Here is a 71289-nt window from a genome sequence, read left to right on the forward strand (position 1 = left end):
TATACCATGGCATTATCTAGTCTACACCAAACACACTCATACACACTGATTGATAAACAAATAGATAGATAGATATAGATCAAAACTTGAGCTAGGAGAAAAAAAAAAAAAAAAAAAAAAAAAAAAACTTAGTCCTTAATCAACAAGGTTTGAATTTTTTGTTCCTCATTATTACAGTTGTTTCTCTACATTAATGGCTTTCTACAACAAGTAGCAAACACTCTCTTTCAATAGAGAGAGTTATTTCTTTTACTTTGTGGCTAATATTTTTAAGTGGATATGCACTTGCTTTGTGATATCTTATGTTGTCCACAACATAACAAAGGTGCTAATCCACATCACTTTCGAGAGTACAAATTCATCACCATGATTAATTAATGTATATATATATATATATATATATATATACTTATACATTTATATATACAAGTGATCAATTCTTTCACACTCGCTTTATACTGCTAAGTAGTTATCATTCAAGAGTTGGTTGAGGCTAGATTTAACTATTACATAAAGGTACATTATATAGAGGTTGTATATTTGTATAAACATTTTTGTGTACTTATCATATTTATTCATAACACTTGTCTGATATTCTATTAAGACATTTGTTTTGTTGTTAATGTTTTATAAGAATTTTCTTTTTTATCTTTCATTTTTCTTTTTTTTGTATTTTTAGATATCTTTTCTTTATTTTGATTAGTAGCTTTTATACAAAGCTATTTTACTATTTATGGTGTTTTTTTTATTGTTTTCCATTGTGATCACTCTTGGATGTTGTAAGTGTTATGGTTGTAATAGAGGCTTTCTTTTATGTAGAAAATGTGAAGAAAATATAGATGCAACAAGTTCTTGTTGATCAATACTTTACATTCAATTCTAATGATGGATTTGTAGTGTTCTACATGTATCCACCAACAATACACAAAAAATGATCATTAATGAAATAATGAAAAAAAAAAAAAAAAAAAAAAAAACGTATTATTTTAATACTTAATAAGCTTTTAATACTTATATTATATATTATTCTATTGTATCATCCTAATTAGAAAATCATTTTTAGTATCTTAGTAATGTAAGATATTAACATACTTATGTTGGTTGAAAAATAGAAACTGAAATATATAGATAAAAAAGTTGAGTATTATTATTATCAACTTGTCTATGTTGAATGTAGAATTAGAAGATTTTTTCTGTTTTGTTTTGTTTCTATCTTAGTTGAGGATGGATGATTGTTTAAAAGCAAGGAAATTTGTAATTCTTTCCTTGTTTGCATTATTTTACACAATTAATTAATTTATTACTTTCAAGAATTCTAAAACAGTAAGTCCACAGACCGAAGTAGAAACAATTTATTTCAACCTGGGCCTAAATTTATTGTAGTTCACGGTTGTTAAAGTTGGATTTGAACTTGAAATCTAATTATGAAATTTTAATATTTAAAGTGAAGGAATCTCAATCAACGAAAATTTATTGTGTTCGAACAGCTTCCAAATATAATTATTATGGTAAAAAAATTGTGTTATTTGTGCTTTTATGACAGATTCCATTAATAAAATTAAGCATTAAAAGTACTTTTCCAAACTTTCCAACCATCGAATACTATATGATATAGTCCCATAAGTTCTGGTTTAATAATTATTAAAGAAAACTGTCGATTCTCCCAACCTTTAGTACCTCATCATAAAACAATAGTTATTTCAATATATAATAGCATTGCATTTAAAAGACCCCAATCGGCCACATGTTATACAAAACAAATATTTTCTATACACTACACCACAGATTTTATTTCTAAAACCACAACATCAAATTGGTCATCAATTATATCATTAAGAATAACAGCCGTAAATTCATCAATATTCATTTATCATTCATTCATAATCTGCTCTTAGAAGAGGTTTTTAATGGTGCCAAGCAATGCCACGCAGGAAATAAAAAATTCAACGAACTGTTGATAAGTCTTGTAACTGTGCGTGTACAAACACCCACACACACACATACATGTACATAAAAACAAAGCTAACCTTCGCTAATGACCTGCAAAGTGATCTAGATTCCCAATCGCATATTTCAAAAAATACTACAAAGACTTCACTTCAGCATTACAAAGCAGCAAAACAAATGGAACCACCTCTCAATTTCAAAAAGAGAGAAAAACGCTTTACAGTTTGTACACCAGGAGTGTACAAATATGGCAGACTAAAACACCAACTCCACGTTTGGGACCAAATGGGGTGAGTCGCCCCCCCACGCAGCCTTTCTCGTGAAAATTGACAGGAGCTATAGTTTTATAGCCTCTTATGGATGGCTCTACTACACCAATACTTCATTCAGGTGCTAAAAAAACACTAGTTTCTAGTACAAGGATGCGAGGTCGAACAGTTTAAGTGGCATGACACGCAAACATGCCGACATGAGAGAAGCAGGAAGAAGCCAATACTAGAAGATCTGATCGCATTTAACACTGCTACAAAAACCACCCTATTCCTCCCAATATCTAATGTACAAAACGAAACACCAGCTGGGTGCTTCCGTGGATTATCATGTGTAATCGTCATCGTGCATTAAAAGTTCATACCTGGTCCCATTCAAACGGGCTAGTACCTCATCCCAGTTTTGGATCTGCTCTCTCAATGGGCGTGTGTGAATCTTCACTTGCTGGCTTTCTAGCTTCCGCGGTGGCACCCCGAGAAATGTTTGGATCTCAGTCAAGCGCTGCACATTTGAACACGTTGTTTATAAGTTTATGAGGTTAACCCACTTGGTGTAGCGAATGCAGAGAGAAACCTTCACCAATTCTGGAGTTGGCTGAGAAGAGAGCACCCACCTGTGAGTCCATTACCAGGTCTTCGTAGTAGACAAGTCGGCTGCGAGTTTTGTTAAAGAGGCGTTGGGCGTCGCTGGCCATTTTCTCAACTCGCTGTAAATTCTCTGGCAAATGGTTCACGTCTATGACTGGCCTGTACTCTGCCAGTTTCAACGCCTGTAACAACCAACAGAAGCTGGCTTATTAGAAGTTAGCAATGAGAATACATCCACTTCCGCAACCGGATGCTACAAATGTGACTTTAAAAATGAGAGGAGGGGTATTCACCTCCTCAACTGAGTGAACATGCGACTTGTGAGTGCCATTCAGGATCTTCGCACGCTGATCATATGAGTTCGCCATGATTGAGATTAACCGCTTCAACACGTTCCGTCGAAGTAGCAGAATGACAGAAACACCCATCCTCTCAAAGTAGTCTAAAACCTCCCTATTGTATTCCATCGGACCCTGCAGCAAAACGAGCATCACACATCGACACAGAAATTTTAAAAAGGTGGAAAAGAAGCAAAGTAAAAAAGTTGCGCTCATTGCAACATTTGAATCAAAAACATGGAGTTGTTTCAATGAAATGTCTACCTGATTTAGCATCCACTTGAAACCCACAGCTGCGGTGCATTCATTCTTCGAAGCACTGTTCAGCCAGTCCAAGTTGAAGACCTTGTCCATGTTTCTAGCAATGGAGGAAAAATTATCTCTCCGTTCCCTGACTGAGAAAATTTCGCCATGGGAACTAATATTTGGGTGGTTGTTGAGAAGCGTCTCGAACCACCCACTACCTGACCTTTGCATTGATAATATTACAAAATAGTGTACAGGGGTGCATGTGCACTCATTCCTGAAGTGCAAAACAGAGTGAAATGTGAGGAAACTCCCAAAAAGCACGACCATGAAACCAAGTGGATGGATAATGGAATGCATTGACAAGGATTTGGTATTAAGTACTAGTTTTGAAGGCATACCTCTCGTATGTATGTGGAAGTGGATAGTGTTGGTAAAAATCCAGATGATCACGTCGAGGACAAGAATCATCTTCTCGTCTCACATCTTTCAGAACTAACTCCTCCACAGGCTCATACGAAAATTGCCTTCTGTCCAAGCCCACCATACACATGTATACACCAAAGCCTCCGACAACTACCAAGACAAGCAGCCTCCACACCGTTGATACCTTTCTCCATTCCTTCGCATTCCATATATCCTGCCCCACCACTCTCAAAAATCAACCCTCATTTCGGTAGTGACCGAAGATGAAATCGAATCAAGTATTTGTTTAAACTTGTGAAGTTAGATACAGTATTTTCTACCGCTTCTGCTGCCATGGTAAGAAGCATTATACCTTCATATTGGCAGCATAGAAGTCATATCTTCCTTCGAGTTTCGTGTCTACATGACTTCCCGCTGTCTGCGCATCGAACAAACCCTTTTTCCTCAGTTTTTTTCTAGGATGATTCTTTCAAGTTGCAGATCGGTTCCTCAGCTAGACCATTTCACAAATCGCATGAGTTTGTCCAAACCAACAATTAAAGCCCCGTCTTACAAATACAATATTTGAGGAGAATTCTCGACTGTGCTCACCTGGTGGTATCCATTGGTAGCAGGAGCTCCGCCGGGACGTAACGATGGCGAGAAATGCAGTGGAAGGCATGTCTTTTTGTCCACCATAAGACCGATTTTGTTACAACACTTACTTGAAATCACACGAACATCCGATTCACAGGGAATTGTATGCTAGACCACCAGCTCCTTCGTTCGCACGGTCGTAATAGCCTCTCATAAATTAAAGGCCTCATTCAGCTACGGGTGCCTATTAATTCGCCCACTGATTTGTCTCCACAGGTGTTCAAGCTTGAAATATATCGTGCTTCATGAGCCAAAAATCTGCATAACTCACAATAATGAAAAATTGACTTGCACGGATTCAAGGTTCTGTGAAGGGATGCACACAAAATCACTTCGTCTCGTGACACGCGGGCGCTGCCAATAACTACCAAAAACAGTCACAGAAGAACTTATTACGCAATCGATCAAGGAAAGAGTGCCAGCAAGGCAAACAGGACTTTATAGAATGGTTTCATGAAATATAGCTTGGAGCCTAGACTTTGAAGGAAAATAGCCGACGCAGAGCTGATTGAAGATTAGGGCGGCCATGTCCCTTACACTGACATCAAAATACAATCCGACATAACATATTCGCATGACCTAATCGCTTGACCTAAAGATCGAAATAATGAAAGACGACGGAACCAAGGTCCCAAGGAGGATAGCTATCAGCACAGCGGATTCATTTTCCTGTGATTGACAGCTGGAAATGTTTCCTACAGCTTAGGAAATGGAGCAAGATTTGAACAGACTATCTCGTGACACCATCCACCACACCGACGGACAAAAATGATGCTTAACGGCATTCCGAAGAGCGGCATGGCCAAGTGCATGTAATAATCTAGAAACATGTCGTGCAAGCGAGCTGCACAAACCTAATATCTCACATGAGATGGAGCAACAATTTCTCATCGGAACGGTGTTCGAGGTTGCTCGCGTTAGGAGTGATTTAGCTATCAATTCACACTGCCCAACAGCTCCATCGGGCGCACCCCAAGCTTGAGACTGACAACATGACTAGTCGGGGACGAAGTGCGGATCACAGACATCAGCGAGGGTAGGCGATCGAAACCAAAACTCTAGGAGGGTGCCAAGAAAACCAGTGCATTCCAAGAAAGTGACACCCCCAGTAGGCGCAAATGCACCGCAGCGGATTCAAGGGGAATCCGTTGCAATAGAAAAACAACTCCGCACCTTAATATTTCCAACACCACTTCACCATCTCTCTCCGCTGCAACCCCACACGCACACAAAAAAAAAAAAAAAAAAAAAAAAAAAAAGCAAACAAAAACAAAAACAAAACAAAATCAAAATCAAAATCAAAAAAATTAAAACTTCCTGTTTTGCCACTCCAACACACTATCCACAATCGAAACCCACGGAAAACCCAACCTTGAGACATGAAGCTGCAGGAAACGTACCGGGAACCTCCACCACAGCTCCCCCCGCAACTATCCCGTCACCAAACACCCGTCGCACCCACCTCCCAATTTCTCCCCACGCTTCAACTCCTCCTAGACCTCCAAGACAAGTGATTAACGGGCAGGCGAGAATCCGGCGAACGGAGTAATCATGACAAGGATCGCGTCACACAATTCAGAATAGAAATCTAGACATTGAGCACCAGTCCATCGGAAGGAGTGTATCGGCCACCCAGCCATGATTAGAAAGCCCGAAGAACGGCTGTGGAATCGCTGGCGAGAGCCGGGAGTAGTTAAGGGGCGTTGAAAAAGTTTGCCAACGTCGTCAAAAGGGGGCGAGGAGGACGAGACATGTAAAGTAGGGGGGAGGAGGGGGGAGACTAAGAACTAGGGAACTGGGTAACAAACGACGCAGTGAGGGCACGACGTCATGGGTCATGAACGAGAAGAGGCCACCATAGCCAGCGCAGCAGCATCAGGTGCGCCAAAGTTGTTGCTGCTCCCGAAGCACTGCGAGTGATCCCGGCGCTGGCGACTCGTGGATTGCTCTGCGTTGTTGTGCCCTCCCTCACTCACTCCAATGCACGTCGTATTGTGATGGATGAAGTTCCGTCGTGCATCGTCGACATTCATTCGCATTGATTCATTCATCCGTCGCTTCCACATGGACAGGAGGGGCCATTTTTATTTCCTTTTGTTTTATTGCTTGTTGATGTGGGTTTTCTTGAATATAACGTTTTAATGTAGTTTTGTGGTTCATGAGAGCGAGACATTTGTTGTTCTTGCTCAACTTGGAGGATTGCTTTTGAACTGATGCCTTGGCATTTATGCTGAAAAGTAATTTTTTTATTTTTTGTTGTTTAGGTTTGCAAAAATGTCAAAACATTGTGTTGACGAAGTTATAAATTATTGTAAGAGCATATCAACAGTTATGTGTTTGTTTTCAGTAGCTTATTGTAATATGACATATGTTTAATCACGAATTACATTGTCTAGATAATTATTATTGGAATATTCTGAAAACACTATCAATATTTTCAATCTAATTTTGACTTTGAATTATGGTTCTTATTATATTTATTACTTTAATATCAAATTTGATATATACTTATCCAATTGTATTTTATGGCTTTATCTTATCTTAGCCTTCAACTCTTTTGTCCTTGCAAGCCTTTGTCAAATTAACTGTTTGAATAATTATAACATGAAAGACAATGTTTATGCTATTGTTATTATTTGTCAATGCCAAATAAATAGTTTTTTAAAATCGTATTTGAAATTTCATACTTTTTTTTTTTTTTTTTTTTTTTTTGCAGGGGTGTGCATGCAAGAGTGTGACCATGCAAAAAAAGAAGGGGGGGGGGGTTTCTTATTTTGTTACAAATTTAAATAAAATAATTTAAATAAAACAATCCATACTTCTTTAGATTCTTGCAAGATTGGTTGTAGATGTTGCATGTGCATGTGTATGTATATGGATAAATATATATATATATATATATATATATACACACTAAAAACATGTTAAATATGATTCATTTAAAAATATTTATGTCTTAAGCTGATAAGATAGATAATTTATTTGGTTTATGCCATTGAATAAACTCATAATTTAATACTCTTAAGTTCTCACAAACTGATTAATGAATTTATGAATTACTAAAAAAGGAAATTAATGAGTTGAAATAAGATACAATCAATGCATTGCAACCAACAAAATCTTTTTGTGATGAGAATATAATGATGATGATGATTTTAATTTAGTTTTTTTTTAGTTTTTTAATCTTTTATTTTCTTTTCTTTTCTTTTTACTGCTATGGAAGGAATTAATTATTCAATAGTAGTATTTCAGTTTAGTATATTCTAAAATATGGTTGAATCATGCACATTAAACTGTATTATTCTCAAAAACACATAATAATTTTTTTTTAATATTTTTTAAAAATCAATCCATTTCTATTTTGAAAATGACAAGAAAATTTGATAGTTTTAAAAAATTCTTAAACAATATGTATTAATGGGTTCGTTTTGACGTTTAAATGACAAGTCATGAAAATACTTAATCAATAAGAGGTACAAATTTAATTAGATGAGGTATTCAAAACTTAGTAGTAGAAAATAATTGACAAAGAAGCATGAGTAAATGTATATTTAATCAACACAATTTTAGAGTTCAAAGTGGAAAAAATGTTAATGTTTGGTACAATTTGTATGTAGAGAGAGGTAGTTGGTGTGGGATTCACACTTATCACATTCAAAGCTTCTTGGAACAAGGTCTATGCAAAAAAAAGCTACATATGCCTTGAGCCATCTTTCATAATTTTTTGTATAAATGGATTTTAAAAATATCCCTTTGTATGTGGTAGAGATTTTATACAAAAAAATAAATAAATAAATAAAAACAAAACAAAAACATACACACATGTTGAACACTCTATCATTAGCAAATCTTGTTAGAAATTGATACTAGTGCATTTAATTGGATTGCCACCTTCTAATGAGCATTTTATAATTTTTGGTAATGGGGTTTTAATTTTAATAACAGAAAAGTGTACACAAAGATAAAATCAAATTGTGTGTGTGTGTGTGTGTTTTTTTTTTTTTTTTTTTTTTTTTTTTAATCTTATTTTTGATATAATCATCAAAAACATCGTCAGCAAAAAGAACATCTCCCTTGAGCTACCAAGTTGTAATATTCATAACTCTCCAATTAAGAAAGAATTGCTCCACGTGGAAGGAATGTTTGATGATAGAGTGTAGCCACACAACTTGACAATGAAGAGCAAAGGAAATCAGAAAAGAGCAATGGATTGAGGCAATCGCACAAAGAGAAGCTCCGCAAGGAAACGGGACAACGAAGAGAAACGTCACAAAAAAGGAGCAAAACTGCACAAGAGAGGGGAACTCTTGTGGCAGCAAGAAGACGACGCGCCGGGCCCAAAAACACAAACGGAGTCGTGGGTCACTGGATCGCCAAACCCTAATTCCACGTCCAAGTCGCAGCCACCGTCTCGCAGGACTCTGTGATCTCGCGCCATGGCCAGTACATCTGCAGGCTCACCTTTCCATTTGCGTGCTGTGCCGCGCCAACGCTGCGAGTGGATTCACCACTCGCCGGACCCGCCATGTTGAACACTATCAGGCTGCTGGCCCTCCGCAGCCCCGCCATGGTCCTTCTCCGACGTCTCCCAGTGCCGGAGCTCGGGCTGGGTTCGAATAGCGCCGTGCAGCTGCAGCAGAGCCGGGGAGGGAGATGCTTTGCTGCTGTGCGGGCCGTCTGGCAGCAGGATGTGTTGTGGACTGAAGCTCCCGTGGCTGACGTTGGCATTGCCTGTGAGGAATATCATCACTTCGTGTTGGATATCAGTGGTTATCGGGAATTGATGGAGGAGCACACTAAAGCTGGTCAGTTTGTCCAGGTGAATTCCTAGTCAGCTGCGCTCATACTGCCTTCTTTGGTCTTGTCTGGGATGGGGCGTCGGTTTGTTAGCTGGAGCGGGTGGATTTCTTGAACATTAACGGTGGAACATGATGTGAGAGATTTTAGGGTGTAAGTGGGAGCTTCATGGATAGGAACAGGGTCGCTGGAAGTAGTTGGAGTGGTTTTCCTGTTTTCGTAATTCTGACAGAGCATAAGATCGGGGAGTCTACTGCATTAGTTCCAGTCTACTTAGGATTTTCTAGGTTTTTTTAATTGGACTTCTTGAATCGTAGATTTGCTTCCACTGAGGAGGGTCTTCTCGTGGTGTGGCAGCTTCGCGACAGGTCCTCGTGCAGTTTGAGCTTTAGTTATGGAAGCTTTGGGTGAGTCTTGAAACAACTGATTGGATTCTATCTTTTGAAAATCCGATTTCAAGAGGGAATACATGCGTGGAGAGGGTTATCAAAATAAAATAAAATGATAATGTGCGATATACATCGTATTCCTTATCGTCAGTGTGATTATCGGTGTGTCTTACAGGCTGTGCTCTAATCTCTACTGTTTCGTTTGCTGTGTTATGTACTTTCTTGCTTGCCCAGGTCAAAGTTGGCAATAGCAAGCCGGTATTTCTCGCTATAGCATCACCCCCCTAAGGTAGCCGCGTCTTGGTCAATTGAGTTTTTGATTGAGTCCGTGGAGGGCACTACAGCCGGTATGCTGTGTGGCTTAGAAAGAGGAGACAAGGTTGAGATTAGTCAGGTGATGGGTAATGGCTTTAGCAAGTTGATCAAGTTGCACCTGCCGAGAAATACCCCACGATACTGCTCTTCGCTACTGGTTCTGGAATTAGGTTGGTCTCTTGGAAATTCTCGCGGCTTCGTGAAACCCATTTGCATTGGTTTCGATTATGTTCCTTAGGCATGCTTTGACAGTCACGTATTTTGAAGCAGCGTAGATAACAAATCTAGCAGCAGGTCATTGTTACGTACTGTCCAATCCGCTCGCTATTAGAAGCAGGGTTTGACGCCCACAAACGAAAAGATGTGCGTCTATACTGTGGTGCCCGCAACCTAGATCGAATGTCATATCAGGTATTGTCTAGTGGCTTCCTATTGAACTATACGGATATGTCGCCTGGAGATTCTTTGGTTGTTGCGTGCCGGAACTGAGTAGAGCATAGTTCTATTTCCTGCTGTGTCCTGTATTTTTAATCTTATGTGGTGCTCTGCATCTAAAGGATAGGTTTAAGGACTGGTAGGCATCAGGAGTCCAGGTAGTACCTGTATTGTCTCAGCCCAATGGTACCTGGAATGGGGCTCAAGGTTATGTTCAGGTAATGTTTTGTTCTTTATAATTTCTCAAGAATGTGGGTTTGCATATGATCGAATTCACTCTGGGTTGTGACCGCACTGCAATTGTGGTAGATATTCACTAAAGTGTTTTCATACCTGCCACTTTATATCAATACCTTTCACCCATGGAACCGACTTAGCTTCTTGTACATGTTCACACGTGTATCTGTACTGAGTATTGCATTTGGTCGTGGTGTCATGTTATTTCAGGCAGCCTTTTCCGACTCAAGGGGGGTTTAGTTGGGTCTCAAACTGGTGCAGTGTTATGTGGACATAGGCAAATGGCACTGGTATTCATTCCTACACATCGTAAGACTGTGGTGCTTTCCTTTGAGCGTGTGGTAAAAAGCATGTGAAAGGTTGAAGAAGTGTCAACTTGATATTAAGACACGCTTACCGATCTACAATCTAGTTAGCATGTTTAATTACTTTTTGGATACGAGGCGTGGCATTTTTTTGCTGATCCGTAAAATGGTTTGTTCAGGATGTGACTGACATTCTTGTGTCTGATGGAGTACTCAAGGAAAAAATCCTTCTGAATTTTTTAGACCTTCTTGGCATGAGGTAAGGATATAAATCCATCTTTTGTGTTTTGTTTCACGTTGTTGTGATTCAACCCGTACGTCAATTTGGGTTCGATTAGTGTCCCATGTATTTTTGCTATGATACTTTTAGTAACCTCAAGCAAGCATAGCTTCACCACCTTGCGTTGCTCCCTCCATATTTCTAATCAATCTTGCTGTAGTAGTGCAGATGGCGAAGAATGTTGTTTTTTAAAGCATGTGAATTTCAGTCCTTATGTTAAATAATAATAGCAGAGCATCGTTCCAACACAAATACATGGCTGTGGCTAGATGTCGTCTGCATTGTATCTGTATCCCGATGATTACAATTTTAGTAATCCTAAACATGCACAGCTGGTCCATGCTACAATGCTCCCTTCCTGTAAAATAGGTCAGGTGAAGCGTTGTAGATGGCGACTGCTGTTAGTGAGCGCATGTGGATTCCAGGCATAGCCAGCTGAGGGAGCTGTACATGTTAATGATTTTAATCGCAATTGGAAGCATCGCCATGCTCTAATCTGTAGCTGAATTAATTTCAATAATAAAAAATAATAATTAGCGTCATTTTAATTATCTAAGTTAATCGAATGAGCTATTTTTTAATAATTAATTTGTTCGATTCTACTGTACTCGTGTATTGCTTGGTGTTTTACTCATGTCCCACCAGTTGCTCCAGTGTTCTCATCAATCTACTTGTGAGTTGTCAAGGTTGACAGAGCTGGAGATCAAATTTCGACTCTATCCTGAATGGCTTGATGCTGTTGTTCTTCTCAACCAATATTTAAGAAGTTTCAATTCATTTTTCACCTCTCAATGGATCATGTAAGGTTCGGTAACTAGATTATTGTTGTAGCGTTTTCTACTCACCTTGTATTGCCACATGAAGTTAAGTGAACTCAAATTATCAAGAAAGCCCAGTTGATAGTTTAGCCCTTCTTTTTCCCAGTTTTTAGAATCTTATCATATTGCTCTGCATTTCTCTAGCTGAATCTTTTCTTTGAGTTTTTGTAGAGAAGAAAATTGAGCAATCAAATCTAGCAGTTCAGGAATTAGGCGGCGTGTGGATATGTGGGTGTATTTGTAATGTCAAATTGATGGGAGTTGATTATGAGTGTGTACTTGCAACGATTGACACGCAAAGCTCAGACTTGCAGACATAAGTGATTTTAAACAGTCAAGTTGTTGCGTTGTTCTTTTGGCGCGTGATCTACTGGAGTATTGACTACATTAGTTGGGGGAGGCTAGGCACATGTCTTGTGTACCCCTTGGAACTCAAGGTTAGCTCACGCATACAGCAAGACATGTATTGAAAAAAAAGTTGTATTTTACATTAACGCATTATTCTTTCACATCAGAGTACTGCCACGTAATCCATGTTAATCCCTTATTCTGCTATCTGTGCGATGGGAGTGTCCTTTTCTTGATTATTCTGTGGTCAGCATATGTACACTTCTACTAAAACCATGAACTCCACATCGACAAACAGAGTTTTGCCTTTTTCTCTCGGATCCATCAGCCTGAAAACGTGGTGGAGGTTGCAGGTTCTAACTTTATTGTCGACGTTGTGAATCTTAAGATTCACGTCCCTTGTGTGCTTCAGGTTGGACAAGCTAAAACGTGTCATCAAAACTTCATGAACATATTCTGAATCTTATGATATGAGCGGCAGTGTCCCAAAATAAAAATTCCTCTGCTCAAATTGAGACAATACGTGGGAATCTTAGATCCAGAAAGTAAGTGCCGCACTGCAAAATCGAACTTTTTCAAATTAGTTTCGAGGAGCAGGAACAACCTAAGGGTTCGTACAAGTGTCCTGGTCTATTTGAAGAGATTTTGCCCACTTATATGACATCAAACAATTTGATTGGGAAAGCATAGCGTTGTGTAACTCAAGGGATTGAAACCTCTGCGTTGGAGTGACTGATTACTCTATCCTGCACATCAATGATTATCATCGAGGAGTAGACAATTCAATTTTACCTCTTCTCCTATACTCTGTCTACGTGACAATCTAGAGATCCAGTTGGTGAAGTACTACAGACAACCGTGTGCGTGTCCCTCCAGTTGTGCATCTTACGTCTCAGGCGGAAGGTGATCTGTTACACCGGATTATTCACCCTGTTAAACTACGCAGACGTGGACATGCTAGAGGCACTAGGCTCGGCACTCCACAAAGTGCTGGGAAACGAACCATTGGCTTCCTCTGTGCTTTTCCAGCTGAACCATCGTCCCAATGAGTCAGCGTTTGCCGTGCCGCAATGAGGCATTGTGCACGGAACATCTCAGCTTAAGTCCTCTGTTCATTGAACTGTCTGAACTCACACAGTTATCACAGCTTCCCTCTAGATCTGACCACGAGCCCCCATTCACCGAATCTTAGAGCCAACGTCACGCAACTAGCGTCCATGCTCACTGGCTGTTCGCACACAGATCTTCCCACACCACCACAATTCACTGGGTAGAAGTGATATGAAACAAAGAAGGATTACATGCTGGAGTTGCAATTGCTCTGCATCTTGCTGATGATCGATGAAACGTTCGTCGACTGCAAGCAGCTCATGCTACTAGTCAGCAACTGGGTCCAGGTGATGGGCAAAGTCCAAGTTTGCTCAGATGGGTATTACATCTTTTGAAGGAAATTAGCATGATATTGTTGTTACATACGCCAGAGAAACGAGACTTGGGTACAGAAGTAAACAAATTTGTAGCTTTCGTTGGCAACTTCTAGTGAGATCGATGGGCAATTGAGAGCAATATGTTCTCACCATGATGAATCCAACTGATGCAACAATCCAGCTGTGTTTTCTAGTTTCATGCATTCTTTTGCTTCTTCTCTCAGTCTGATGTGCGTGTAAGGAGCTATCTAACCTCACATATCCATAATACTTTGCAAAGGTTTTATATGCCAATATTTTTTAGTATGTGTATTTATAGAATTTCAAATAGTTATTTGAATCTTTCAATAAAGTAAAATTTAAAAATAATATCATAATAATTCAACATTGTGTTTACAGTTACCGGCTGGTTATTTGTAGATATTAATTTTGTCGTATGACAACCTTTGTTAATGCTATTACTTAAGTATGTTATTCTTAATTCTAGTTCTGCTAATCATATTTAAAAATAGAATCCAATCAATATACGAATTCATTTTTAATAAATTTTGTGAACAAGTCCTATGAATGTGCTTAATTTTTTTTAAATACAGTATTTTTAAAAAATTTACTTCATGCCTTATTTTGGTCCTATGTTATTATGAATCACAATTAAATCCGAAGTTATTATTCTATTATTTATCATCTATTGTAACTTTGTGATTTTTTTCTTACCACATATTTACCTTTAGAAAATTCATCCAAATAACACTAGGAAGCACTCTATTGTTATTTATTTAATTAATTAAATTCTGATATGATTTTCTTTTCTACCCTAGTGAAGTACTAAAAATATTACAATGCTAAAAGAATCATGCCATGTTTTTCCAAAATCTCATAAGTTATTTTAAGTTTATATAGATACAAATTGCAAGTTTTGATTTTCTCTTTGACCAAAGCCCTACAAGTCTTAAACAAGATTTTGAAGCCTAAATTGCCTTCATGGTACCATAAACTTCTTGAGAAAAAATACACAACATACTTTCTTTCCACAAATTAATCATTAAAGAATAAAAAAAAATCATAACTTATATTTGATTCTTAATTATAACTCGAATTTTTAATTATTATTAAATCATGTAAAGTGTCTCAATTTACATACTATAAAAATACATATTATTTAAAATATTAAATATAAAACATAGGTATAGTGATTTTTATCATTTAATAATAAACTCAAAGTATAATTTAAAATACAATCATTAAAGTGATTGTTACTATGTATTTATTCTTATTATCAAAAAATGGTTATAAACTATTTTTCATTGATTAATTTTAATTAAAGTAATATTCTTTATATTTTTAATAATAAAATATAAATAAGAATAAATCAATTTATTGTAATAATTTTAAATTAAACATTTTTTCTTTTACTAAAACCAATAAAAAAGACCATAGAACCAAATTTTGGATCTTAAAAAAAAAACATGCAAATTTAATTGTTTGACATATAAAAATAAAATAAAATAATATATATATATATATGCATGTATTTTTTTTTTATAAAAAAAACCCTCTAGATTCATTTATCAACTATTAGATCCAAAAGAAATGAAAATCAACCACATTCATCATGATTATCATATTCTTCATCATGGGTAGGTCAATTAAGTAAAAACCTAGATCTATTTAACATTCTTTATTATATATATATACAACAATGCATAATAGATTTTGTCACTTTGCACAAGCAAGTTTACTTTTTGAGCTACAAGCATAAGTTTATGGATTTTCAATCCATGGCATTATAAGACCATTTGGAAGCTACTTTTTCAACAAGATCAATTTATAGGATGTCACTTAAATATATAAATTGTCTATACTTTGCAAATATGAAGCAAGCAAGAAAGTCCATAAACATCATGTAAAGTCCATTTATTCTCCAAGTCAAAATGGTGGTCTCAAACACAACTAGAGCACATCCACGATTATCCTCATCCACGTAATTTGGATGAATCCCCGGTGCCAAAGCCTCGCCCGTGATCAGGTGACGTCACCGGGCATCAGGCTTGTTTTTTTAAGGATTAGGGTTTATCCGTCCAATGATTACGCGAATGATTTATCGTTGGTTCGATAAGACTTATGGATGAATTATTAACTAATACATCCATCTATGACCATCCTGGTTGACCGAAACGTAGCTTTTTTACGGGCAGTATGAAGAAAAACACTAGAACTAGCGAAGGGAACGAGGGGAACGGAGGGAGAACCCGCGGGAAGAGGAGGCACGGTGGAGGGGGCCAGAAGAGGGGAAAGGGGGAGGGGAGGGGAGTAGCACATGGGCAGGTAGGAATGCAGGCATCGTAACGGAGGAGCTCTTGCGGTGGAATCACGGAGCGCGCGGAGTGTTTTGCTGCTGCTGCTGCTGCCGCTGCTGCCGCTGCTGCCGCTGCTGCCGCACACGCGCAGCCTAATCTCCGTAGCCGTGCCTTGCCTCCTCTTTCCTCTTTCCCGCCTCCTCTTGTGCGCCGTTCCTCTTCCTCTCTCTATGACTCTTAGCGTTTTCTAATTTTTCCAATTTTTCTTCTTCTTATTATTTTTTCTGCTTCGGGAGCTGCTTCTCCGTTTTCTTCTTTGTGAAGACGCTTTGTCACGTGTGTTGCGTGTCATAGGGAGTGATGTAGTGGTAAGATTCATTGCCAAGTTGTGGTTGATTTTGGTGTGGTCTTGTTTCCGGAAATAAATAATTTGTAACACTTGTATTCATTGTGTCTTTCCTGTTTGTCGGTGTTGGTTTGGTAGTGTTAGGGTTTTCCAGTGTTGGAGGGTATCGCTTTTGCACATGGTTTTCGGTCTGAATTGGTGTTTTGGTCGGAATACTCGGCAAAAGGAGCAGGGCGAGGTATTAGGCAGGAGATGTCTTCGGCTTTTGCTTGTTAGGGACATTTCTTAATCCTTTTCGTTGACGTTTCAGTGCGTGTTTCTCATGAAGGTTTTGACTTTGGTATGGTGGATTTTTGAACTCGGACATCACCTTCCCTTGGCACTTTCTGTTTTCAATTTCGCGATATGCGTTTCGAATAGTTAAATTTGCCCGACTGTCGTCAAATCTTTAAGTACGAATGAATCTATATCTACCGAATTAACAACTACTGCAGAAGCTTCAAGCGACACGCACACAATGTGGCTGTTTTAAGCAGCTGCTCTTTTCCTATCGAGGAAATGCCAACAAATACTCCACAAGTGCAGCGCACTAGAACACGCGCATACGGTCTCTGGGAACCGAATCTCAGCATTGGACTTGCTTTGAAGAGAAAGTCTTTTTGAGTTTTAAAATACGTGGATTTGTTCCACCTTACTCAGTCCAGACCATCGACTGTATACTACACGCCAGTTCAAAACCAGGACGTCAATTAAGAGAAATATCTCTGTTGCAGACTTTTGGTGTTCTTTACCAAAGGTTCACTGTTTACGGAATAATTACAATAGTGTCAAATGTGGTTTGTTCAGGTGGAGATGCTGTTCCCCGGGTGGCCTCGTAGCAACTAGTTCTACAAAAAGGTCGTTCGTTATTGGGAGGATTTTGGAATGGTTCTGGGAGGATCTGTGTGGATTTTGTTCGAAGACAGTATAGCTTTTGACTATAATATCTGAGTTCTCTCAGCATTGAAGAGAGGTTTAGGGTAACGTCGGCAAAGGGCAGCACAGGTAGTCATGGAGGGTTCTGCAGAAGAATGAATGTTGCAATCAACCACTGGGATCTCTCCACAGGATGGGGAGCTCGTAGCTATGGGGGGACCATGTCGGACCGTGGTTGGCAAGGGGGCTGGCCACAACACCAGCATCAAGGATCTCCCCCCTGTTGATGAACGAGCAGCTACGAAAAGCCTGACTCTTTATCGCAAACCTGTGGAGCTGTACAGCCTTATTCGCTCTCGCCTTGAAAAGCGGGTATTAAATTTAATTTCACGTTTTTCTTGGCATCATGAGCCGCCAGTTCTCGTATTCTTTCGGATAATCAAAAGCTACTACTCTTTAACGCATGCTTATTATCTAGAAGATGCACTACTACTACCACTACTATTTCTGCTCGGGATTCTAATGTCTTGACCGCAGCGTAATCTTCCCGATTGTAGGCACGAATCCAAGAGTAGAGAGTTTAGTCCACGTGGTTCCTTCTTGCACGGTTTAATTGGTGGAGTCGCAGCCCGAGCTTAACGATTGCTGTTTATTTCCTGCAGCCTGTCTTTCTCCAAAGAAACCTAAATTACAAAATCCAAGCGCTGCGGCAGAGGCGGTGAGTGTGAGTTTTCATATCAGTCTAGTAAACGCATCTGCAGTGAACCATCTGCACAGAGTGTGAACATAGAGGCTGGCTAGGTTGGTGTAGCTCACTAATTGCTTCATGATGTCAGCTAATACAGAGTCTCTCTCTCTCTCTCTCTTTTTTTTTTTTTTTTTTTTTGTTTTTGTTTTTGTTTTTGTATTGATTTGCTTATTCCACCAGTTTCTCTGTTTATTCATTCCTGCTCTGAAGAGAATTCTGGTCCTTGACAGGTTGGAGGTAACGATCAAGCTGAAGGGATTAGTCAACGCACCCTCCCTATCTCAATGGTACAGTCGAAGGGGACAGTTGGAACCTGGTCCGAGTACCGCAGCTACGCACCAGTATTTGCCTATATTTGTGATGGTTTCCAGCCAGCCAAATCCTCAAAAAGAGGTAACTAGTTCTCAGTCCGATTTGACTTCAGCTGTGTGTCGAAGCAGATAACGATCATGTTGTTTTGGTGCTTTTCGTATTTCGACAATGTTTTCGTTTTTGTTGTGCAGATTAATTCAAAATATATTTAAAAACACATCTTTTACTTTGTTTTGTTTTGGAATGTAAGTGTATATAGTTGATTTTGTAGTTCCCGATTCTAAATTTGCAATGTTCATCAGGCTACTGCTCAGATTGCTTGCTTCGTCTTCCAAACTGCCATGTTGCAATTTTAGTTACAGGAGTTGCGTGGTAATCTTCATTTATTTATTCATGGTTGATCGATGTAGATTTTCTTATTGGGCAAAGAAAAAGATATTAAGGTGGTCAAAATACCGCTGCTGGATGATGGTGCTTCAAGTGCTCCAGTGACATTTTTGATACCAGAGCTAACGAAGCTTTTTGAGCTTGCCAAGAATGGGCACCTCATTCTTTTTTTTGCATTCAGTACGTCAAACTTCACACCATTTTTCATCTTATAAACGTTTTGCCGTGGCAAGTGATCTTTCCTCGGGGAAAAGCGGGCTAATGTTAGTATTGTTCAAACGTTCTAGTTCTTAAAGATTAGTTAAGGTTCGCTGATGCGAACTCGCAGTGTTTTAATGCGCTGCACGAACTGGGATTAGTACGCGAGTTTAGCAGGGTATGAAGTAAAAATATCATATTTTGAATATAATCAGTGAGTTGTGAGCATTTGACATTGTTGCTTGTTGGTTCCGTGTGCGACTGCAGCTGATCCAGCAGAACTTTTCAATGTTGACACGTGGCAGATGCGAGATCTAGGTGAATATAGAACTACCTTGTGAACGCTGGTTTAGCGTTGGTACTTGTCTTTATTGTTTTCGCTAAGAATAATTTTAACCTCTTGGTTTAATAGTTACCTTTTTTGTGATGAAGCCTTTTCCCATGACTTGAATGTACAGCTAACCCTGTTGTTCACAATGTGATGCTCTTCTTGTCATTCATGCCTTGGAACGTGGGAAAGAAACTACACTCGGCAATGATTCTTCTCTTTGGCTGTTCAGATGATTGTAGTGGCGGTGTGGTTTGGAGTAAGCTGAGCATGGCATCGCTCTGCCATCAATGGTTAAAGAATCTCAACGGAAATGTATCGCCACTAGGCCTTAATGGTGTATCTGTTGAGACATCGTGCAGTCTAGACTTTGCGCATGGCAAGCTGCAGGTACAGGCACATGATGAAAAAGAAGTCGTTAAACCGCGTTCTTCTTGCTTCAACTGTTTTTCTATTTCACCAGATTTTATTATACATTAAATGAATGCCCCTTTTTGTCCGTAAATAAGTTGGTTATTGCAGCAATACATATATCGTTACTGTGGTCACAAATTTTCATCTTCATTTTAGTTGATAGTTTGACTTTTGGGTGTTTGTGAACACAATTTCCGATCTTCTGTGCTTTGTTATCGTATTTTCTGCGTTTATGATGTGTCTGTAATAGTGAATCACATTCTCTTCGAGTACGGACATGCTCTGCTGAATCAGTTTAACTAGTTCTTTGGGCACATTCTCAAATTGAATGGTCCCTGTATGTGACGCAAGTTCTTTTTTCTTTTGTTGATAGTGTGATGGAGCAGAATGGGATAGGTGACAATTAACGTAATGCATTTACTTCCAGAGTTTTTAACAATATCTATTCTTTTGAGATGCAGCATCGTGACACGGCCCTTGGTCCCATGGTCTATATACAGCCTTTCAGGGAGCTTTCATCAAACAGTGAGGTATGGAGAATTTTCGGCTTATTTTGAAGCTTCTAGTATTTTTTTGGCAAGAGAGACATAGTAACCATAATCTATTGCTAGGGGTATCGATTCCGTCGCGACATGTTTGATCAAACAGTAGGAAAACTATTCACCGGAGAAGTACTGGTATTGTCCCCATCATACTTCAAGTATCTCTGTGGTCCAGTTTAAGATCTTAATTTGTTGCCCGGTTACACAGATGAAGCTGCAAGTGCACGCTTGCGCTGTTGAAATCGGAAATGCACATACAAATCATTGTACATCAAACGGAACTCCTCACAAACGTACTTCTTCCTTGCCCTCTCAGGCATTTAGGTATTAATTGTCTTGCTATGCCCTTCATCTTCTTCGGTTTGGTCATCCCCTCCTTTGTAGCGAATGTTTCTGCATGAACTTAGTTGTAATTTTGTTAGTTTGTTTTGTTTTTCTGCCTGAGATGCCAATTGGATGTATTTTTCTGCTGAAAATTGATGCCATTAGTAAGTGCAGTTTGGCGATGTAGATATTGTGGCTTGTTTGAGATGTAAGTGAAGGAGTCTGATGTATATCAAACATTTTTTAACAGGAATCCCTTAGGTCTTGTAGAATTTCACTATCTTTATTATTTCAACCGCCGTGAAAAAACAGAAGGTGAGTCTCTGCCTTTGTCTCGAGTTTTTTATATTGAGTCTTTATGCTACTTATGTTGGATATTAGTGAGTCGTAGATTTTGAAATTTCATTTAATATTTCTGAAGGGCATTTAGGGTTTATAGATTACCATTATAATTCTTACTCATTTGTTAAGTTGAGGTTTTTAAGGCAGTATTTCCACGATATAGGATCTCGAGAAGCAAGCGACTACAGGGTTCTATTTTTGTATGTGTATGTGACAAGTTTATTGAATTATTTTGCAGTGATGGTGGAGTTTTCATGCCCATTTTGTTTAGTACGATGCTATACCTTTAAGGTGGATTTTCCTCCCTTCACGTTTCGTTCGAACAGACATAAACCTATCATAAGATGTTCAGAGTGAATCATTTTGTATATACTGTTGTTTAGCAAATGTTACACTTTTCTACAAGAATGAATTCTGGCATTGTCAACCACAGAATGCTCTTTTGCTTGTTTGTTTCAGTCCTAGGCAGTTCATAGACTCGATTCTGATGTGTTTGAAGTTTAGGGATTTTATCCCCTTTGATTTCTTAGGGTATTGTAAATTTTAAAGAATTTTAGCGAGTTCCTGCCGAATTTTCCTAACTTTTTAATATGGTTTATAACTTAGGGTATATAATCTGCTAGCTCAGATAATATAGATGAGTTGATTTTTCTGTTTCTATTTTTGTTCCACGTCCTTACATTCTTATTCAACTATTGTGCAGGGGCTGCGTTGTCATTTGAATTGTTCTCATGATTTATTCAATTTTGAATATCTGGTAATGATTCTTCAGTGGTCTTATCCTCTGCACTTTTTTGACATTAGATTTCAGCATGAATAGCAGCTTGGGTTTGTCCTATTGATTTTGGTCGTGTTCTCTTTTGATTTTATCTGAAGTTGTTTTTGTGTGGTTTTCAATAAGATAAGAAGGATAAGAAAGCTGACCTTTATGGTAGGCAGTGTAGCATTATTGTTTCAGTTCAGAGAACGTTCAGTATCTTACTGAGAATCTTTCATCTTAAATTGAGAGGGTTTTAACGACTTCTTTCTTTTTTTGGCAGCCAAATGTAGACGTACCAACTGTAAATGTTACCTGTCGGACAGACTTGCTAGGGCCTGAGGTTAGGCTCCGAATGCCCGATTTCTGATAATAAATTTTATACACGTGTTTTCATAAGGAATTCGACTTTTGCAGACTGTACCAAAACTAAGTTAAATGTGCGATCTTTGAACTTGAACTATGTACAATGTGAACAGTTCATTCTTTGCGTATCATCTATTATCCAAACCTAGGAGATCCAAGTTTGTTGAGGTCAGATTTGGCTAATATTCTGTGTTTATAAGCAGGGCAATATTCAAGAGTTAGAACCAGATTTAAGGACAAGAAATTGGATGTTTTGGTGAGCTCTCCAATTGCTTCTGAATGTGTTAGAACATGCCTTTAAGCACCTGGTCGAAGAGGGAACATGTGAATGGTAAAGTATGATTAGGAACATATGATTGGAAGTTGTATTGCATATTATAGTACACTTTTTGGACGTCTCTGTTCATTGTGTTAAAGTTCTGTTGATACTCAAGAATTTTCTTCCTATTCGTAACGAACAACAAGGACTTTTTCCGATGGCAACATGAAATGTACGCTTTTAATTGAAACGCCAAATTTATCATACAGGTCACGTAGGCCCTTTTCAAAGATCTATGGCAGCATTCCTAAAGTCCACCTTTTACGTGGGGAAGGGGGTTATCTCCCTGGTCCCATCAGTCAGGACCACTCTCATGGAGTGAACAGTACTAGTCCCGCAAAGTCAAGTGATGACAATTCACCTGCGTTTCAAAAACAAATTATGAAAGGGGAAAGAAGGGATGATTCCTTGATGTATGGAGATGCACCTGGTCCTTCACCCTTAAAGCGACAGAGGCTTGAAGGCCGTGATTCTGCTGAGGAGGAAGATTTTAGAACTGGAGTGTGTGCAGCAGCATCTGCAGCCACTCCTGACGATACTGGTGCACCACTCATGACTGCTACTTCTATTCGAATTCGTCCTGAGAGGAATCGACAGTTGGCTGCGGAACGTGCAGAAGCTCGCAAGTGAGTGGCGTACCTGTTTCCTGTAAAAAATGATCATTGCTGGCAATGAATTTGATTTCTTTTTGAAGAATGAATGAATATAGGTGCACAGTTTTTGTGTCCCCTTGAAATGGAGTGAATAATGTCGAATGCATGATATAAGAATTTCTATTTAAGTTTCTAAGTTATTACATCTGCTTTTGTGGGATAGTTACCTACTGCTGAAACTCACTTTCAATGAAGGTATGCACATAGCTGGTTCAAGAAATTTTGAAACAGTAACATGAATGTGGAACATGACTTAATATGCAACCGTTTCCTTACATGATTCTGTTCTTCCAGTCGGCTTCTCCTTCAAAAACGCACATTTTTTCACTCACACACTGCTCAGGTAACGTAATAGTAGTGGTTCCATTCAATGTTTCACAGCTGGTTGCCCAAGTTTTCTTATCCTGGATCTAGCAAATGTGTGCATACATGGATGTGGTTTTTGTTGATTGTTAGTGTTATGTCTTCTAGTCGTGCATTGGAGGTCTTGATATCACGAAATTTGCATATGTAGCTAAGTTAATTACTATTATGTATGTTTTCCGTGAACTGATGTGCCCATGTTGATTTGGTGCCAGCCTATGGCACTTGAGGAACTGCTCTCTGACAGAGACAGTGAAGAGGAACTTGACGAGGACGTGGCCACCATAGAAGATCGCCGGGTACATGTCTTAATTTCTCTTTTTACCTTTTCCTCTCGTTTTGTAATTTGATATTATATGAAAAATCTGTTTTCTATTTACAACTACCTTCTTCCTTTTCCATATTCGCATTGTTGCAGTCGGGAATCAAGCGAAATCGGTTAGTTTGTTGGTCTTCTTGCACAGGTTTTCAGATGTTGGATAACTTGATCCCTTCCTCTGACGAGCATTTTCGAATTTAGATAAACTGCAATGATTTTACATTCCTTAAAGACCTTTTTCAATGTGTATCCTTTTCTTTACGTATTCATGACAATTTCAAACTCCTATTTGCAATTGCAGATGCTAGAAGATTTTGTGGATGTAACTGCGGATGAGAAGGAAATCATGCATCTATGGAATTCGTTTGTGCGGAAGCAGCGGTATTGTTCTATCGTGAAGAAACTGTGTTGCAAACTTTATGTAGCTTGTGCTTAGGAATCTGATTTAGAACTTCTAGTATGCTCGATTTGATATGTGGAGCAATGGCTAATTGTGCTCGCACATGCAGAGTCCTTGCTGATGGTCATTGCGTGTGGGCATGTGAGACATTTGCAACGCTTCACGCAGCGAAGTTTTCAAGCAAACCGTCATTAAGAAGGTATGTTACCTTTCGCTTGCCCTTAAATCTATGGAACAATACTTTTACATTTGCACTTTCTTTTTGCAGATCTGGCTGCTTGATAGATTTTTAAAATTGTAGAGTGTTCTTAATTACCATACGTATATATACTTGGCGTACCATGTGTGTGTTTGTGTATTTGCAGGTGTTTCATCTTGTTTCTTATTAAGCTTTGGAACCATCATCTTGTGGATGGGGCCACAGTTGATAAATGCTTGACAATCGTGGATCGTTGCACTCAGCCAACGGAAAATTAAGATGGGCGCTTGGCATCCAAGATTACTAAAATTTGAAAATTTTTTCCTTTTTCTATGAAATTCATTGTTGTGGCCCCTGTCAGGGTCAAATTTCATTGTTGTGTGTTGGAAGTGGTCTTGTCAAGAACTTTTATTTTTACCCCGTCAATTGCGGTACTACAGGTCTAAAGAGAAGGAGCCCCTCTTTTTTTTCATTTTCAGGATCAGGGTTAGATTTAGTGCAGCCTTGTTTTGATAAGTCCATTTCGGTTGTTGACTTTGGTCTGGATCATGTCACAAGTGTCACCCAGCAGCTTTTTTGTTGGTACATGTGTGGTTAAGAAGAGCAGGCAAGCCTGCTTCATTCTTTGAAGTAGACATTCGTTACGTTCCTTTACGTGGTTCATTAATACTTGTTCAGCTCCGGCCTTCAAATTCTCTTACGTCACTTCTTCGATGGATGCTTGAGCACGGAAGCTTAAAGGAGCAACTGCGGAGAGTCAAACTCCACTTACATACCCAGCTCCATTCCATTGCAATACCTCAATCATTTCAATTTAATCGAAGGTGATATGAAGTTTTGAAAAGCCAAAGTGGCAGCTGACGCTTCAGCATCTTAGAATACTTCTTATTTCAGTTCATTGAAGTGACCAAGGGTAAACGCAAACAAACTAGACATTGAACTGAAGGTTTGCTCACTATTGCAGCGATTGGATAACCAGAGGTTATCTTCCATTTGAAAGAATTCTGTATCTTCTTTCGGCACCACTTCTTACCCATAAACTATGAGTCATATAATCAGATGAGAATGTGCCACGTAACCATTTTGAATGAAAATTGCCCCAAATCAAGTGTAGGCATCAATTTCATCTCCTTCCTGAAGCTTTCTGCCGCCTCCCATTTCATTTTTGTCGCTGCTTTCACGGATGAGCGATGTACACTGTCTTCTGAGTTTCAAGTCGATGGAGGTTCGGCAACATTTACTGGACGGAGGCTTCGGTGCGACACATCCTGTGATGTAGCCGATGTGGAACGCATTCACCATTACCCGTAAGCTCTTAAAGCTCCAATAGCAGCTGAATCAGAGTTGGACACCATTATTTAACTGTCCCAAATTACAAACTTCTTCGCGGAACTGAAATGAAGCTGCCTCTTGCTTATTCTAAGAAAATGGTAGTGATCTAGCATCATTTTCCAGATATTGTTGTTGGTGTTGATTGTACAATCACCACGAGGGCAACCCAAATTTTTCACAAATTCTATTGTCGCTGGTACAGCAGTTAGATGCATAGGTCTGAAATACCACGCTCTTGTTCTACAATATATTGATTTACTGCACAAGAATTCAAAGTAATACCGTGGATTCTACAAGATCGTAGAGATAGGAGGCTTAAGTGATTGATGCTGCCGGTCATTGCTGTGACCTGATCCTCCTGCAATAGCGCGCCTGTGGCAAGGCAAATCTCTCTCCATGCTGGGCGTCAATGCTGTGGTGATCATTTACGAGAATTCTACGAATCTACAGGGTTATTGAGCTATAATTCGCTAATGGAAAACTAGCAACAGTAGTGGCTAGTTTAACGCAAGCTGTGGAATCTACACCCTATAGACTATCATGTTGGACTTCCATCTGGAAGTAGGAAACGAATCAATCGATTTCGGACAAAAGTCAGAATGGTGCGGTGCTGTGCTGGCTGCTGCAAAATGGTGACCAGGTAAGGTCTAGCATCACCGCACGGCGACGATCGGAAGGTCAATAACTAGTTTGGTTTTATCTTCGGAGAAACTATTTTTCACTGATTGGCCTTCAGGGCGGCGAGCATCGGTGATGAGTTGCAGCCAGATTGATGGCGATCGAGGAATGAACCGATTGAAGATCACTTGGTGTGGAAGTGAGGCTGGGTAAGTCATTGAAGCGTGAAAGCCTGGATATTCTCCAGCGCGACCATTGCGCTTTCGGACGAAGGCGACTGGTTACTTAAGGAGAAGCATTGCCATTGCGGATGTTGAACCGAAGCGCCGGTGTGGCAGTCGAGAAAAGATTGAGAGAAGTCGGGAAGCCCCATTGTCGAAGGTGTTGGGAGGGAAGAGGTGATGTCAATGCCGGGGAAGGGGTTGAAGGAGTCCTGGCCCATCTGGTCCGTCTTTGGGTGGAGCTTTGGTACTCGTGAAGCTGCCGACGCTGGCTGGAAATTGAAATCGGAGAAGAAACTGAAGGAATTATCGTTGAATGAGAACGGAGATGGCTCGACCTTAACGTCGAAGATGGTGAATATCAGGTCGTGGTTGTCCAACTCCAAATTTGAGTCGAGAGGGCTCTTTGGAGAGTCCGACTGCTTCATCGCGTGCATACCTTCGCAAGCGTCAGTGGCCGAGAAGGGTGACTTTTCAAAGTTTGAGACCCGTGATCCGCACAGGGTCGTCTTTGATTCTGCAAGGATGGGAGTGAAGGATAGTCTGATTGAGTCAAGGTGCTGAAAACCTCTCGAAAATCATCCCAACACCAACAAAAATTTGGACTAGTTTTGCATGCAAGGGTTCGACAAGGAGCCAAGTTAATGGAAATGGCGGAAAGTTAGTGCCTCGAGTTCTCACCTTGCTGCACAAGGTCAGCGGCATCAACTATGGTCCGATCATCAGACCGGGCTCCTTTCTTAGCCGCTGGGTGTCGCTTCAATCGCGAGCGTGTGTCACTTGATCCAGTGAGCTTCTGCACCAGAGACATGAATTCGTCTGGCTCCGCGTAAATCACTTTCGGGGAGTATGTATGAATGATAATTGGTGGGCGATACTGCACTTGTGGGAGCGGGAAAGGGGTTTTCCGGATCCGGTGCGAGTCTTTGCCCACCTTCAGGGCTGACGTTCTCAACCTCTCCCTCTGCTTCCGGATTCCAAATTGCACGCTCGACTCCGCTGCTGATTCCATGCCACTGCCGAGCGTACTTGGTCGATCGACCAAATCGCCCTCGATCTTAGCTATTGCGTAGCGCACTGATATAGGATTCTGCATCCTCACTTCATCCACAACTTTACACTCTCAACCTCCACTCTCTGACCCAATCTCTCGTGGATGTCCGCTTCAGACACAGATTCCAGTTGCAACCATTGCACCAATCCCACTCACTCAATCCCTGCCAGCCGACAAACGTGACTGCACTCCGAACCAGTTCCTGTCGCCCTGCGATCGCCCAACCTTTACAGAAAGATAATGTTTGCAGTACTGTACTGAAAAAGTGAGTATCAAGCAGAACTGCCTGCTGCATGGACAGTCTAGATGAAGGGATGAGATTGGAAAACGTGAGAAGAGAAGACGAGTCCGGAGGCACATACACAGATAAAAGAGCTAAGAGGGGGTGGGTTGTTAGCTATTGTTTTGTCCGCCTTGGACTAGAATACAGAATATCTAAACTTTAAGGCATCCTAACGACGATTCTAAGTCGCTAAGGACACATGCAGGTCTGGAGATGATGTTCATGGAGCGTACGAGGTCTGCTAGTGTGCTTCCCTACTGGCTTGTCCAGAACTGGCCCCTCTTGGAAATAATCACCATCAGTGCCGCTGACGTCGAATTCTGAGAGATGTTTAAACGCCGGAGGATTTTGAAGTGTTGCCATTGGCCTAAGATCCCAGCGTCAATCAGTGGAATCCATAAACACCGATTTTGCACGCTGTTTTTGGAATCTTTTGGTCTCATGAAATCTATCCACTGACCTAGTGCAGTGAAGAATCGTAATAATCAAATGGAGAGAAACTCAGGAAAAAGTGAATCATGAAAGTTTTGATCCTCCCTTACTTTCAATGGGTTTGTATTACCACTTCTAAAATTAATTGTATTGGTATACAAGCTCCTAGTTTTATTGATTTTTTTGTTCAATCGCATCAGATTTTGAAAAGACCAACACAATCGTTTTTAGGAGTGCATTCGTATCCTGGAGACTATCATAGAGTGGCCCAAGGTTTTATATCTTCTATTCTTGACCATCAATTTTCCTTCGTATCCGGATAAACACGGAGGGTGGTATGGAACCGCATTGCACAATCATACGCAACTCATGCGTGATCCTCCAAGGATTGTTCAAGTAAAGAATTCACTGCAAATTTAGTAAATCAATCTGGTGAACACTTCCTTGGTTTTAACTGATTAAGAATTGAGTTACTTCATTTCAAATAGATTAATTGAGAACACTAAAAATTAAGCATCTATGAAGATCGAAATGGAACTATTTTTTTATTGTAGAAATAGTAAGATTGAAAATTAATATTTAGGGGTGGATATTTTGGGGTAGTTGTATTACCATTTCAAAAGAACTACTCAAGAAATGAAACAAAAAGAAAATGACATAAAATATGAAGTTGAAAAACATCCTAGGGTGGAAAGAGCACTCCACTAACACTCGTTTACCATCTAATTTATGTGCAATAGCAGTGTTAGTCGCTAACATATCAAGCATCCGAAAATTCCTTCCTCGCATCACACCACCGTTGTTAAATGAAGCCAAACTTGACAATGATAACAACACTATTCCACGTGGACTATAGCTATTGCCAACCAACAAGCTTGCTACGGCAAATGAGCATATTCCGCTGACCTCAGCCCCGAGCAGCGTTCGGTGATGAGGCATCAGTCGCTGCAGCACAAAGCCATGTGGAGAGAATGAGAGCAACCAGGTGTCGAGAGTTCATCGTCCATGGAGCTGCTGCTAACTTTAGGTGGCTCCCAGCCTGGCAGGTGCCCTTCTTACCTCAACTTTGGACACCGCACCCCCATCTTTCAGTTTCTTCATGCGCCTTTTGAGTCGAGGTTTATGGTGGCTTCTGCGCAGATCGACCTGCTTCAGATGCCCTGCGCGATGCAGGAACCATCCGTGGTCAACAACACTGTATTATTCCAATTATACGCATGTCTCCAACTCCTAGTTTCACAGACTGAACATGGCTTATAAGGACACAAATCTGTTTCTTCCAATAGCGGCACTGTATCGGAACTAGCCATGTGTAGGGAACCACAGCATCGCGGCATAGGCCTCGAGGCATAATCCAATTCTTCAAATAGGTCGTGATGAGAGTGGAGGTTTTTCCGAATCCACCTCGATCAAGTACAACGTTTAGACTTGTCGATGTACGCATAACTCACCGAAGACCTGGTTCATATTACCACAATTTCGAACAGCCTAGTTGAAGTCTAGATTATTGATTTCAGACTTCTGCAGATCCCATGCAGCTGATGGTCTAGCGAGGGTCCTGGTCGCGTTTTTCCACACTCCATTTCGGCAGTACGCCGCAACGCAGTGTTGAATCAGAGCTGGCGGCCGAAGATTGCACAACACTATCAACACCAAAGGGCTGCAACGTGTCGGTAGCGGTCATCCCCAGCTTAAGAATGTCACACTTGGCAACTTGTTATTCTTCACGTAGAATTGGCCCAGTTCGCATCCATTCACCGACACTTGTCGGTGGAGTCTGACCCTGCTCTAGGTTTCAGAAACACACATCACTTGTTACTACCTTTCCTTGGTATTTGCTCCCATCACTTGGTTACTAACTTGTGCATCCCATACACACTTTTTCTATACTTTTGTTGGGCAACTTCATGTGTAGCCAGGTCCTAACACATTAGTACTCTTGTGTAGCCAAGTCCTTTGTCTTGCGTGGCTTGGTTTCTAAGATATTAGTTATTAAATGTATATAATTTTTTTTATCTATAATTAAAAGAGGCTTGCTTAAGTATTTAGTGCTACCATCAAACTTTTACTTTTAGACATTCATTGAGGAGCTTGGTCCTTATGTCTTATTATAATCCTTAATTTTAAAAGGAATTTTAGTAGAAACAACTCTATAATAGAGACTGTTATGATAGTTTGTAAGATTTTTTTAATAGAATCAAAACTTTTATTAATTTGATTAGTATCAAATTTTAAATTTAGTAATGTGTATTTTTATAAAGAAGTATATATAGATTTTACATCTAATATGACTGAAAGAAGATCAGACTATTTCAAAAACCCAAGATCCTTCTATTCTACAATAGCATAAAACTTCATCACAAAATATGACAAAATAGACTAGAATAGAATTGAGCAAAAAGATGCAAAATCAAACTTTAGTAAGAGAAAGGATCTGAAGCCATACTTGACCAGATGCCCCAAAAGGCCATGGCCAGTCCTATTTATACCTTGTCCTACCACCCTAGACTTTTTAGAATATTCATAAGTAGTAGACTCCACCTAGATAACCGTCCTAAGCTTTTTTTTAGAAGGTTCCATAGTAGACTCCATTTAAATAACTATCCTAAATTCTTTTTAGAATATTCTATAATAGATCCTATCTGGTCTACTAACCTAAACCTAATTCTAGAAATTTCCATGGTTCTAACTATCTATATAATTATCTTATCTATACTATGTTACAGTTAATCCCTCTCCACTAATACAAAACGTCTTTGTTTCGCTTCCGATGGTATCTCGAAATTATTTTTTGGTAATGGATGAAATTTTGTGTATGTTTTCCTATTGTATCGTGAATGGGATAACCTTTCCAAAGAACTTTGTACTGAAGTTCTGGACGTCTGCTGCCATAATGAAAGTAGTGATGCTTTAAAATGCTATCCACTTCATATTCTTATTACTCATCAACTACAACTGGTGGTGGTGGTGGTGGTTGGTGTCGATCCAAAAAGTACTTTGGCTCTATATGAAATTCTTTTAGTTGCAAAATATAGAAGATTGGATAGACTTGAATATGTAGCAAAAGCTTGAGGCGATATGCAACATCAGATATCATTGTAGAAATGCAGAAAGATGTAAGCCACCGAGGTGCTAGTTTACAGATTTGGATTGATGTAGTAAGTGGCAAGTTGGCAATAGAGAGTAACACATGATCACCATCCTGGAAGGTCTTGTATTGCTGATGGTTATTTGCATATTGCTTCTATCGATTCTAAGTAGTAAAGTAACAATGTCATACCTATTGTAAGGCCGTTATAAATTGTTATATAAATTCCTCTATTATTAGGTTATTGATGTAGATGGAACAATAGAGAGTTATTGGTATAATTGAATATTGATTGATATTCAAAAAAAATGGTGGCTGATCGATACTTGCTTGAATACTATCATTGTAAGTAAACTCTAAGAGTATCAAGTATTCATTCCAATCATTATGATGAACCACCACAAATGCCCATAGTATATCCTCCAAGGTTTGATTTGCATACTCTATTTGTCCATCTATTTGAGAATCGAAGGTTGTAGACATGACAAGTCATGTATCTAGTAGCTTAAATAAGGCTTACCAAAAACCTCCTTGGAAGCATGGATCCCAATTTGAAATGATGATATGAGATAATCCATAGTGATGAAAGACGGTATCAAAAAAGACTCATAGAAGCATTGGAGCATCAACATTCAAGTGCATTGCAGCTAAGTGAAGTTGCTTCAAGAATTGATCCATAAATATGGTAATTGCAATATAATTATGAGGCGTCTATGGCAAATATGTAATGAGATCCATAGTCATCTACTCCTAACATGTTGTAGGTAGCAAAATTGGCTGCAATAGTCTAAAAGATGCTATGTTGTATACTTTGTTATATTGACATGATTCGTAAGAGCGTACAAAGGCTCCAACATTATGATCCAAACCTCTTCAAAACCATATCCTTGAGATCCATTCTATGGTATTTTTTTTGTCCTAGATGTCTAGATATTGGAATGTTATGTTTGTCTTGAAATATGTGCATTTAGAATTTAGCATTGTGGGGTATATAAACTCACTTCTTGAAATAGAGCAAGCCATTAGTAAGACTATAATCTTGATATTGTATATCATCCATCTTCAACCAATTGCTAATCATCTTGAAATAAGCATCTCTTTGCATAGCTTCCTTTTATTTTGTCTCTTTAGTTAGATCTGAAATGATATTACTAATGATAGTGATTTTTGCCTTGTCCTTTGATTCATCCTTGAAGTCTAGTCTTTGTGATAAATTATTTAGCATAATATATTGTTGTCCTTGCTTGTACTCAAGCTGGATATCAAAAAGCTGCAATTATTCTTTTTGATAATAATGCTGCAATTTCATATTTTTCAAATGTAAATCATGTAGCAAGGATCGATGGTTACTCCAAAAAAAAAATTGGCTTTTCCAATAAATAGTATTGCAACACCTTTGTAGCATGTACAATCGCTAATTGCTCTCAATCACATATAGAGTAATTGCGCTCTATTCTTCTAAGCTTGTATGATTTATATACCATAAGTTGAAGGCCCTTACTAAAGCCTTCTTGAAAGACTGCTCTAATAGCAAAGTTGGAAGCATCAATGTCAAGTATACAAGCGAGATTAGGATCATATGATTGCAATATTACTGCAATAATGGATGCCTCTTTTAACTTATCTAAGGTATTTTGCTACTTCGATTTCCATTCAAACAAGGCACCTCTCTCCAATAGATTTGTCAATGAAGTAGTAATGTGAGTAAATCACCAAACAAAATGGTGAGGCCTAAAAACAAACAAACTTGAGAAGCATCCTTAGAAGATGGTTAATCTTCCAATGCTTTCGCTTTATCTTGCTCCATATACATACCTTCGAAAGATACCACATGCTCCAAAAAGGTGACTTCAAACTTCTAAAGTTCACATTTTGATTGCTTGCAATAGAAGTGACTATCTTCCAATTGGCGTAGCACTTCTTGTAGATGTTGCTCATGCTCTTTAGGGATTATATTATATACAAGGATATCATCAATGAAGACGACTACATACTTGTCCAAAAGGTCTTGAAACAATTTGTTAATGTAACCTATGAAAGAAACTGAAATATTAGTGAGGCCAAAAGGTAAAATTAGCCATTTAAAATGTCCATAGCACATAGAAAATATCGTCTTTTTTACATCATCTCTTGCAATAGGTGTTTGTCAATAGCCGCTCTAAAGACCCAATTTATTAAAAATGGTCGCATTTCAAAGTTGATCAAGAAGATCATCCACACGTCAAAGTAAATATATATTTTTAATAGTCTACTTATTGAGACCTCGATAGTCAATGCAAAGAAAAATTCCACGATCTTTCTTAAGTGCAAAGAATACAGATACTCTCCATAGTCATGTGCTTTCTTGAATGAGACTTTTTTCCAAGAGTTTGTCTAATGTCTTTTGTAGTTCTTCAAGTTCTTTTGGTCCTAAACCATAAATTAGTTGACTTACTACTTTGGCTCCAAGAAATAGTTTTATTTGAAAGGGGCACCTCGATGAAGAGATATGCCTTTAAGTAAGTCAGTTGGAAAGACATCTTGATATTTTTGTATGAGTTGCTTTGTTCATTGTATCCCTTCAATTATCTTTCCGACTATTAACATGAGATATGAAACCACCATATATATCGATTGCTCATGTGTCACGGACATATACATGTAAGCCAATAATTATATGTATAAATAGGTAGAAGTAAGTAAAAGTAGATAAAAATAAGTTAATTCTATAGTATTTGATATAGAAGCTTCCTAAAAGCTTCATAGATATTGCTTTGACTTTATAAGTACCTTTAATTGACTTTTTGGATTAAAAACGTGGTCAATAAGTTGGCCATGTGCCACACATGTTGTTAGCTTGAAGACCAAGCTAACTATGTAGCCCATACATAGAAAAACTTACCTTGTAAGTCAAGGAATGTGTCCTACAAAGTCAACACATATTGGAGGTCCTATAGAACGTCGCCACATAGCCTCTAGTTAGATAGTATATATAGAGATAAGAATAAAGCCTTCTTCACTCTTGTCAACTCCTTTCTTGCTTCCAGTCTAGTTTCAAGGGTCTCTAGTTTTCTTGTCTTTTGGCAATAGCCATTTTAGTTTCTTTTTTAATATACATATCAATTTATTTCTATTTTGTCATCTTTATTTGAAAGAAGTCTCACTTCTTTATTTGTCTTTATTATGTTCTTGTCCTTGATAGATTGATAAGAATACACTTACAATATCAGAGCTTTGTCTAATCTTGATTATGAGTGGATTATCCCTTTTTTTTGATAAGACATAAGCATATTAGAAGTTGCGGATTACCCTCTTCTAAACTGATATTGTCCTTAGTATTTTCTTTGTTATCAAGTCCTCTCTTCTATTTGTCTTGAGCGATATTAGACATCTTTTCTTTTCTAAAAGTTATCATGGCAGAACTTGCTGAAATAAAGAATGCAATGGCACAAATGCAAGAACAATTGAGGGAATTAATGCTTGTGATGCATCAACTTAATTTACCACCACAAGGAGCAACAAGATTGATAGGAAGTGAAGATAAAGAAATGATTGGAGCTACTTCAACATCTACACCAAATCATGTCCCTCATCCTATAGTAGAACGCCCTTCTAGTGTTAGAGAACCAAGAATTGTCCTACCCGAGAAGTTTGATGGCACCAGATCAAAGTTTAGAAGATTTATCAATCAAGTACAACTTGTAATTGAACTTCAACCCCAAAGCTATCTAACTTTAGGATCACAAGTTAAATTCATTGGTACGCTTCTTTCAAGTTCAACATTATCAAGGTTTTCATCTTTTCTTGAACAACGAGATCCAATATTGGATAATTTAGAGGATTTTTTGGCAGAGTTTCGATCCATGTTTGGAGAATATGATGCAATTCATGTTGCAACTAATAAGATCCATATTTTTTGATAAGACAATCGATCAGTAACAATGTATGCTTCACAATTTTGACAACTTGCAACTGATATCAAGTGGGATGATGCTCCACTTATTAGCCAATTTCTCTACGGATTACAATATGAGGTAAAAAAATTAATGCTCAACTTACCTGATCTTCAAACATTGAGTCAAGCAATTGACTTTGCTGTGAAGTACGACAATCACCTTTTTGAATTCTGATCTGAGAACCGTACAAGTAGACCTCAACATAACTATAATTCAATAGCAATACCAACATCTCTTCAACACATACATTTGAAAATAAAGGATATGTAAATTGATGCAGTACGTTTCAAACCTCTTATTGAGCAAAAAAAGACTCATCGTTGTCAAGAAGGATTATGCTTATATTGTGGAAAACCTAAGCACAATGCTCAACATTGTCTAAAGAAGCATTGCAACCATAAAATGAAGAGTACGGCAATTAAAGAAGATAGCATGTTGAAAAACGAATTTTTCCAGCTACAATAGGGACCGTGCGGTTGAAACCATGTACAACGCCTAGTGAAGGTCCTATCTTCTCCTAAGAACCCTCTCCATGTTTTATGATAAAATGTTATTCTAGGATCTAAATATCTCAAAGCCTCTGCCTGGCTAGATTCAGGAGCCTCAGCATGTTTCTTAGATGAAAAATTTGCTAAAAGACATAGCATATTTTAAGTAAAGAAAACTAAACTTGTTCATGTAGAAGTCATAGATGGTCATCTGTTGTCTTCAAGAGATGTTACCTATGAAATCCTTCATATAGAAATAGCAACTAATGGTCATAGTAGCTTAATAGTATTTAATACCATTAAATCTCTTTGTAATCTAATCATTTTAGGTTTATCATGGCTAGAAAAATATAATCCTAAAATAGATTGGACTTCTCGTAGTCTTGGCTTTTCTGAAAGTTTAACTAAGAGTATAGTTAATTAAGTAGAAAGTCATAAATTTAGTATAATTAAACTTATATTTATAGAAGCAAGTGCTTTCTTGCATGTTGCAGAAGAAAGTTCACCTTATGTCATTTATGCCACACCTATTTCTACTGGTGGAAAGACTTCAGGTGGCATTCCAAGCCAATATCAAGATTTTTAAGATGTATTTGAGAAAAAGAATGCGGATATTCTTTTAGAACATCGTTCCTATGACTGCGCAATTGACCTTCAAGAAGGAACACAACCACCATTTGGACCAATCTACAATTTATCTCAAAATGAGTTTGTTGAACTCAAGAAATATATTGAAGAGAATTTGGCTAAGAACTTCATACGCCATTTCAAATGTCCGATAGGAGCTCCAATTTTATTTGTGAAGAAAAAAGATGGATCATTACGGATGTGTGTTGATTATCGAGGACTCAATAAAATCACTATCAAAACCAAGTACCTGCTACCTTTGATATTCAGACTTCTTGATTAGTTGAATCAAGTTAAGATCTATACAAAAATAGATCTATAGGAAACATACAATTTGGTACGCATCAAAGAAGGAGATGAATAGAAGACTACGTTTTGAACAAGCTATGGATATTTCAAATACAACGTCATGCCTTTTGGACTTACAAATGTACCAGCAGTATTTCAACATGTAATGAATGATGTCTTTCGGGAGTTTTTAGATGATTTTATTGTTTGTTACCTAGACGACATCTTAATCTATTCTAAGAACCTAAAAGAACATGAATTTCATGTTTGTCAAGTATTACAAAAATTAAGAAATGCAGGACTCTATACCAAGATAGAAAAGTGTGTATTTCACACTACTCAAGTCGACTTCTTAGGATACATCATTTCAAATGACGGACTTATGATGGATCCTAAGAAAGTTCAAACAATTATGGATTGGAAGATCCCCAAAATGGTAAGAGATGTAGAATGCTTTTTGGGATTTGCCAACTACTATCGGATCTTCATCAAAGACTTCTCTCAAGTTGTAACTCCACTTACATATTTGATTTGCAAAACAAACTTCAATAGAATGAAGAAGCAAAAGTAGCATTTGAAGCTTTGAAGATAGCTTTTGTTTCTGTACCAATCTTGTATCGTGTCGATTTTTCTAAGCCATTTTTAATGGAAACAGATGCATCAGATTTTGCTTTGGGTGCCGTATTGTCATAAATGGGAACAGATGATAAACTTCACCCAATAGCTTTTCATTCTAGAAAATTTTCAGCAGTTGAGATCAACTATGAGATCCACAACAAAGAACTTCTTGCAATCATGGATTTGTTTCAAGAATGGCACCATTATCTAAAAGGTATTTCTAGCCCAATTTTAGTATATACAGATCACAAGAACCTTGAATATTTTATGTCAATACATGTTTTGAATTCTCGCCAAGGCCGTTGGAGTATGTTTTTGTCAAGATTCGAATTCAAGATCACTTATCGACTAGGAAAATAATAAGATTTGTTAGATGCATTCTCTAGATGATCTTATCTTACACCAAAGGAAGGAGATGCTACTTTTGAGGAACAACGGACAATTCTCTTGAAGCCAAAGCATCTTCATCTTTGAGCAATGAAATCAACACTAATTGTTGATTTAACTTTCATGAAGCAAGTTCAGTCAAGTATGTCTTTTGATCCTCTTATTCATAATATTAAGGAAAATCCTTCAAAGTCTCACGATACTTCCAAGTTTGAATTTTAGAAGAATCTACTATATTTTGAGGGACGCCTATATGTTCCAAAAGGTGAAGTTGGATTACGTGTTCTTCAAACTCGTCATGACTTTCCAGCAGCAAGACATTTTGGGTACAATAAAACTTTGGAACTAATATCCAAGGACTTTTGATAGCCCCAAATATGGAAAGCAGTTAAAGATTTTGTACAATCTTATGATGTTTGCTTAAGATCAAAAACTCCTCGTCATTGATCTTATGGACTTCTTCAGCCATTACCTATTCCAAAACAACCATAGTCTTCTATTTCTATGGATTTCATCATGGACCTTTCAATCTCAGGTTCTGATGACTCTATATTAGTGATAGTAGATCATTTTACCAAGATAGCATATTTTGTATTATTTACAAAATCTATCACAGGTGAAGAAATAACTAAGCTCTTTTTTGACAATATCTATTTCTATCATGGATTATCCAAGGATATTATATCAGATAGGAGAACTCAATTTGTATCAAGATTTTGGCGGACTCTTTTCAAGATTCTAAAAGTGGATATAAAACTATCTTCGACATTCCATCCTAAAATCAATGGACAAATAGAGTGTGTTAATCAAGTTTTGGAGTAGTATTTAAGATGTACCATTAATTACCAACAAGATGATTGGACAACTCTTTTGCCATTGGCAGAGTTTGCTTATAATAATACGGTACATTCTTCTAAAAAATAAATACCTTTCTTTACTAATTATGGTTATCATCCATGACTTGATACTTTTGACTTTTCAAAAGTTGATAATCCTGCTGCAAAAGATTTGGCAATTCATTTGTCAAAGTTATATATAACAATGAAGGTGCAATTAAAAGAAGCTCAAGAACAACAAAAGGTCAATGTAGATATCTATCAAAAGGAACAACCACCATTCCACATGGGTGATAAGGTATGGTTAGTTCATCGTAATATCAAGACCACTCGTCCCTGTGACAAGTTGGACTATTGAAGGCTTGGACGATTTTCTATTTCTACACAAATCAATCTAGTTGCATATCGTTTACATCTATCGGAGTCAATGAAAATCCATCCAATATTCTATGTGTCTCTTCTTGAACAATACAAGACAGTGGACATATCAAGAAGAAGACAAGCTCTACTTCTTCCTATAGAAGTGAACAATAATGAAGAGTTTGAAGTGGAAGAAGTCTTAGATTCAAGGCGACGCCGAACTAAATTAAAATATCTTGTCCATTTACGCAGATATGATATTAGTGAACATACATGAGAGCCAGTAAAGAATCTTGGAAATGCAACAAAGGCGGTGGAGGCTTTTCATTGACGACATCCATCAAAATCAAGATGAAAACCTTCTTTATAAAAGAAACAAGATCTAGGCAAGATATCATTCTACTTTCAATCCTTATTTGTAGCTTCTTTGTAGTTGTGTTGCTCAAGAGATGGAGAACAAACAACTAGCAGATTTGACTCAATAGCCTTGTTTGATGACTTGCCAGACAAGACATTATGATTGTCTCAACCTTCAAGATGACGCAATCGAGATGAAGTTCTTGAAGAACGACATATTCTTCTTCGAATAGATGGAAAAATACAACGCGATTGGTATCACGACCTTGGAAGGGACTTTCGATGTTTGGTGATTTTACTAGAGGTAAAAACAACTCCTAATGGTGTTCCAAATGTTTTATTTGAAGGAAGTTATGAAGGCCTCAACAATGATCAAATAACTAGGTGGTCTTCCCGCCCTGGTATACGACACTACCGATGGTTGACAGGCCTTATCAATCATCTTCGAAGAGAACAAAGATCAAAATATGTGACAAATATAATTTATCACATCATAGATTTCTTCAATATATGATTACTGCTCCTCGTGGAACTCGTCCCTAGAAGTGTTAGGGACATATTCCTTAGAACTTTCTAGAGAGAAGTTTCTAGAACCTTCTAGAAAACAAGCCTCTGGAACCTTCTAGAAGAGAAGCCTCTGGAACCTTTTAGAGAGAAGTTTCTAGAAGCTTCTAGAAAAGAATCCCCTGGAACATTCTAGAAGTTTCCTAGTTAATAGAAGTAGCTCGAGAAGTTTCTAGAACCTTCTAGAAAGGAAGCCTCTGGAACCTTCTAGAAGCTTCCTAGTTAATAGAAGTAGCTCGAGAAGCTTCCTAAGTAGGAGTATATATAGGGATCGAGGCTGAAGAGTTCTTCAGTCTCGACAACACATCTCTTGGAGTTCTAGCTCACCTTTTTGGTGTTGTTCTTGTACTCATCTATTTAATCTAGTTCTGCCACTTCTTCTTGAACTTCTTGTTAGATTTCAAGTCTGTATTTTGTGTCCGTGACATTTTGTCGAGACTACACTAACTTGAGATATCAGAGCTAGTTCTTTCTTAGTAGAGTGTGGATTACCCCTCTACTTGAAGGTATACTAGCATTTTTTAGAGGTTGTCGATTACCCTCCTCTAAACTGATACTTCTTCTGTTACAATATTGGAGTCTTATTCTTCTTGGAGAGAGTGGATTACCCCTCTTCTTGAAATTCTTAAGGCGTTTTATAGGTTGTGGATTACCCTCCTATAAACCAATATTGCCTCTTATAGGGTTATTTTTGTCCTTCTTTTAGAATGGCCAGAGGTCAAGACATTAGTATGACAGAAAGTTCGGAGTCTAAGTTAGATGCTATTATGAATGCCCTCGCTACGTTATCACAAAGAACTGCAGAGATTGAAGGAGTGGTGGCAAGGCTTCATAATGATGGAGTATCTGAGATAGCACAATCTAAACTACACCAGCCTCAAATTTCGGCACTTGGAGAAACAACTTTACCTCAGGTTCGACAAGAACCACTAGTTCTACAACATAAGGAGCCTCGAGTTAGCCTTCCAGATAAGTTTGATGGAACACGTTCCAAGTTTCGAGGATTTGTCAATCAAATCAGGTTGATAACACTTTTACAGCCCGAACGATATCCAACGGAGGAGTCACGTGTTGGGATTGTTGGAACCTTACTTACGGGACAAGCTCTATCATGGTTTGCTCCTTTCTTTGAGAAACGATCATCCATATTAAACAACTTCAAAACCTTTTTGGAAGCATTTGCGGAAGCATTTGGTGAACACGATAAGGTTCGATGGGCTACAACAAAGATCCGGTCGCTACGACAAGGGATGCGTTCTACATCAGTCTATGCTTCGAATTTCAGGCAATTAGTATGCGACATCAATTGGGATGAAGAAGCGTTGATGAGTCAATTCTATTGGGGTTTAAGAGATGATGTGAAGGATTTGCTGTTAACTCTTCCTGATCCATGAACGTTCAATGAAGCCATTAGCCAAGCTGTGAAGTGACATAATCGCCTATTCCAACGTCGCCAAGACCAACGCTCAAGACAACATACAATTCGCCATGCTCCAACTATGTCGGCAAGCGGTGTGAATTCGCATTCAGAGCTAGAAGACATGCAAATTGATGCGGTACGTATCAAATCTCTTACTATAGAAGAAAAAAAGCGACGTATGGAGGAAAATTTATGCTTGTATTGCGGTGGAAAAGGCCACAAAGTCGGAAACTGCCCCAAAAAGCAAAATCGAGGCATAGTCAAGACTAGGGGAGTATTTGTTCAGGAAAACGAGGATGCCCAGCCACAGTAGGAACCGTGCGGCTGGACAATGAAATATCCCAACAACAATCAGGTTCCTTTCTTTCTGCCCAACCTGCACTTTGTTTTACAATCCCTCTGTTTATCGGCCCTCAAAAACTGAGAACCTTAGCACTACTAGACTCAGGAGCATCTGCTTGTTTTTTAGATGAAGAATTTGCAAAGCGTCATAAGATCCCTTTAGTACAAAAATCAAAACCTGTTCATGTTGACGTCATAGATGGGCGACCTTTATTGTCTGGTAGCATCACCCATGAATCAAAACCTATAGAAGTAACGTTTAAAGACTATAGTAGTCATATTATTTTTAATATTATTAGAACCCCATCAAATCCTATTATTCTTGGTCTTTCTTGGTTGGAAAAACATAATCCATTGATAGATTAGAGGTTGCGGAAGATGACTTTTCCCACAAAACCACCCAAGAAAAAACCTAGTAAAAAACCTCGAAAAAAGAAATCCTTATTCATTGGAGCAAGAGCGTTTATAAGATCATCTAAAGAAGGCACTCTATTTTTCATTTATGCGGCTCCAACTACCGAGGAGAAGATCTCAACAGCAAGTATACTGGAGCAATATAAAGATTTTGAAGACGTGTTTCAAAAGAAGAACGCCGACATACTACTGGAACACCGACCATATGATTGTGCCATAGACTTGCAAGAAGGAGCACAACCACCTTTTGGCCCAATCTACAATCTATCGCAAATGGAGTTGGTAGAGTTACGAACGTACATCGACGAGAATCTAGCCAAGAACTTCATTCGTCATTCAAAATCATCAGCTGGACCACCCATCTTATTTGTGAAGAAGAAAGATGGATCATTACGGATGTGTATGGACTAACAAGGCTTCAACAAGGTAACAAAGAAAAATCGTTACCCATTACCCTTGATTTCTAGTCTCTTAGAACAACTTGGACGTGCGAAGATCTTTACAAAAATTGATCTAAGGGGAGCTTATAATCTCGTACGAATCAAGGAAGGAGATGAGTGGAAGACAACATTCCGTACAAGTTATGGTCATTTCGAATATAATGTCATGCCTTTTGGTCTTACCAATGCTCCAGCGGTTTTCCAACATATGATGAATGACATCTTTCGAGAACACCTCGACGATTTTGTTGTCATCTACTTGGACGATATTCTAATATTTTCTAAAAACGAGGAAGAGCATGAGGAGCATGTTCATTTGGTCTTGGAAAAACTACGCAAGCGAGGACTATATGCCAAATTAGAAAAGTGTTTATTTCACCAGACGGAGATGGAATTTTTGGGATTCATTGCGACTACAGAAGGTTTGAAGATGGACCCCAAGAAAGTAGAAGCAATCATGTCTTGGGAGGTTCCAAAGACGGTTAGAGACGTACAATGCTTTCTTGGTTTTGCTAACTTCTATCGGATCTTCATCAAGAATTATTCTCAAGTTGCTGCTCCTCTCACTCGATTAACATGCAAGGATAAGTTGGAATAGGGACCTTTGGCGGGGAAGGCGTTTCAAGATTTGAAGACAGCATTACTATAGCTCCAATTTTGGTACATCCAGACTTTACAAAGGCCTTTTATTTAGAAACTGATGCTTCAGGTTTTGCTTTGAGAGCTGTGCTTTCACAAATGAGTGAAGATAAGAAGCTCTATCTAGTTGCATTCTATTCTCGGAAGTTCTCTGCTGCTGAAATCAATTATGAGATCCACGATAAGGAACTTCTTGCTATAGTGGATTCTTTCGAAGAATGGCGTCACTTTCTTGAAAGAGCTGCACATCCAATAACCGTATATACGGATCACAAGAATTTGGAGTATTTCTTGACGGCTCGAGTTTTAAATCGGCGTCAAGCTCGGTGGAATATGTCGCTATCTAGATTCGATTTTATTATCACTTATCGACCTGGAAGGCAGCAAGGACTATCCGATGTTTTATCAAGGAGATCGTATCTTGCACCAAAGGTTGGAGAAGCAGCGTTTGATCAACAATGTACAACGTTATTGAAGCCAGAGAGATTTCAATTTTGTGCTACTATTGTATCATTTGATGCTGACTTCCTAAACCAGGTACGTGCTATGACCATTAAAGATTCAGTAGCCATTGATATCAAGCAACATACCAATGACGACAAAGTCAAGGTGGAGGGAGATCTTTTATACTTTGAAGAGCGATTGTACATTCCAAAAGGACTAGCACGACTCCGAGTTCTTCAATCTCGCCATGATTTTCCAGCTGCGGGACATTTTGGATTCAACAAGACCTTGGAGCTTATTTCTCGAGATTTTTGGTGGCCCCAAATGTGGAAGGATGTGAAAGATTTTGTCCTCTCTTGTGACATCTGTTCAAGATCTAAGAATCCTCGGCATCGCCCTTATGGACTTCTACAGCCATTGCCAATTCCACGTCGACCATGGTCTTCAATTTCTATGGACTTCATCACGGACTTGCCATCATCAAACTCATTTGACAGCATCTTTGTCGTGGTAGATCGGCTTACGAAGATGGCACACTTTGTTCCTTGTAAGAAGACATCGTCCAGTGAAGTCACAGCAAGACTCTTTCTCGATAATGTGTACCGATATCATGGACTACCAGATGATATCATATCAGATCGAGGTACCCAGTTCGTGTCAAAGTTTTGGAGGTCTCTCTTTGGGATATTGAAGGTGGATATCAAGCTTTCTTCAACTTTTCATCCTCAAACTGATGGCCAAACGGAACGGGTGAACCAAGTCTTGGAGCAGTACTTACAATGCAGCATCAACTATCAGCAAGACGATTGGACTGCATATCTACCGCTAGCCGAGTTTGCATATAACAACACCCTCTATGCGTCGACTCAACAAACACCATTCTTTTCCAACTATAGATATCATCCGAAGCTTGATTTATTGAGTCCGTCAACAAATAACAATCCAGCAGCTGAAGGATTTGCGAAGCAACTATCAGAGCTTCAAACTATGTTGAAGCTTCAATTACAATCCGCTCAAGAATCCTATAAGACGTCTGCAAATAGATTTCGGAATCCAGCACCTACTTTCAAAGTTGGAGACAAAGCCTGGCTTCTTCGACGAAATATCAAGACCAAGCGACCATGTGATAAGTTGGACTATCAAAGATTGGGACCATTTATCATCCAGAAGCAAATTAATCCAGTGGCATACCGGCTGGAGTTACCGGCTTCTATGAAGGTACATCCAGTCTTTCATGTTTCTCTGTTAGAACCTTATTGAGAGTCATTTTTTTCTGGAAGAGTGCAATGTCCGCCACCTAGTATTGAAATCGAGAACCACGAAGAATACAAGGTTGAAAAGGTATTGGATTCACGGCGAAGGTGGGGAAAGTTAGAATATCTTGTTCATTGGTGCGGCTATGACATTAATGAGTGAACGTGGGAGCCAGCTGAAAATCTTGCAAATGCGCCACAAAAGGTATAGGAGTTTCATCAACGACATCCCGATAAACCTAAATCAATTCGATGATAGCTTCTTTTTGAAGCTTGTTCTCCCAACAATATAAGAAAAAGGGAGAGCACCAGCAAAATTCATAGTTGATGTAGTTATTTTCTCCAAGATAGATCGTAGTTTGGTCTTTTGATATGAATAGCCAAGAAATAGATACTATGTCAGTCAGAGTATCGCAACCGAGTAGCTCACGAAGGCGACCCCGAGATGAAGAACTACATGTACCACGACAACGATGGAGGATACCGAGTAACCAATCACTCGTGATCGTATTTGAAATCGAGCCTGCTTACGATGGTCAGCCAGAAGGTGTGTTTGCAGGACAATTTCACAATGAAGACACGGAAGTTCATGCTTGGTCAGAAGTCGAAGGCGTGGGCCTCTACCGTTGGCTTCAAGGGTCGATGAACCACTTGCCTCGTGAACAACAGTTGGAGTTCATAGCAGAAGTTATGCGACAGATCTTCATTTTCTTGCGTTGATACTGATCAACAACATTGCTTCTCAGAGACCTCGAAGCTAAAGGAGGGGGTGATGTTAGGGACATATTCCTTAGAACTTTCTAGAGAGACGTTTCTAGAACCTTCTAGAAAACAAGCCTCTGGAACCTTCTAGAAGAGAACCCCCTGGAACCTTTTAGAGAGAAGTTTCTAGAAGCTTCTAGAAAGGAAGTCTCTGGAACCTTCTAAAAGAGAAGTTTCTAGAAGCTTCTAGAAAGGAATCCCCTGGAACTTTCTAGAAGCTTCCTAGTTAATAGAAGTAGCTCGAGAAGTTTCTAGAACCTTCTAGAAAGGAAGCCTCTGGAACCTTCTAGAAGCTTCCTAGTTAATAGAAGTAGCTCGAGAAGCTTCCTAAGTAGGAGTATATATAAGGATCGAGGCTGAAGAGTTCTTCAGTCTCGACAACACATCTCTTGGAGTTCTAGCTCACCTTTCTGGTGTTGTTCTTGTAGTCATCTGTTTAATCTAGTTCTGCCACTTCTTCTTGAACTTTTTGTTAGATTTCAAGTCTGTATTTTGTGTCCATGACAAGAAAGGAGGGTAATGTCACGGACATACACATGTAATCCAATAATTACATGTATAAATAAGTAGAAGTAAGTAAAAGTAGATAAAAATAAGTTAATTCTATAGTATTTGATATAGAAGCTTCTTAGAAGCTTCATAGATATTGCTTTGACTTTATAGGTGTCTTTAATTGACTTTTTGGATTAGAAACGTGATCAACAAGTTGGCCATGTACCACACATGTTATTAGCTTGAAGACCAAACTAACTATGTGGCCTACACGTAGAAATACTTGCCTTGTAAGTCAAGCCATGTATCCTACAAAGTCAACACATATTGGAGGTCCTATACAACATCGCCACGTAGCTCCTAGTTAGATAGTATATATAGAGATAAGTGTGAAATCCTCTTCACTCTTGTCAACTTCTTTCTTGCTTCTAGTCTAGTTTCAAGGGTCTCTAGTTTTCTTGTCTTTTGGCAATAGCCATTCCAGTTTCTTTTTTAATATACATATCAAGTTATTTCTATTTTGTCATCTTTCTTTCAAAGAAGTCTCACTTCTTTATTTGTCTTTATTATGTTCTTGTCCTTGACATCATGCTATAATTGCTTCTTCATAAAAGGTCATCCCTATAAATTAGTCTTTGCTTGCAGGATGTCTTTCAACTTCACTTGATGTAGAGGTGCAAAGAATTACCTTGCGTCCTCCATCTTTAAAAGAGATTGTCCTTACTACCTAATCAAATTTCTTATTTCCTATGACTAGCTATAGCATACCAAGGATAACATCATACCTTAGCTTTGTCACCTTGAATTTCTCTCTTAAGATGTAGGTTTCTATCAATCTCAAGGTTTCTTCTTTATAAGTCTCACTCAATACGTTCTCTCGATTATCTTCAAAGTATATACTTCTTTTCATAATTTCTTTGGTTTTAATTCCAAGCCAATCAACAATTTCAATTGAGATGTAATTTTTTGTAGAGCCACAATCTACAAAAACTCAACATGGTTGTCCTCTTAGTCATGTTGTTAGATGTACCAATTCATTCTTTTTATATTTGTATGAGGCTATGCCATTTGTCTCTAAGAGACAGTAGCTACTTCTAATATTGGCCACTAGTGCCTTTATTAGGGAGCCCCATTTTTGTGCTTTGATTTATTATCGGCTTGGTGAATTTTGAGACTATAAACTTCCCTTGTCTTGCTGGTACTTATACTTTTATGTTTTAGACAACCTCCAATCTGATGGCCTAGCTCCTGACAATAGAAATATAATTCTTTTTGCACCAATATTTGTCATCTTTGTAGTGTCAATGATCCTTATAGGGCATCAATCTCTATTGGCATTGGTTGTTGTGTCGTAGTATTAGATAACGGCATAGGACTTCATGCTATAGGTCATCTTCTACAATTTTTAAAATCTATAGCATTGATCCTCTCTACAATCCAAATTGCATCTTCTAATTTTTGTGGATCTCTTAGCTCTATCTCTCATTGGATCCAAAGTTTTAAACCTCATAGGAATTGATCCATCATCTCCGCTTCTAAAACATTGTCAATTTGGAGACATAATCTTGCACCAATCGAGCTTGTGTAAGATTTGCCAACTGATTGCTTGCTATCTTTTTTGCATTGATGGGCTGAAATTGATTCCTAAACTCGGTCTCAAACTCTTCTCAATCGCAAAATCCATCTTAAGCTCCATAATTTTGAACTCGATGTTGCCACCCAATTGCAGCCACATCCCTCAAATAGTTGGTTGCATATATAATTCCTTTAGTAGTATTTGTCCTAGATAGTTGGAGTATTGTTGCATGTTGAAGAGCTATTGACATACATCTTCTTGTCTTGAAGTTTCAGAGTATGTACTAGGCTTACTCAATTTCAACCTAGCAAATGTTGACTCTCTTATCCTTGAGGCTTCTATTTACCCTTGTAAAGTAGCTATCTGATCTAAAAGGTGTTGTATTTGAGCCTCTATCTGGGATTGCTTTGCCATATCTTCCATATTATAATTTCTCTACTGGATTCCATTATTCTAATATCTTTTTACCTTCCAATTGACTTTTTAAGAATAGATCCTGGTAGCCTCAATACAATATCCACTGTGATGATAAAAACTAACCTTGGACTAAATGATGACTATTGACACACTACTAGAAGAAAATGATCTAATACTCACTTTGATACCAATGAAACATGACCAGACTATCTCAAAAATCCAAGATCCTTGTATTCTATAGCAACATAAAACCTCATTATAAAATAAGACAAAACAGACTAAAACAAAATTCAATAAAAGGATGCAAAACTAAATTTTACAAAGAAAAAGAGTTTGAAACCATACATAACCAGATGCTCCATAAGGCCTTGGCTAGTCCTATTTATATCTTGTCCTCTCACCCTGGACTTTCTAAGATGTTCCTAAGTGATGAGCTCTATCTAAATAACCGCCCTAAACTCTTTCTAGAATGTTCCACGATAGGTCCTACCTGGTCCACTAACCTAACTCTAATTTTAGAAACTTCTATAGTTCTAACTATCTATATAATTATCTTATCTATATCTTGTTACAATGACTATCTTTTTGAAATTGTCTCTTTAATGTATGCTACATATAGCTTGACAAAAATCAATTTAATTACTTACTTGAATCTTTGCAAAAAAAATCATTTGTTTTTTATTCTTTATGATTCTAAAATTAAAAATATATATATATGCAATATAATTAGAGATAAATAATCAATTTTTTGAAATGATTTACTTAAAATTCCAAATAAATCTATTAAAATAAATAGTTTTTATATAAAAAATCTAAAATTAAGAATTTAGATCATAAATATGTACAAATACATATATTATTCTATAAACCACGTATTAAATTGATAGATCTATGATAATAATCTTACAAATTAAAAATATATACTATTAATTCTAAAGTTATTATTATTTCTATATCTACATTATTTTTTTAAATACAATCATTTAAAGAATAAATTTAATTTTATTAAATTTATATATATATATATATATATATAATTATTTTAAAAATAAAATCCATGTTTTTTATATTTTTTTCTTTACAATATAATTATTAAAAAAGTAATGATTTAATTTTTAATTCTTAAGAATTTATTAATATTTTATTAATAAAAATTAGTATCATATTTTTATTATAATTTTTAAAAAAAAATTTATATTATTATTATTTTTGTAGAATTTTTTTTATTATGAATTTTTTTAAAAATAAAATAAAATAAAAATAATGATTTCCTAAACATATCTTTTAAAAATGTTAAATCTATGAAAAGAATCTATTAGAAAAAGGACATTTATTTTATTTTATTTATATAATTACTAAATACAATAGTTATTAACTCTAATTCTTTAAACTTAGCTTTAAGTAATTTTATGCATCTATATATAAGTTTCTACCTTGATAACCTCCAAAACTATAATAATTTTTAAAAAAAGAACAAAAAAATAATTCAAATATTGTTTATATTATGAATTATTTTTAGATAAAATTTGATAGATCTAATCTGCTAGACTTTAAAAATTATAAGAATATTTCTTACATCATCTAATAGATACTTAATATCTGATATTAAGGTTTTTCATTTGATCTATGCAATCAATATCAGAGAAACAGATCCAATTTTTTAAAATTGTTCAGCCAAGATACATCACAAATTTTTGAGCATGTGTGACTTGCCATAAAATCTAGCTACATGCAAATGAAGTTAGACATTTCTACAACATTATAGATTCCAATACATGATTATTTGAAATAGGTCTAGAGGCTACACAAAATCCATCCATATTTGATTTTTATATTGTAAAAGAATTGATATCAATTTGTGGTGTTGGACATTCTCTCTGTGAGCAGCATAATTTGTGGTTTTTTTCCACTTTAAAAGTAAGATTAGTTTCTGTCAAATTTACTTGTAAAATTCAATAATTAATTATCCAAATTTGGTTTCTTTTCAAAAGGACATGCCCTTTAACTATTTGGTTGCAAAAGAATGAAAAACAACTACAATGATGAGCTTGGATCAACCCTCATTTGGTTGGATAAGTTCAACATCCTTCTTTTACAATTCAGCTGGCTTATTTGGAAAACAGCCCAACATGGAAATACTAAGTTTTTTTTTTTTTTTTTTTTTTTTTTTTTTTTTATTTATAGAAAAGTAAAGATGTTTTAAAGGGAATTTATGAATTAAATTCGAAAATAAATAAATAAATAAATAAATAAAACGCACTCACATATGTGTATAATGGATATAAAATGCAATTGAAATCCTACACCACCCACAAGAGACCCTATTTTTTCAACATGCATCAATAGATTTTGTTTGCTTCATTCCATGTAATTCCATATCCCAGTCTATACTTTGTTTAGTTGATTAACAGAAACGAGGACTTCCCTTTTTCTTCTAAAAAAAAAATTAAACAGACCAAAAGAAAATAGAATGAAGAATTTGATGCTTTTGCAAATCCGGAATGTGCCTCAACCATGGCCTGGACACACACACACACACACAATTTTCTGCACTGAATCTGCTCCTCTTCATGGGCAACCTCCACCCACCATTCACACAAGCCTTTGGGAATTACATATTGTTTTTGCCCTGTATGATGTGGCAAAACCCCACTTCCATGTGGGGTCCTTGTGAATGCACACTCTTTGCACATGAAAGCCCAATTTGGATCACTCACCCCATTTCATGTCCCCAACAACGGGTCCTTGCAAAAATATTTAAAGAAATAAACAAACTTATATATATATATATATATATATATAGTGGAAAATGGCTATGTAGTTCAAACTTGACAAGGTGATTGCAAGAGAGCATCTGTTATGAAGCACATTCTACCTTGCTCAACACAAACAGAATGTGATAGTTTATTATTAATCATCCTTTAATGGGCAGCATGGGATATTGATTAATCACTATAAAGTTAAATAGTGGTGTTGACCTTAATCATGCTTTGGTGTGCTTGAGTTTCCCAAATACCTAGTGGGTTGAATTTGCTACTCAAGGTATTGATTTTAATATAAATTATTTAAACCATAGCCGTCCTTTACAGTTTAGCCACACAAAATTTATTCCTAAAAAAGCATCTAAAAGAGGAGGAGACAGTGGTTTCATTCGAAATTTGAACAATATTCTACTTGAGTTTCATGTGTGTTTGTAACATCTATCAAAGGACAAGAAGAAGAAGAAAAATGAAAGGAAACTGAATTTTATTTATTATTTTTTTGCAAAAACCACTGACGCCCATGTGCTATTGTGCAATAAAAAAAGGGTGGGAATTTTGCAATTGGAATTCAAAATTACAACACTTTATGATACTATTTATTATTCTAGTTCTCAAGGTTCAACTATTTTCATCCTATTGATAATTTAAGGTCATTATGGACAAGAACTTATTTTCCTATACCAATAAAATCACATCTTTATTGAAGTACCCGTGAATGGTTTTATTAATAGAAATGACAATGATGTGATTCTATGGGTTGGTCACAATATTTCATGGTGGAAAATAACTTAAAAGTAATTTTTTCCACTTATATGTTTAATTTAAAAGTAGCTCTAATTTTACTGTGAGGAGAGGGAAATGAAGGGAAAAACAGATCGTGGAGATTTCAAAATGAACATAATGTTTCAGTGTTTCCACGTCAGCTCATTCATTATGCTCTGTTGTTTTTTTTAAAAGTCCACGTGGCTTGTGAGTCCATGTCAGCACCACACATGTGGAAAGAGCAGTATTCCCTACACATGAGCATTTGCAGCAATGATGGACAATAATGTGTTAAAATATTGATATTACATTATTTGGCTTTGATTGCAACTGTGAAAATTTATTTTTATAGAGAAAGTAATGTATTTTTGTGATTTATGTTGGAGTACGAATCACTTCTCTATTGTAATGTTCTTCAGCATGTAAAATAAATGGATTTTTCCTTAAATAATACTTCTTTGAAAAATATAAATATAAATCATAGTTAGATTTTAACAGAAAAGAAAAGGGAAGGAAAAACGTGAGAATACAAAAATAAAATTTAAAAATGCTTCATTAATACAGGAATGGTTTGTAGAAGAACATAAGATACAAGTATTGTTAATTCTAGCAATAACATTATCTTTGTGACTCTTGATATTTCTTATTGTATCTCTACCAAGAAATGTCAAAAAATTAATAACAACTAATGTGTTATTGTATTACAAGAATGGTGTGTAGAATAGCACTAGAATTTTCTGCTTTTTTCGTCCATTTCTGCACTTGTATCCCGAAAATGTTGCTGCGGCGCGCCTTCTCTGCCGCGGTTGTCACTTTGCAACTTTGCGCACATTAGTTGAGTTTTGATGCCGTGAATGCCTTTCAGAATGAGATTGAGAACCTGAACTAGTAATTGGTCACAGGCTATTATTTAACCTATGCACCCATCTGTACACAATAGGAGCAATGGGTTTGTGGCAGTTTATCGTCAAATGACGTCGATGTCACATCTCGATGTCACAGATGGTGGGATTGTTTTGGTGACGCCGATGAATTCATGAAGCTTCTCTACTTGCCCCACTTACACCACCAGGTTGATTGTACAAAAATTTACTCGACTTTTGATTGAGAATGCTATACTGGAAATGTCCTATTGCAGTCGCGGATATACCAATTTGTGTACTGTACATTAGTATTGTTATTCACTGTTATAAGTTGACTCAAAGTTTCTTAAAAATTGACACAGAAATAGTTCAATACAATGCACACTTGCACAAGATAACATGCTGCAAAGCATCAGTTGCTAGGTGATAGAAGGACCTGACATCCCTGTTACATAACCGGTAGATTTTGGCTCTATTATGGTGAAACTGTAACTAAAATCTCTAGCCACTTATTATTAACACTTGAAAACTGTATCAAGATTCAATTCAAGAGAAGACAGCATGAAATTTGGTTCAGGAATCCAAAGAAGTATATGGAACTTGAAACATGTGTTACTCTCTCTCTCTATCTCTCTCTTGGTCAATTCTGAGCGGAATTTTGAGCTGAAAATAGCTCCAGTTCTTAGGGTGCTGAAGTTAGGCGTTACAAACCACCATCAAAGTGGACGTCAAGGTCGAAACGCCTACGCACAACCAAACTCTACACAATCGCCTTATCTCTACAACTTCACTTCGATGCTCAAGGAATAGATAATTGAGGGCTTACAGCAACAGTTGTCTCACCTCAACTCAATGGCTCAAGATGAAAACGCCACGGTTCAATGAAGCGAATCAGTCACTTCAACATGCTTGACACCGACATGAGCAAAATTAAATTGCTTACAAATCTCTCTATACGACACAAAATCAACTCAACTATCAAAAATCGTCTGGTAATGCAATCTTCGAAAGCGAATTCGCTGGTTTCTACCGTTTTTCGTTGATAACTATTGTATTCCAAGCACGCCAATCCAATGTAAAATAGGAAATTTCGTGACAAGTTATCAGACATAGGGTAGATTTGATATTACGAAAAAATTGAAGGATATGTGTGCTATTATCAAGAATATGGGGTATTCTTGATATTTCAGAAAATTTCAGAGGTACTTTTGAAAATTTCCCTTTATTTTATGGGCAAGTGGTCCTTCAAAAACTCCTACATGACCTTATTAGCTACTACATTAAGGAGCAAGACTTAAGTGATTCTCAATGTTGTCTGATAATACTAAAGGATGTGGAACCTTGATTCTAGCACTAGCAACTGCTTACGACGTAGCTACACACATACAAGCATCGAAACCCAAGATTATATGTCTCAGTTGCTTCGTTTACATGATCACAACTCACTGTTGCAGCAGACGTGGCAAAGAGTTGAGATTTTGCAACTTAGCTCCATCGTTGCAGTGTCAACATTGTGTGCTACTCAGACTAGAAATTTGTGTTGGGTCTTTCATCGTGGTAGTGGATATCAAGGTTCATCCCCAAAACGCTCTCCCAATGCTTGGTCAGGGGATAAGGATGGCAATGAATATCATGCTCAAAAGAAAGATGTGTGTGGCTAGAGTGCACTTGCAGTAAATGGAATGATGATGCTGTAATTACAAGAGAGGGACTAGCAACACCTATTTCAAGACTCATTTCTACATACTCTCGACGTATCTTCTCATCTCAGCATCGAAAAGCGAAGCTTTCTTACAGCGATGAACACTACACATGTTCGTATAAACTTCTTCAGTTGAGCTAAATGTTACTAACTGTACATTGTCGAAAGTTCGCCCTACTTATCAACACTAGTGAATACTGATTAGCATCCTTCTACCTGTGTCTACCATGCACAGTTCCAGGTATCCTATGTCGGAATCACACATCTAGTTTATGGTACACTCCTGATTCTATGTTACAAGGTTGATAACTCCATCAAAATTTTTGGCATTCGCTTGAAACCTCTGATGCTGATCACCACCATCACCACGATTGGCGACCCTTCACCTTAAGATGAATTGCGTCAAGATTCGTGTTCCATTTCTGCAGTGGTGAGCTAAGGGATTTTGATATTTCGAGATAATGTTCATTCCAAGCTCCTGTCCATAGATTCATGACAACATAAAGGCTTGGATGTTTTCGAGAGACGATATGGTAGAAACATCCGGAAATGGCAAATACTCCCCCGAGTATCGTTGACACTGATAGGGCATCTGGTAAGAAGATGCAGGAGCAGTGAGGCAGTCGAGATAAGATTGGGACAACCCTGGTGAGGGATCAGCCACACTAGGCACGAGATTGGTAGAGAGGAAATCCGGTAACTGTAGTGAGGTAGTGTTGAAGGGAGCCCCCATTTCCTGAACTGGAGGTCTACCTGAGAGCGGCATCGTTGCGGTCCTCGGAGCAGATGATTGGTGCATGAAGTCTGCCATAACGTTGAAGAATTCGTTGTCATTGAATGAGAAAACTGGCTCTGTCTTCACCTGAGTGTTGGGGAGCAATGGGATGTTGAGGTTAGGAAATGCAGTCTTGCTGTGGTCGAATCCAAAAGGTGAGTCCAGGGGACTCTTCGGAGAAGCGGACTGCTTAATTCCTTTCCGACTACGACTGGATCCAACAACTAATAGAGCCGAATCATCCGAACTGGACGCCGATCCACTACCGTTCATCGCAAGTGATCGTTGCCGCTCGAGATTAGTGGAGGCATCCTTCAGAGCGACGGGCTTGTCATTCTCACACGGTGATCTCTTCAGTCGCAACCTGGTGTCGCTGGAACCAGTCAGCTTCTGAACCAACGACATGAAATCATCTGGCTTGGAGTGAATCACTTCAGGGGAATAGGTGTGTATGATGATCGGAGGTGGGTACTACGCTTGTGGTAGAGGCAAGGACGGTTTCCTAACCCGATGAGAGCCCTTGCTCACTCTGAGTGCGGATGTCCAACCACTACCAATTTCCCGCTTCCGAATGCCGAAGTGCATTGAACTGTCTGCATCTATCTTGCCACTCGTCATGGCCAGCAATGTAATGTGGCACGCTTCCACCGAAATCGCTGTCCTCCGTCACGGCGGCGACAGCACTATAATACACAGAAGTAAACGGACTCAACCTGGATGTTCAGATATCCACTCGCGCACCAATTTCTTCACAATCTTGGTCACTTTTCCACGACAGTATCTCCGCATATGACCAGTAAACTAGACGAGTCAGCTACTAAGATTGTAAACCACAACTTGAAATCTAGATAAGGAAAATAAACAAATAAGCGGACAATTTGAACAATGAACTGTACTCTGCACACGTGCGTAAATCGATCCAGAGAAGTCAAGTATAGGAGAGAAGAGCTAAGAGATAAGGGGAGAGAAGGCGCAGCCAGCAATGACAAAGGCAGGGATTGGAGTGATGTGGATTTATATGTACTGTTGGAGCAAGGATGGTTTTTTATGGAGCTGGGACAAGATGATGCCACCAGCAAAATCTGCCACAGCTTGCGGGGCATCTAAAAGGCTCTCGATGTCAGTCTACATGTGTTCCAGTGATTACGGTGGTGTTGTTGTCATTAATGGGTCCTTTGAAGGAAATTGAAAACTGTGATCTAGACAGTCCACGCTGCTCTGCTTCCATCAATTCGTGCTGCGAGCTGGTTCTCTCCACCCGCACATGGAGCAGGCGGTGGATTCCTTTTGATTCTTCCAACTCTGAAGTGAAGAGTTGATACAAGAGATTCTCTCCATTCAAAGCAATCGCACTCTTAATCCAACGTTATATACAATGTCACCTTTTATAAGTATTTAGGTTTAAAGCATTGAGTTGAAAACTGTAGTAATCCTAATAAGTGGATAGAGGAAGCATTTTAAGATATGTTAAGATTAGCAAGGTTGTTCGTTGTTTCTAAGAAAGCTTGTGAAGTTTTTTTAATCTGATAAAAACTTGAATAAATTGTATATATAGATGAAAAAAGTTGTTGTTGTTTTTTTTTTTTTTTTTTCCAAAATATGTTTCACATGAAGAGATGGCACCTCCTCCTCCACCTCATCATCTTTTGCTGCTTCTGCTCAAGTTGTGCAAGCACTGTTTGCAGTGTGTCGAACAGTGTTGACCTGTGGCTGATTGCTGAAACCCTTCGAAGATATCACTGAGAAGACGCTTTAAAGGAACAAAGTAGATGCTTCGAAAAGAATATGCTCCTTACCTCTAATCAGTGGTTTGACCTCCTGCTTCAAAGCTTAGGGGGTGATGATTATGTAGAATGCAGAGTCAACTCCGCATTAAAAACAGAAATAAACGAGTTGGAAGTCAACGAACTGGAAGTATCCTCTTTAATCAATGGGTGAGAAAGACAAACTTCATGGCATTCACGGCATTGTCTACCTGTTTCTTCGTAGTAATGGTTCCCGGCATGAGTTCAAAAAGTAGCCAGCCCTAGTCCCAGGCCTCAACTAACAGTTTGAACACCTTCTCGCTGGTTGAACTGAATAAATATACTGCAATCTGACTTGACTCCCAGACGGTCTTGAATGGTCCATTGAGAACCGTGGAAGACCTTCATGTAACAAATGGAGTAAAACGCAACCTGTTTACGTGGCTCAGAGTAGAGAGGAAGGAAGAAAGTCCTGGATTGATTTACAAGTTTATACTTCCAAGGATAATACCGTTGGGTCGACACCATATTTGCACGCTAGACATGCAGAGAAGGTTGTTTGCAAAGTAGAGGATCATTGAAGATTTGAAGAAATGGATTCTACTGCCACATAAGAATCCATTTAAATGCATCTTAATGGCATCTGAATGGAAACAAGAATTAGCACACGGTGTGGAGAGTGGAACAAAGGTGACTCGATAATACTAAATTTTTGCTAACCACTAATCGATGCTTTGGTCTTTCATTTTTTCACCCACTCGAAAGTAAGTAATCACTGACAAACCCGTCGAAGGAAAACACAAATTAAAACGAAAGAACCAACGGATTGTAGCAGATCATGCATGAACAGTGGTGGTTGTCTGGCCAGTGATCAATGGAAGGGCAAAAACAGCATCGATAAGCCCCCAAAGTTTTGTCAAACTACAAAATTAGGAAGGAACTGTGGTACCTTTGCACCGACCATTGACGTAAAACAAATCCGTCTAGAACCACAAATTTCGATATCCATAGCACATCAGTGTGATTCTTGCAATTAAATTAAGCACAATTCAAGAGTTGTTTACCTGTGTTTCCACCAGTGCAGGGAGGGGAATTGCTGCTCTGCAGGGGAATACAAAGCGTGGTGGGGCCGGGACTTGAAGAACGAACTGTGACGATGAAGGACAACCCAGCAGAACAGTTGGCTGAATGGCATCTGAGGAGCTAGCTTCCTGGAGTGTCCTTTAAATGGGCTTGATTCCTGGCACACTCTCCCGGGCTTTCAGCTTCACAGTGCCTACCTGGCAAGTCTTCGTTTGTTTGTTTTCCGAATAGTGGAAGGACTTTCACCCTCGCAGTCCCACCTCCATGCACGGTTGGCATGGCGTTGCCCCCATTCGACTGAGAGTTCAGTAAAAATTGTTTACAGAAACTGAGCAGTTGGCTGAAAAAAAAAATGAAGCTTTCAGTTACGACTAGCAAAGGTTTGAGGTTTTGAATTACAAATGACATTGAATGGTCAGACCTGTGCTCAGTTGATGAGCAGGGCGACACAGAATCATATTTATAAAAAGTGCTGAGAACCATCAGACTGGAACGTCCCAAAAGCGCCACGATAAACAAATATGCATCCCAGAGACAAATGTTACCTTTGAGCTGACAGGCAAGTGAAGATTAGAGCTGGCCTGCAGCAATCCTGCAGAGCGTTTGTTTTTTGAGGGCCCATTCACAGATAAAAATCTCTTCAGAGATTATTACGATAAAATATCAAGCATCTTCACTTTTACCGCAAGGTACCAACCTCGATGACCTAACCAAGCGAGGATACTATTAGTGGATGAAGCGTTGTCTATCACTTCCCCAACAATCATCAGCAACGTCTTGAGCATTGTGTTATTAAAAAATGTGAAAAACGCAAACGTATGAAGGCCCCCATGTTGCATTGCCCAACGAAGGTTTCAAGAAGCCAATTTTCTAAGTACATTTACTGCTGAGTTCCTGCTATGAAGACAAATGAGTCGCTATGCTGTGGTGGGTGGTTTGATATTTCTTTTCTAGAATAAAATAAGAATGTGCTCTTCTGTAATAACCGAAAACCGTTTTGCCAAATATCAAACGTTTGAATGCGTCGATGTACTTCAAAGCCAGGTCTGAACAATACAGTATGTCTAACAGCCGCTTTACTTGTCAACTGCGAGTGCATTTTTACCCTCTCACGGCACGGGTATGTATATCTCCATCAGTATTTCTCGACACATTTTATGGCCACAAATGTTTTAGACTCCTCGATGTCTGCTACATCTATTGCGAGAAAAAACTATCGCAGTTGGGAGAAATTTCAGAATAGACGATTCTATTCAATATACAGCAATTTCTCTTTGTGCGAGGTATCTGCGATCGGCGAAAAACAAAAAAAAACTCATTTAGATTAACACCGAACCTTTGGGATAGTAGTGGCAAATCCACATGGCAATGCTGCAAGGTCATATATGACACACTCAAAGAGCTAACCAAAGCATGGGTTGTCTAATCTTTGATCTGAGTTAAATTCATGAATTCAAGCTTTATCAGCAATGAGCATAGTTTGAAGGCTTGCTGGGTAACAAACAATTCAAGAGAGTTCTAAATTGAACAATATGAATATCCAAAATAAGCTGATACAAATCCGAGTTGGGCAAACTGACTGAGACAAAGAATGGTTACGCACCCTTGTATCAAAACTTGACCATCAACACAAAAGTCGGGCATGAGGATACATTAATCAGATTTATGCAAACACTGGTGTCATTAAACTAGTTTTCAACCCCTACACAAGCACACAGTTTTGAAGCCACAAAGATGAGGCACTTTTTCGCTTTATAGCACACATCAAATCTGAACAAATAAAAATTTAAGATCTGAGTTTTAGGACTAGTGGCTAACCTCGGGGTTTATCAATTAAGTCCAACAGATCACATTCAAGATTGATGCATCTGGTTGGTCGCAGCATCAAAATAATGGCTAAATCTTCAATTTCCACGCAAGCATAAAATTCTGCAGCTGCACGATTACAGGGATCATTATCACGCCCGAACAGGTTACGCGAATACAACTCGAAGTCGAACAAATCGTATTAACTGTCTAGACGACAGCTTAAGCTCCACAAAATTTATTAAGGGGAGTACAGATTTGCAAGTTTACCAACGGCTGCAATATACCAGTGACTTGCATCAAAACAGAGAATGTTTTTGTATTAAAAAAAAATTGAAAGTTAAATTTAAAGTGGTGAGATACTACTTTACGAAATGGACATGGAAACTGATAAATTTTAACTTGTACTTACAAGTCAGTAATAATAATGCATCACTCACTATGCATTTAGAATTAATGTATAATGATTTCGTAACAAAAACTTCCTACTAGCAAAGTGCCTTCCATGTCAACACCAGGTATTGTTATATCTATTTTCTTTGCTAATTTGTTAAAAAGACAAGTGAATCCCGAAATGTGTATGAATTTCCAACTCCATTGTCACGAAATTGAATCTCCACATTGCCCTCGTTTTCACAGCTCTTTTTCGGTTGAAACAATAAAAAAAAATTCACAACGAAGTTCTCTGTACCTTGCTTTTAGTCGGTGACTCTACTAACGGCCTCATTTGAATCATGAGTCCCATTGTTTTGCCAAATTGCTGCTATGCAAGAGGGATTTCACAAATTCCAAGCAAGGTAACTACATCAGTGTTACTGAGAACGTGTACTCTTCATCCCACTTTGGTTTCGTGTTTGCTGTTTGGCTGCATCAAACACATACTGTAGATCATCTAGACATACAGTGAGAACATGTCGGAGGATGAGGATCAAACCAACTTCTACCCTAAGACTTAAAGCGAACATTTCCAGATGGGTCTTATTCTGGCCATCAGTGTGACAACAAAGAAGAGGTCATAAAATTTCAATGAAAGTCTTCATTATTCGAGAGACTTACATCTACGAGATTCCAGAGTAAGACATGCTACAAAGATTTCGACAGAGATAAAAACCTACGTTTGACTTCTTTTAGTCACAAGTAATAACAAGTAGAATATTTTGTCACAAACCAACTCAGGAGAAAAGGAAAATATCTTAGAAACGTCGGAGACTGAATGGTAGGGTGTGAAGGCACGAAAAGCTACCTTGTGAACATTCTGGATGGAGAAATGTAATAACTCATCAAATGGGTGCGGCGGCTGGTTGACATAGTGTAGCAACTCATTTAGTCTAGAACTATCGACGACGGAAGGATGGCCTCAGAAACGCTGCGACCACAACAAGACTGTTCTTTGCGTGCTCAATTCTCCGCTCTGCACAATGGTGCTAGAACGTCTTTGCAAAGGTAGCGAAAATCCATCTCAGCTCATAACATTTAGACTTGTAAAGGGCTTCACGATATTTGTACGCTTAGCAGCTTATTAATCTTCTGATCGTTGAAAAAAATCCTAGAACTCTGGTTAGACCGGACGGAGTTTTTCTTTGTTTGCGTTCAGAAGTTAAATAAAAAATTGCAATGAAATCAAAATGAGATGAACTGTAATTAAATTGAAACTTGACCTTAAGTTCCAACTCCACCGCACTAACACCAACACAAAACACAATGCTTGAGCCTGCAATTATAGTATTTTTGCAATAAGGTGGCATGTTTTAGTGAGACTACGTAATGGCACTGAAAAAGCTGCCTTCATTACTCATTGCTCGGAAATTTGACCACTAGAACATGTCATCCTTGTCGATTCGTTATATTTTCCACAACGGCCACTCATTTGAAGCAGCTTTTGTCGTAACAGCATGTGTTTTATTACGTATAAGGTATAGACCAACTGAAGCCTGTGTTGAGGCATCAGACCCGACAAAATTACAAAGCTTCCCAAGTTCTAAGTAAGCGGTTATTGCAAGCAACTGTTTGTGATAGTAAGAGTAGCGAGGCTTCAACAAACTATTGATGAACTTCAAGATATCTAAACTCTAAAGATACCCATACTCAAGCCTCGTCCCTCACAAAGCTAAGATCTTACACTCACTTTTTTCTGTCGCAACGCATGAATCTTGTAGCTGCAACATTTTTGAACAAGAATGAAATGCACATACAGATAGTCCACAGAAATCTCAAATGTGTACTTACATCTGGCGGAAAATTAGGACTAGCTCGACGATCAACAGATAGGAAAGGTTGTTACAATATTCCGGACATGGGTACTATTTTTTATTTTTTTAAATTACTTACAAAACTCGCTTAAACAACATGGCTAAACATCCAACTATGAGTTGCACTAATGCACGGCAAATGAAGACAACATAGAAGAACTGTGCTGTGAAACAATACTGTGTAATACATACTCGCCAATTGGACCGCCCCGATCATTACTGTGAAGCTCCACGAGTTTAGAACACAGGGCCAGGCTCTTCTTCGCAACCGCACACTCGTGTATGAGACGGTCTTCATTGTTGGTGTGGTTTATCAGTAGTATCCCTGAAGACCATAGTTCGAGACAAGCTTTCCTTAGCTATGAACTCCCCATATCAAAAGAGAAATGCGCAGATTGAACTATTAACCAAAAGAATGAAGATACAGACAATGACTTCGATGCAAAAAGTCCAACAAAACCATCAAACTCATAATCCGAATTTCGTATTGATATCTTTAGGATTTAGATAATCCAAACTTTGAAGTGAGAATATTTTGACAGAATGAAGCTTTTCATGTTTAAATTTTTTTGAGTAGCCTAGCATCTTTTGAATAAAATTTCAATTTTAAGGTATTTTTGTAGTTAACTTACAACCAATACCATTTTTTTACAAAATTAACTTAATTCCGTATAAATATAAATTTTATAGAAAGTTTGTTATAGAACTTTATTGAATCTTTAGTGAATAGTGTAGGTATACAATCTATTAAATTTATCCAATGTCTACATCAAAGCTATTTATTGGCATTTAAATTTATATCCTTCTATTCTTTATAGTAAAATTTGGCAAATGTTTAATATTCTAAAATTTATTATAATATTCATGTCTTGTTGTTTTTTTTTAATATTTTTTAATATATATATATATATATATATATATATATATATGTTTATAGTAATTCTTTTTTATTTCAAAAAATACTTTTAATCTTACTTATTTGCTACTTTTTAAAATTTTTGAACCACAAAATGATAAAGAAAAATTAATAAGAATAATTGAAACTTTTGGTAGAATTATTCATGATATAAATCTTAGTTTAATTGTCATTTTATTTACTCTAGACTAATCTAATCGGAATAAACCTATATAGGAGAATTTGAACATGGGGAAAAACTATCTGCATGAGTTTTCACGTTAGGGTTACATAATTAATTATCTCCTGATCAACTAAAACATCCAAGAAAGCTACAATGTCTTCTACATTCTATTAAATGAAATATTGCAATCAATAATTCCATGTTCGCATTCACTGTCTCTTCTCTTTATTAAAACTCATAACAACGATATGTTATACTACACTATCTTAAAAGACAGCATATAACATTCCACAATCCAATCACTGGAATTCTCAAAAACTAATTGGCATTCCCAGTAATCTACTTCACACAATTCCAAACTCTACAGACTTCTTCTTGTGGCACACTTTCAACTCTCAAAAATCAATGTATTATAATTCTCCCAGTCAAATCCATACTTCACAAACATATTCCATTATCAAATTTCCAATTCTTTACTTATAATTCAACACACAATAAATTTATATTCTCATTTGACATCATATAAATCAACTTTTTCTTTCATCACAAAATTTCACTTCACATTATTCAGAAACTATCCATTACTCTTCTTCTACAAAGAAAACAAAGAAACAAAGAAGTAGCACCAAGCTTACCGTGGCTCATGACTATCACAGTCTAGCCCCTATTACTTTCCTCGAGATGCCAGCATCAAATTACTAGCTTCTCTTAACCCTACATATTATGTATTGTAAAACAAAAAAATCCTACCCATTCTACACTTAATTTACCAAAAGTTGTGGTTTAAAACACACATACACACACACCCATATATATATATATATATATATATATATATATGGATTGGTAGAAGTTGTTTTTTTCAAAAAATAAATAAAAATAAAATCAACTTGAAGATCAATTAACAATATTAGTACTACATAATATTCTATCTACACATATACATATATCAACTTTTTGGTCATTAATGTTTTGTTGTATGTAAAAATCTTTTCATATTGAAGAATCTTGTAACATAAATTTCTTTTTGATAACATTTTACTTTGCACAATCATTCAAGTTAGAAAGAATCTTGAAAGTGTAATGAGCCTCTTTTCTACTAAAAATAGAAAAGTATCAATGCCTTGTGTTTGTTTGGACCTCATGTGTCTCTTCATGGAGGTAAAGAATGCCTGCTGTGGTGTTTAAAAGTGATGCTATTTGTCTCAAAAATGGTGACCTGGTTCCAAAACATGGAGAACAGGTTGGGATCTGTTCACTGCAAGGCTGTGTTTGTGGTCTTGTTTGTTTTCTGCTCTTCTATACATATGAATTTCATATGTTTCGATTCTTTGGATTATTGCATCTGCTTAAGGCAAAAATAAATATTATTGACTAAGCAAATGATTAAGAATGTATTAAAAATTGAGCAATTTTTTTTATATGGCTAACACATTTGTTAATACATTCATCAATAAATTATCCAGATTTTTTTAATATGTGTATTCAATTTTTGTTAACACAGAGACAATTTTATAATCTATGCAAATGAGTTGTTCTACTATCTTTTTATAAATAAATTATATTTTGATTTTATTTTTGTTTATTTTTGCATTAAGATCGAATTTTCATTACAGTGCTAAAGTACATAGCTAGAGATTTATCTAGTGGGATTCTTAACAGTAAAATTCAAAAATACTGGTAAATGCATTATATATATAGACATAGGGGAATGTTAAAGTGATCCATGCTTTTGTTAAATCAACCCACAATCTCCATTCGCCACGTTCTCAACACACGTTGCAGTGGGATTCGAGCCATGGCAACCACTGCTCAAACTTTGGGTGGAATTGAAGCGTTGAGCTTCTCGGCTAATTGCAGCTCGATGCAGAAGCTGGGCGATGGCTTGGTGCGGGATAAGATGTGCCCACCAGCCCGGAAGCAGTTTCAAGTGCGGGCTATGGCACCCAAGAAGAAGGTGAACGCGCATGATGATGCGTGGAGCAAGCAATGGTTCGGAGCGGGGGTGTTTGCGGAGAACACCGAGACGGAGTCTGTTGACATCGTGAAGAAGCTAGAGAAGAAGTTGTTATCACAGGTGGAGAAAGCGGGGCTTCTCAGCAAAGCCGAGAGCCTGGGCGTCAGCTTGTCGCAGATTGAGAAGTTGGGGCTGCTGTCGAAGGCGGAGGATCTTGGCTTGTTGACCCTGGCGGAGAAATTCGTGACCACCAGCCCTGCGTCACTAGCGTCTGTCAAATTCCCAAGCGTCTCGGGAATCGCGCCAGTGAGGTGGTTGTTCGTCATGTTCAGCTTCACCAAGCTGACGATGCCCCCAAGTGCCGCTGAAATCTCCCATGTCAACTCGTCTCCACTGAGCCTATCCCTGTATGATATCGGATTCACAAGCACTATCTCCGCCCAAAATCGGCAATTTGGTCAATCTGCAGAGCTTGTATATGGGCAACTGCCATTTCAGCGGGCTTATTCCGGCGGAGCTTTCGAAATGCATTGCCCTGAAGAAGTTGGACATCGGCAGGAATGATTTTTCAGTGAAAATTTTCAATGATTTTTCACCGCTTCATACTTGCGACAGTGGAGTTCGTTGTTGGCCGCCATAGATCATGAGGTCGCACCCATGGTTGCAGGAATTGGTCGATGGATCTCCGGCTTGATTGACCATAGCTATGGCCACCGTCTAATGGCAAACCCTTTAATGGTCTACTGCCGCCGGATGCCACTGAAGTAGGCACAAACCCATCAAGGATGGAGAATAAGAAGTTGAACTTCCGTTGCATGTAGAGCACTAAGTTCAAATCCTCCACAATCTGCCCAAATCCATTCTAAACGTGTCAGAGGTTTGATATCGGTACATGTGGTCACAGCAAACTGACCCACTTATGCAAATGATTTGGAGAAATAAAGTTTGGAGATGAAAATCACCTTGCTTGTGGATCCCAGCTGAAGCACACCCTCTTTCACAGAAACCACTGCGATTGTCTGGATTTCGGGCTTGAAATGCGCCTCCCATGTGCGTAGATGCCGCAGAAAAAAGTAATGTCTCGATGCTTAGTAAACGACCAGAAACCACGAAGTAGCTAGGTTTGACGAGCATTGGGATGGGATAGTGGAGCTCACAAGATACAGGGAGGTTTGCCAAGGAGACAGAAAGCTTATCTCGTTCTCAAGGTGCTCACGGTGCACCCATTTGTGGCTATTTTCGTCAGCTACTTCGCCCATTAAGTTGCAAACAATTGAGCGTTGGAGGCCAAGCAGTCGCGCGTCCGATTGCATGCGAAGTGTTTGGTCGCAAGAACAAGTCACAAGAGGTTCTGAGGCTATTGATGCTGAAGCGGAGTGTAGCGGTGAAAAGGAATGGGTCGGGGAGGTGGGGACAAGAAACGAGGGGCTGGGAACGTGGGGAACGGTGGGTTGATTTAACAAAAGCCTGGGTCACTTTGACATTCTCCCATATATATATATATATATATATATATGAAGAAGATACCAGAGTGGCTATTTCTAAGTGCCACTAAACTAAATGGTTCTGAATAAAGATTGAAATATAAACAAGATGTTTGCAATATTAAAAATGATTTAATACTGCCTCTGTATATACATTAGCTTATTAAAAAAGTATGTTAAAGGTTGCTAAGAATTATGATGCTTGTGAATAAAGTTTCTAAGTTTTAAGATACTTTTTATAATGGTTTATTTTTAGAAACTTCTAAAAGAAATGTATATAATCAAATAAGGCTTCAAAAATCACCAATATATTCAATCTTTGTCTAAAATATTTTTACTTATTAAAAAATATTATATACTTAGTTTTTATTATTGACTTCTATTTATTATATTTACTTAAGTAGTAAAAGAAAAATTACATACTACATATATCAAATATATATTTAATATATTTAATATATTAAATCTTATATATATATATATTAATAATATCTAAGTATTTAATATATAAATAGAAATCTATGTATATATATATATATATATATATATAGAAGATAAATATGATTTTATTCTCTCAATTACAAGGACCATGAAATTTCTTTTTAATTTTTTAAGAGATTTAAAAATTAATGTATGTTCTAAATTTAAAGCCAAAGATCATCTATCATGAGGAAGTGTCATGGACATACATATTTATCCTGATAATTATCTAGATAATAAGAATAGGTAGAAATAAGTCAAAGTAGATAAATATGATAATATCTTGTGGAAAGCTTCCTAGAAGCTTTATAGACACTGCTTTGCCTTTATACATGTCTATAGGTGATTGGTAGGTTGGAAACTTGGCCAACAAGGAAGCCACATGTCGACATGATGACCACTTATAGTACAAGTTGGACATATGGCGCACACCTAATAAACTTGCCTTATAAATTAGACAAGTGTTCCGCAAGTTGGATACATATTAGAGGTCCTATAGCATGTCGCCACATAGTTCTTAGTTAAGTAGTATATATAGAGGTAAGAATGAGGCCTTCCTCACTCTTATCAATTCCTTTCTTGTTTTTAGTCTAATTTTAAGAGTCTTATGTTTTCTAGTCTTTGGAAATAGCTATTCCACTTCTTCCTTGAATATACATACTTTCTTCTTTTTTGTCACTTTCTTTTTGATATAGATTCCATGAGTTTATGTATCTTCTTTCAGTTTGTGTCCGTGACAGATTGATAAGAGTATACATACAATATTAGAGCTTTGTTCTTTCTTGATTAAGAGTGGATTATCCCTTTCTCTTAATAAGATGTAAGCAAATTAGAAGTTACGAATTATCTTCTTCTAAACTGATATTGTTTATAGAATTTTTTTTTCTTGATTTTTGAATATTGTATTTTATGAGAATAAATTTTTATTTTTATTTTTATTATTTTTTTATTTTTTTATTGTGCTAGCATGGCAGAGCTTGTTAAAATGAAGAGTGCAATGGCTCAAGTGCAAGAGAAAATGAGAGAGTTAATACTTGCAATGCATCAACTCAATCTACTACCACAAGAAGCAATAAGATTATTAGGCAATGAAGATATAGAGATGATTGGTGTTGCTTCAACATCTACACTAAGGTATACTATTACTCCTACAATAGAACATTGTTCAAATTTCAAAGAATCAAAAATTGGATTGTCTAAGAAGTTTGATGGCACAAGATCTAAGTTTTGAGGATTCATCAATCAGGTACAATTAGTGATCAACTACAACCTCAAAGTTATCCAACTCAAAGATCACAAGTCAAGTTTATTGGAATACTACTTTCAAGCTTTGCTTTATCATGGTTTTCATCATTTCTTAAACAACGTGATCCAATATTTGATAATTTGAAAGCATTCTTAGCAAAGTTTTGATTTATGTATGAAGAACATGATACAATCTGTATTGCAACCAAGAAGATTTATATCTTGTAACAAGGCAATCGATCAATGATATTATATGCTTCATAATTTTAATAATTAGTGACACATATCAAGTAAGATGATGCAGCACTCATCAACCAATTTTTCTATGGATTACAATATGAAGTAAAGAAATTGATGCTTAATTTACTTGATCCTCAAACATTGAGTCAAGCAATTGGCTTTGCTATGAAATGTGATAATCGACTTTTTTAGTTTTGATTTGAGAATCCTACAAGGAAACCTCAACATTATTACAATTCAATGATGATACCAAAAACTTCATAATCTAAACATTTGGAAGTAAAAGACATGCAAATTGATGTAGTATGTTTTAAATTTCTTATCGAATAAGAAAAGACTCATTGTCGTTAAGAAGGACTATATTTATATTATGAAGAAACTAAGCAAACTACTCAATATTGTCCAAAGAAATAATGCAACTACAAAATGAGGAGTTCTACTGTCAAAGATGAAAACATGTTAGAAAAAAAATTTGTCTAGGTATAATAGAGACTGTGCAGCTAGAATCTTGTACAATTCCTAATCAAGGTCCTATTCTCTCCTCCAAACCTTCTTCTTGTTTTACAATAGATGTACATTTAAGATCTAATAATCACAAAGCCTCTGCCTTAATAGATTCAAGAGCCTCAGCTTGTTTTTTAGATGAAGAATTTGTTAAAAGTCATTATATACAATTAGTACAAAAAATTAAACCCATACATGTAGAAGTCATAGATAGTTATCCATTATCTTTTGGAGATATTACTCATGAAACACTTCATATAGATGTAATAATAAATGGTCATAATATTCATGTAATTTTTAATATAATTGGATCACCTTCTAATCCAATCATTTTAGATTTATCGTGGCTAGAAAAGTATAATCCTATAACAGATTAGATTTCTCGTAAACTTGAATTTTTTTTCAAACATCATTAAGATTTTTTCTAATTTAGTAGAAAGCCATGAATCTAAAATAGCCAAACTTGTACTTGTAGGTACAAAAGCTTTTTTGCATGCTGCAAAAGAAGAACCATCTTTTATTATTTACATTGTCATAGTATGTGTTTTTCTATCTGGGAATACACTAGGTATCTAGCTATGGAGAGATTATTTTTGATTTAATGGCTTTTTTTTCAACAACCAATTTATCTTCAATGGAGGATCAAAATAAACAATTAAAAAAAGAAATTTACATAAATTAATCAAACAAAGCTTTTATATATCATAAGCTTTTATACATAAATTTTGTCTATATAATCCAAAAGAGTCTTTATATTCTTAACTACACCTTCAACTTCTTGTGTTTACTAAATTAATTTTTAGTTGATAACCATAGTTAAAATCATCCAACTCGAATTTTATTTACAATAATAAAAAATTACCAAAATTCCACGAATATAATAATTACATTAGTAACAATAACCAAGAGTAGTAGCAATAATCAGCAATAATAATAGTACTTGGCTTTGATAACAATAACCAGTAGCAGTAACAATAACTGATAGTAGTAATAATAGCCAATAATCAGTAATAGTAATTGGCTTTGGTAACAATAATCAATAGCAATAATAATAATTGATAGTAGTAATAATAATCAATAATCAATAATAATAGCCAATAACTAGTAACAATAACCAATAGTAGTAATAGTAACTAATAACCAATAATAGTACATCTTTTAAAATTATAGAACTTTAGCACTCATTTTTTTCCAATCCAACTATTGGATTGAGCTTAAAATTTTTAAGAAGCAAGATAATACTCTTAACTTCTACCGTACAAAAAATCAATTGTATATTCATTACCGAACTCTAGATATTGTCTATTGAGTAGCAAATTTGGTACATATCACCTTTATAGACATCCATATACTGATTTCACTATATCTCATTAATTCAAAATTTAAATGCCACAAAACTTATATATAAAGTTTAATGACATGAAAATATACATTCTTGGAAATTTTTAGCTAAAATATTGTCAAATTGCACAAGATATAGCTCAAAATACAACTACTAGCAATTCGAATCACTTACTACTCCTTAGATTCCAAGTGCTGATTTCAACTTTTAATATCTCCTTTTTTACGACTTAGAATTCATTAAGAAATATACATAAATTGTAGTAAAAAAAGTATTCTCTCCAATCCTAGTTGCTAATCCTCTATTGTTTTTTGTACGTGTGCGTTATATCTAAAAAAGTGATAGCAGGTATAAAATCGATACCTCTTTTTTGAGTGCCTATATCTTCTTCATAAAAATTCCAAATGTCTCAAAATTTTCACCAAAACCATAATTAAAAACCTAAATCTGCCAATTCTAGCCTTTAATGTTTGAATGCCTCCCTATTTTGCCTTAGGTAGTCGTTTTAGTGGCCAAAAGTGTGATTTCGATCCTTTTGCACAAATGGTCGACTTTCAGGTATCAACTTAATCTATCCTAAGGATTTTTTATCCCAACCCTATCTTCAATTTAATCCTAATATCAATAATGCTAATTATTTACCTCTTTTAATTTGATTTTATAGTCTTTTTAAGGTACTAAAAGAGTCTCTACAATTTTATGGTCTTTGTAAGGTACTAAAAGAGTCTCTACAGTTAGAAGGTAAAATTAATAATTAATCTTCAATCTACTAACTATTAAACTAAAAAAATAATCTAAGAAGTATTTATAAAAGCCATGTTTAGATACCTTAAATTATTATTGAATCAAGATAATTAGATATTAATTAGAATTTTAATTTTGATTATAGTTTCACTATATAGACGTATTACTCTCTTGGAATATTATTTATATGATTGCTCAATCAATCTTAAAGAAGAAATTCAACCACCATTTGGTCCAATCTATAATCCATCACAAAATGAGTTGGTTGAACTCAAAAAGTACATTGATGAAAACTTGGCCAAAAATTCCATATGCCATTCAAAATCTCCTACAGGAATTCCTATCTTATTTTTGAAGAAAAATGATGGATCATTGCAAATATGTGTGGATTATTGAGGACTCAACAAGATTACTATGAAGAATAGATAACCTTTGCCTTTGATATCTGGA

General features: G+C 37.3%; 6 protein-coding genes and 1 pseudogene across 10 annotated transcripts; 3 read left to right on the forward strand and 4 right to left on the reverse strand.

Annotated features, from left to right (window-relative positions):
• Positions 1-2117: 2117 nt before the first annotated feature.
• On the reverse strand, positions 2118-6390 carry LOC112277614 (uncharacterized). The gene is made up of 8 exons (XM_024510158.3): positions 5851-6390; positions 4406-4708; positions 4167-4232; positions 3790-4028; positions 3407-3665; positions 3098-3277; positions 2831-2986; positions 2118-2718 (listed from the first exon to the last, which is right to left on the reverse strand). The coding sequence occupies exons 2-8, from the start codon at positions 4490-4492 to the stop codon at positions 2545-2547; spliced, it is 1161 nt and encodes a 386-aa protein (XP_024365926.1). The 5' UTR covers positions 4493-4708; positions 5851-6390; the 3' UTR covers positions 2118-2544.
• A 2139-nt stretch (positions 6391-8529) lies between these two features.
• On the forward strand, positions 8530-12535 carry LOC112277359 (fruit protein pKIWI502-like; annotated as a pseudogene). The gene is made up of 7 exons (XR_016500843.1): positions 8530-9269; positions 9871-10120; positions 10262-10362; positions 10509-10593; positions 10834-10913; positions 11108-11187; positions 11895-12535. The product of XR_016500843.1 is annotated as a fruit protein pKIWI502-like (transcript).
• A 3620-nt stretch (positions 12536-16155) lies between these two features.
• On the forward strand, positions 16156-25460 carry LOC112277386 (polycomb group protein EMBRYONIC FLOWER 2). Of its 4 annotated transcripts, none has more exons than XM_024509601.3 (20): positions 16156-16466; positions 17291-17731; positions 18022-18077; positions 18338-18500; positions 18830-18986; positions 19272-19322; positions 19565-19722; positions 20208-20276; positions 20497-20612; positions 20863-20927; positions 21193-21245; positions 21658-21711; positions 21995-22054; positions 22281-22333; positions 22606-23022; positions 23344-23392; positions 23628-23711; positions 24033-24112; positions 24241-24330; positions 24497-25460. In XM_024509601.3, the coding sequence occupies exons 2-20, from the start codon at positions 17519-17521 to the stop codon at positions 24606-24608; spliced, it is 2100 nt and encodes a 699-aa protein (XP_024365369.1). In that variant the 5' UTR covers positions 16156-16466; positions 17291-17518; the 3' UTR covers positions 24609-25460. The 4 variants fall into 4 exon arrangements, with proteins under 4 accessions (XP_024365369.1, XP_024365373.1, XP_090103910.1 ...); XM_024509605.3 differs by having other exon boundaries at positions 16158-16466; positions 18022-18083; XM_090247784.1 differs by having other exon boundaries at positions 16159-16466; positions 18022-18160.
• Positions 25166-28014, reverse strand: LOC112277387 (uncharacterized). Its single transcript, XM_024509606.3, has 2 exons — positions 27183-28014; positions 25166-27018 (listed from the first exon to the last, which is right to left on the reverse strand). The coding sequence occupies exons 1-2, from the start codon at positions 27595-27597 to the stop codon at positions 26495-26497; spliced, it is 939 nt and encodes a 312-aa protein (XP_024365374.1). The 5' UTR covers positions 27598-28014; the 3' UTR covers positions 25166-26494.
• A 25951-nt stretch (positions 28015-53965) lies between these two features.
• Positions 53966-55840, reverse strand: LOC112277520 (uncharacterized). The gene has a single exon (XM_024509965.3). The coding sequence runs from the start codon at positions 55284-55286 to the stop codon at positions 54597-54599; it is 690 nt and encodes a 229-aa protein (XP_024365733.1). The 5' UTR covers positions 55287-55840; the 3' UTR covers positions 53966-54596.
• An 8387-nt stretch (positions 55841-64227) lies between these two features.
• Positions 64228-65757, forward strand: LOC112277268 (uncharacterized). Its single transcript, XM_024509400.3, has one exon. It carries the CDS (start codon positions 64570-64572, stop codon positions 65362-65364), a length of 795 nt encoding a protein of 264 aa, XP_024365168.2. The 5' UTR covers positions 64228-64569; the 3' UTR covers positions 65365-65757.
• LOC149986331 (protein RICE SALT SENSITIVE 3-like) lies at positions 65393-66059 on the reverse strand. Its single transcript, XM_090247408.1, has 3 exons — positions 65958-66059; positions 65763-65819; positions 65393-65647 (listed from the first exon to the last, which is right to left on the reverse strand). Exons 1-3 carry the CDS (start codon positions 66057-66059, stop codon positions 65393-65395), a joined length of 414 nt encoding a protein of 137 aa, XP_090103534.1.
• Between the last annotated feature and the right edge of the window lie 5230 nt (positions 66060-71289).

This window comes from Physcomitrium patens, chromosome 25 (assembly GCF_059467195.1).
Source record: "Physcomitrium patens ecotype Gransden chromosome 25, ASM5946719v1, whole genome shotgun sequence".
Taxonomy (NCBI): domain Eukaryota; kingdom Viridiplantae; phylum Streptophyta; class Bryopsida; order Funariales; family Funariaceae; genus Physcomitrium; species Physcomitrium patens.

Excerpts from the sequence above, each read along its gene's own strand:
- LOC112277268 (XM_024509400.3), top strand. The coding sequence starts at position 64,570 with ATGCTTTTGTTAAATCAACCCACAATCTCCATTCGCCACGTTCTCAAC.
- LOC112277520 (XM_024509965.3), bottom strand. The coding sequence starts at position 55,286 with ATGTCGTTGGTTCAGAAGCTGACTGGTTCCAGCGACACCAGGTTGCGA.
- LOC149986331 (XM_090247408.1), bottom strand. The coding sequence starts at position 66,059 with ATGGGCGAAGTAGCTGACGAAAATAGCCACAAATGGGTGCACCGTGAG. Across the intron at positions 65,820-65,957 it reads GGCAAACCTCCCTGTATCTT|ACAATCGCAGTGGTTTCTGT; the intron begins GTGAGCTCCACT and ends CCCGAAATCCAG. Across the intron at positions 65,648-65,762 it reads AGCTGGGATCCACAAGCAAG|ATTGTGGAGGATTTGAACTT; the intron begins GTGATTTTCATC and ends GGATTTGGGCAG.
- LOC112277386 (XM_024509601.3), top strand. The coding sequence starts at position 17,519 with ATGTTGCAATCAACCACTGGGATCTCTCCACAGGATGGGGAGCTCGTA. Across the intron at positions 20,277-20,496 it reads AGCTTTCATCAAACAGTGAG|ATGAAGCTGCAAGTGCACGC; the intron begins GTATGGAGAATT and ends CCGGTTACACAG. Across the intron at positions 21,246-21,657 it reads TACGATGCTATACCTTTAAG|GGGCTGCGTTGTCATTTGAA; the intron begins GTGGATTTTCCT and ends ACTATTGTGCAG.
- LOC112277387 (XM_024509606.3), bottom strand. The coding sequence starts at position 27,597 with ATGCAGAATCCTATATCAGTGCGCTACGCAATAGCTAAGATCGAGGGC. Across the intron at positions 27,019-27,182 it reads CGCTGACCTTGTGCAGCAAG|AATCAAAGACGACCCTGTGC; the intron begins GTGAGAACTCGA and ends CCATCCTTGCAG.
- LOC112277614 (XM_024510158.3), bottom strand. The coding sequence starts at position 4,492 with ATGGTGGACAAAAAGACATGCCTTCCACTGCATTTCTCGCCATCGTTA. Across the intron at positions 4,233-4,405 it reads CTACCAATGGATACCACCAG|ACAGCGGGAAGTCATGTAGA; the intron begins GTGAGCACAGTC and ends TTCGATGCGCAG. Across the intron at positions 4,029-4,166 it reads TCTATGCTGCCAATATGAAG|GATATATGGAATGCGAAGGA; the intron begins GTATAATGCTTC and ends GTGGTGGGGCAG.